The following is a 61,101-nucleotide window of genomic DNA, read 5'->3' as shown; positions in this document are numbered from 1 at the left end:
TAACAGTTTTGCGTATTTTTTTCATCTGTTTAGTCTATGTTTTATTTGATTTTAACTGTTTTTATAATTCATCCATCACTTATACTTGTATGTGTGCAAAAAAACTTTTGTTTACGTTGCCTCTGAGATTTACCACAACAAGCTAAACAAAAAGTGGACAAAAACCGTAAAACATGAAAAAGTTTTATCTGTTTATCTGTTCTATTTCAGTTTTATCTAGTTTGTCAAAGCTAGAAATCAAAAGACAAAGAGTAGTTCTCTCAAATGCGGAAAAATAACTGTTGTTTTGTTGTTAATTTTCATTGTATCATGGAAATTGTTTATTGGTAGAAAAACAATTATGTATGAAATATTCATGCACTATTTAATTGGTTATGTATATTTATCTTTTTCATTAATTGATGCTGCCACCAAATGTTTGTTGTTGTAAAATGTATATTTTACTACAGTATGCGGCAGGAAAAAATGCGAAAGTGTTTTTCAACTTCAAACCTCATTTTCGTCCATTTGACATTAACCAATCTATGTTTCAACGTTCCATGATCTATAATAGGCTAGTTTTCTGAAAAGTTAATTAAAAAATTTCCCATTTTGGTCACTAACCTTTACAGAGCGGCGCCTGAAGATGAAGACAACCAGAATTTTCAAACCGCAGAAAATCGCACAGGTCGCTAAATTTCGCATCTGATAAAACAAAATTATTGATTTTCTCTACAATATCATCAAATATATGTACTTATTTCATCTGGTATGTGAAACTACATGGCTCTGGATCAGTGTGGTCTGGTTGTTCATCGAATTTGAGCTAATTTTGTTACTGTTATAGTCATTTTGTTTAATGACTATTGGGCGCGCAGTTTATTGATATCCGCTTATTAGGCCTACATTATCACATGTTAAACATCAAATATGTTCATTTTTATTTTTCAGTGCTAGAATATAGACATTGACTGATACACTGTCATGAAAAAATACACATATATAGTTATGGACATCCCTAGGCTCTACCCACGATGTTCAGGTATCCGCCTATCGTGGACTAGATGCTGACAAAGCAGTATCACCCTTGGAGACACTGAGCATAACCCCCATACCAGAATACCCTTTGGACTCCGAGCATATTGATGACACGATAAATCGATACCGGCGCACAGTAACACCGACCATCCAACGCAACCCAGAACAACCAGGCCAGTTGCCATCCGGTGAACTTTTGCTGACATCGAGAAAGCATCGAACTCAATCGGAGGACACAGGTGTGCCCTCGGTCTGGTCTGGCTCGATCAGTCAGTTGGAAGTGAACGTTTGAATCGATAGGTCTAATAGTCAGTTGAAAGCCCTTCTGGCCCAGTATAAGTGTTAGGAAGTGTGAAATGTAAAATCATAAACAAGAACATAATAAAAGTGATGGGATTAGGGTAAATTTGAAACAAGTAGTTTTTTAAAAACCCTAATGTGAAGTCCCGTCCATTTTTGGCGCAGTCGTACGGAACACTCTACGTGCAGTGCTAGTTTTTGGAAGACAATCTAGTGACAAAACCCGATCCGTGGTAATTGGACAGTAGTGCGAAAACCGAAAATTAGTGTCGAATTGACGACATCGGACGTGCCGGTAACCAAGGACTAAAAGTGTAACTGACTTGTGCAGGATTCAGCATTAAGTAGACGCTTAGCCCAACCCGTGGCGAAGCAAGAAACTAGTGACTATCTCCAGCGATCATCAGGAACCAGGCTCTTGGAAACCATCCCTCAACCCGTAGGTGATTTGCGCCGCCCGACACGAAAACTGCATCGGTGGGTTTCAACCCTTTAAGAGTGTCGAACCGTGAGTAAACAACTTTTCTTTTCCCAACCTCTCTATCATTTTGTATGCGTAGATTTAATCCCGTTCCTAAAGTTAAGCCTCTCAGGTACCACGAAAGAAACATGGAACAAGTTAATTTACAGGCAATATTTGACCAAATACAAAACTTGGAGCACAGACTTGGTGCTCTTCAAGTCGAAAACAATAATTTACAGCAGCAACAGCAACAGTTGCAACAACAGCGGCAAGCCCCCGTCGTGGAGGACCGTCGCACGGACTTCTTCCGAATTCCAGACCCCATAAGAATGATCCCATCATTCGACGGGAATAAAAGACAGCTCAGTCATTGGCTTGATACAGCAAGACGAGCTTTGAATTTATGCCGACCACACGTCGCACCGGACTTATTTGCCGTGTACGAACAAGCGGTGATCAACAAAATCGAGGGCAAAGCCCGCGATATGATATGTGTAAACGGAAACCCCACTACCTTCGACGAAGTAGCGGAAATCCTACAAAGTGTCTACGGTGATCGCAATAATATTGCTACATACCAGACACAATTATGGTCACTTAAAATGACCGAATCATTACATATTTACTATAAGAAAACAAAGGAAATAATGGTTAATATGAAGTCTTTGGCAAAGCAGAATCCAACTTATGCAAATCATTTCCTTGAACAAGAATGTTTAGCAGCATTTATTAACGGCCTTAGTAAACCCTACTTTGGGTATGCTCAAACAGCACAACCCAGTGATTTGGAGAATGCATACGCATTCCTGTGTCGGTTCCAAAACGCTGAGAAGACGAAGTCCCACACACAAGCTGCATTCGACCAACAGCCCCATGGTAGCAAAAATTTCAAATCTTCCAATAAACCATTTAGCAAGCAATCAGACACCCCATCTACACGACACAAACCGCTATCCGACAGACAGAAAATGACACCCATGGAAGTAGACCCGTCGTTACGTTCCAGAGTTTACAATCATGACGCTGAACAGAAAAACGACGACGATACACATGACACACATAGCGAAGACGATAGTGAAGACGAAGTCAGTGAACAAAGTGTAAATTTTCAGAATAGGCCTCGATCCGAGATCGTTGACTTAAATGCAATCAACGGACTTCCCTACGTAATAATGAACATTTGTGGTAAGGACGCAAAAATACTTGTGGATAGTGGATCAAACAAAAATTTCATTTCGCCCAGCCTGATTCCAAAATCAAAACAGCTAAAATGCAAAACCCTCAAAATTTCTAATAGCTCAGGACGGCATGCGGCCGATCAAAAATTCATCACGACAATTTTTGGCCTCAAGCAAAAAGTTACCTTCTACCTTTTAAATTTCCACAATTTTTTTGACGGAATCCTTGGATACGAAACCCTCTCCGACATCGAAGCACTGATCGACGTGAACAACCACAAAATAATCCTTCCCCACAAAACAATCCCGATGCAAATTAGGAAATTAGGCCCTTCGCAGATTACGCTGACAGAGAACTCTACGCGAATGATCAAACTACCCGTTTTACAGAATAATGGCAACGTTTACCTCCCTAACGACATACAAATTGCCAACGCTGTAATCCCTTCTGGGTTGTACCAAGCAGAAAATGGTTTTGTAAACGCTCCAATAAGAAACTTTGGCAAATCTGTCACCTTCCATTGGACAAAGCCAGCAAAAACTATTCAAGTAGCAGAAGTTAACAATATGAATTCACATCATTCTTATCAAGCGTCTCACATACCCTCTTCTGAATTGGAAACAATGATTAGAATAAAACATCTCAACAACGAAGAAAAATCTGCATTACTGAAAATCCTTTCTAAAAATTCCAAAATTTTTCATAATGATTCAGAAAAGTTGTCTTGCACTTCTGCAATTCAACATCGAATAAAAACTACAGATGATATTCCAGTTCATACCAAAACGTACCGATACCCTCATGTCCATAAAGCTGAAGTGGAGAAGCAAATCAACGAAATGTTGGAGGACGGTATTATTCAAAATTCTATTTCCCCCTGGACATCTCCAATCTGGATTGTTCCAAAAAAACTGGATGCAAGCGGAAAAAAGAAATGGCGTGTCGTCATAGACTACCGCAAATTAAATGAAAAGACTGTCGATGATAAATTCCCCATCCCGCGAATTGAAGAAATCCTTGACAGGCTCGGCCGTAGTACCTATTTTACTACACTGGATCTTAAATCTGGATTCCACCAGATTGAGGTACATCCAAAAGACAGGCCGAAAACTGCTTTCAGTACAGAGAAAGGGCACTTCGAATTCATCCGCATGCCCTTTGGATTAAAAAACGCGCCAGCAACTTTTCAGCGCGTAATGAACCACATTCTCGGAAATCTCATTGGAAATTGTTGCCTAGTTTACCTAGACGACATTATTATTTTTGGTAGCTCGTTACAGCACCACATCGATAACCTTAACAAAGTGCTTCAACGGCTTGCTCAAGCCAACCTTAAAATTCAATTTGACAAATGTGAATTTCTTCAGAAACAATGTGAATTTTTGGGGCACATAGTAACCCAAGATGGCATTAAACGCAATCCAAATAAAATCGAAAAAATCCTTAATTGGCCAATCCCAAAAACAACTACTCAAATCAAAGGCTTCCTAGGACTTCTTGGATACTACAGAAAATTTATTCGAGATTTTGCAAAATTAACGAAACCTTTAACCAGGTGCTTGAAAAAAGATACAAAAATTGTCCACAACGAAGAATTTATTAGTTGTTTTAATGATTGCAAACAGTTACTAACGAGCGACCCTATTCTAAAATACCCCGACTTCAATGGAAAATTCATTCTTGAAACTGACGCAAGCGACTTTGCTTTAGGAGCCGTTTTGTCTCAGAAATTCGAAGATGGCAAAGAGCATCCTGTTGCATATGCCTCTAGAACGCTGAATCAAGCAGAATGCAACTATTCTGCCACGGAAAAAGAATTGTTGGCCATTGTATGGGCAACGAAACATTTTAGACCATATATTTACGGAACCTCTTTCGAAATTCGAACCGACCACAAACCACTTGTGTGGCTCCGGCAGAAAAATGATCTGAACAGGAGACTTTTACACTGGAAACTAGCTCTCGAAGAGCTCGAATTTGAAATCAAGTATAAGAAAGGTACTCTAAACGCTAATGCAGATGCACTGTCTCGTGTTAACCCTGAGGATAAAACAGAAGTAAACGCCAACTCTACCTCCAGCGATGACATGACACAACACTCCGCGGACACTGACGATAACGACTTCATCCCGTCAACGGAAAGACCCCTTAACAGATTTGGAAATCAGATTGTACTTTTAGAGACAGATGAAGATAGTCGTGAATCCTTGACCCCATTTAAAAACTTCCACAGAATAACTATAAAGAAGGTACATTTTGGTCCAGCAGCCCTGATCAATATTCTTAAGGAATACGCTTCGACGAAATGCGCTACCGGTCTTTATTGTAGCGAAAGTATCCTTAATAGGCTGCAAACTATTTATAAAACTTACTTTTCATGTGCAAAATCATTAAAAATTTTCTGGACACAAAGATTGTTAGAAGACGTAACAGATGAGCTTGAACAGGACCTGATCATCGAACGGCAACACAACGCGAACCACAGAGGTATCATTGAGACAAAGGCACACATCTCAAGAAGGTACTTTTTCCCAGGAATGAAGAGCAAAATTTCAAAGTTCATCAACATCTGCAAACTTTGTCAAAAGGCTAAGTATGAAAGGCGACCATATAAACAAAAATTCCAATTAACAGCAACACCATCCAGGCCGTTGCAAATTGTTCATATGGATATATTCATAATCAGAAATAGAAATTATCTAACACTTTGTGATAAGTTCTCCAGACTAACAATGGCTATCCCAATTAAAACACGGAATACTATACACATTCTAAGAGCACTAACCCACTTCTTCGCTAACGTTGGAAAACCTTCCTTTCTCGTCATGGATCAGGAAGCATCATTTACCTCAACAACAGTTAAAGAATTCCTTGAGGAAAACGATGTAGAGTACCATTATACGAGTGTTGGACAATCCTCTTCGAATGGTACTGTGGAAATCGTCCATAGGACTATTGGAGAATTGCACAACATCTTAAGTATGAAGGATTCAACTAAAGATTTGTCCGAAACGGCAAAAATTAATCTTGCAGTTTCCATATATAATGACTCAATACACTCTCAAACAAAGTTAACTCCAAAAGAGTTATTTTTTGGCTTCAGAAACGAGGACCCTGTCCCCGAAGATCTCGATGAAAGAATAAGACTGAAGGAGGAATTTTACAGGATTTTGTCTCAAAAACAATTAGAGAAAAAACGTTCAGACTTAGAAAAACTGAACATAAACAGAGAAGATCCTGAAAACTTCCTTCCAAATGAAACGGTCTTCGAAAGAAAAAGGAATAACTTGAAGCACCAAGAGAGGTATAGAGAAATACAAGTCAAAGATAATTTAGAGTCAAATATAATCGACGAGAATGGGAGAAAAGTCCACAAAACAAAATTAAAACGTAAACGTAAAACTTAATTTCGACGTAGAACTAATTGCACCTTTTTGTCTTCTTTCCCTTCTTCTCCTGTCATTTCAGCTCGAAGATGACACACAAACACCCGATACTTTTTTGTCTTACAATTATGATGTTTTTCAATCCTATTTACTCTGCTTACTTGGAAATCCTTGAACTTAATGAAAATCCCGGTATAGTTGCGTTCAAGACTAATTCAGTCTTTATAAAAGAAGGATCTCACACACTATTCCATAGATTTAATTTATTTTCCTTTACCGTCGTTCTCAAGCAGTATGAATCCATTATTTTGAACATTGAAGAAAACCCAAAGATAGCAGAACTAGTTAAAATTCTTAAACAAAAGCAGAGTCAGGCTTATTTTATCCTTGAAAATTTAACCGCTAGAAGTAGAAAAACAAAACGATCTCTTAATTTTCTTGGGTCTACCTTAAAAATGATTACAGGGAATCTCGATAATGAAGATTTGTTAAAAATAGAAAACCAACTTGAAATTCTTAAAAATTCAAATAACCTTTTAGTAACAGAGAATAATGAACAAATTCAAATTAATAAATTGTTTGAGGAAAGGATTAACAATATTACTAAACAAGCTTATAGACAGTCTAGGGAAATAGATAGCATCATTAAACAGACAAGACTGAGCTTAGACAGACCTGTCGAATGGGAACATCTCCTGCACCTACACAACATCATCTTCAACATCGACACGATCAACCAGCAGCTGTCTACAATTTTCGAGGCCATTCAGTTGTCCAAGTTGGGTTTAATTTCAAAGGCTTTCTTACAACCATCAGAGCTAGAATTTGCAACGAATCTGTTGGAGTCACAAGGCGTTGTGATTAACAGCTATGACCAAGTTTATGAGTTTTTGGAACCCATAGCATTCCACAATAACTCAGACATAATCCTACTCATAAAAATTCCTAAATTCAGGCAAGGAGAATTTGTGCAACTCCAAATAGAAGCCATTCCACGACAGTTTAAAATCATACCGATAAATGCAACAAAAGCCATTGTTGGTAACAATGAGTCTTTCCTAATTTCCCATCCATGCATGAACATCGAGCATAGCATCATCTGCGACGTCCAGAACTTGTATAACACTTCAAATGACGGATGCTTACATGAGTTACTAAGAGGAAATACGGGTAACTGTACCTTCATTAGATCCCCAATGAAACCTGACACAAAGGAAATCGAGAATCTCGGACTGTTAGTTAAAAACTCTGTTGATCCGACTTCGATGCAAAACAGTTGTGGATATGGTCCGAGGAATTTAACAGGAACGTTTCTCATATCATTTAGAGATTGTTCCATCACCCTCAACGGAAAAACCTTTACCAGCAAAACATTCAGAGGAGAATCCAGACCTGTCATCTTACCCCTACATTCAGTTAGCGTAGATGAGTCACAGACAGAACCAGAATCCATTGACTATATGGAACAACTGCACATTAGGAATCGTCATAAGCTGGAGCACTTAGAAACAGCAAGCAAAAGGACTAAAGTGCTCAACATAGTAGGAATAGTTCTCATCACATGCTTCGTAGCAGTAATTTTCGCTTTTCTTACGAGAGAAGTTCGTAAACTCAAAATGAAGCTGACAATACGGATCCCTGCAAACAATGCGTTGGAAAGCTCTCAAACAATATTGAACCGAGACGGTTCAAACTAAGGCGGGGGAAGTTATGGACATCCCTAGGCTCTACCCACGATGTTCAGGTATCCGCCTATCGTGGACTAGATGCTGACAAAGCAGTATCACCCTTGGAGACACTGAGCATAACCCCCATACCAGAATACCCTTTGGACTCCGAGCATATTGATGACACGATAAATCGATACCGGCGCACAGTAACACCGACCATCCAACGCAACCCAGAACAACCAGGCCAGTTGCCATCCGGTGAACTTTTGCTGACATCGAGAAAGCATCGAACTCAATCGGAGGACACAGGTGTGCCCTCGGTCTGGTCTGGCTCGATCAGTCAGTTGGAAGTGAACGTTTGAATCGATAGGTCTAATAGTCAGTTGAAAGCCCTTCTGGCCCAGTATAAGTGTTAGGAAGTGTGAAATGTAAAATCATAAACAAGAACATAATAAAAGTGATGGGATTAGGGTAAATTTGAAACAAGTAGTTTTTTAAAAACCCTAATGTGAAGTCCCGTCCATTTTTATATATCCTATATTTAGCGTGTAATAGTGCCTTGAACTTTTCGCATTTTTTCCTGCCGCACCCTGTATGTGAAGTTTGTTTGTCTGCCGCACAAACATGTAATTATCGCGATAAACTGTTGCAAGAGCTGAATACGAAATCAAGCTCAATACAATCTGTTAGTTGCAGTCACACATATCAATTGACCCATATTTCCAGTACGGTACTAGTCAACAGATTTCTATTCAAATCAGGTGTTTCATCAGAATGTAGTATAATACCGTTTGTTTACACATGCATCATTCGAATGTAAAACCACCCGATATAAAGCCGCTTGCTGCAGATTGCCTGTTTATCAATGTCCGAGACGAAATTCCTTTGCGCTATAAATGCTACAGATTTGGCTGAACCGAGTTGATGAATAACATTGTTCAAGATCCCCAAGAAGCCGTTTTCCGTTTGCTCGAGCTCATTGTGCTATAGGGTTTATCAGAGAGTATATATTTTAACCAAACCAGTAGTAAAGATAACAATGGAATGCGAATGGCTAACATTCCAGACTAGGTCGTCCTCGGTGTGATGGCTATAGTGAACAATCTGTTGATAGCGTTATTTTGTCTTTTCATTAGTATGGGAGATATCTAAAACGAGATATCAATTTCTTTGTTCCAAGTTTTGGTTTTGTAGCGTCGTAGACTTTGAATCGCCCGAAAGTATTACAAGGTGAAAATAATCTAGGATGGAATTTTCTACAAAGGTATTGCTCATTTTGGATCCGTTTTTATGCAAAAGCATAAATCATATTTAAAAAGAATATGAACAGAATAAATCCTTTCAAGATAAAACTAATATTGATTTGTATCAATCAAAGTTCTTGAAGAGTTCATATTTAAACGATGAACTGATTGAGTCGATAGCATTGAAGCTGGATGAGTAAAACAAAAAATAATAATTAATCACAATGTGATGCGGAATTTCTTTCAATACCATTTAGCCATGACTTTCTTTTTTGTTGTTTCTACTAACGGACGCACTAAAGATCTGTGATACAATTCATCGATTGTACTCCACCGGTAGCTCGTCTGATTCGAACACGGTAAATGGATTGACCTATGCCGTGAATTCATACTAGCCTATATGGTTACCCATAAGTACGAGCTGCCGCTCTGCACTTGAAATAGAATTAGTCGAATGCGTCGGTAATACCGTTCAGCAGGGCTGTAAATGCATCATCCAACTCGTCAGAGCGACCCAGAGTTTGCAATACGTAGTCCTTGATTATAGCACAAACGATCTAAAACAAATGCAAGATTTATGTGATTGGTGGTAATAAATTATTGTTTTGATTGTTGTTTTTTTTCTTCTATGAAAACATATTTTAACAAGCACAAGCATAGAATGCATCTATTGGTACTTGAAACACTAGTTGAAATTAAAAAAAAAACTCACTATTAACTTCACGTTTGCAAAAGAAAAATTGAAAATGAAAATTTCTGAAATTGAAAATGAAAACAGACTTCATCAGTGTCGAGTGCTCGACATCAAGTGCTCGATCTATTGGTGATTATTGATCACATTGGTAAGATTTCCGTGTTCATATATTATAAGATTATTATAAGATCAGAACATGTGTCTCAAGATATTAGATGACCATTGATCCAACAAAAAACTATAAACTCATTCAAGGGGCGGGGTTTTATAGGAAGAGAAAAATTTGTAAAAAAAAATCACAATCATGCAGTTTTTTCAAAGGTCGTACACAAGCTCAAAATCACAAGGAGACTGAAAAAAGTAGTGCCAGCTTACTAAACAAAAACAAGAAAATTTAACAAACAAATGTCACTTACCGCCACATCCGGTTTGGAAACCCCGTGTCTCTTGTGATTAATCACCATTTTTGAAATGCTGCTTTTGTACATAATTGGGTTGTCCAACCCATAATCAATAATTGCTCCTGCAGAAAATATATGTTATCAAAACATAGATCGACTATTTAGCTACCTGACATCGAAATTTGTGTTGATACTTACCGAAGAAGTTCATGACGTTCAAAGCATGGGCATGTAGAGATCTGTTGTCCTTCAACTCTTTCGCTTCATAATCCATCGAAAAGTCAAAATATCCCAAGTATTCGGGATTCTTTTCAAAGAATCTGAAAGTTGAAAAATCTTAGATTTTAATGCATTTTAAGAATTTATATTAAAACATAAAGCAAATAAATGAGTTGAGGATCCAAATTTTGACAGTTTTAAAATTTAGATCAAATGCATTGGTTTACCAACTCTTATTGATAGTGCTCTTAAGACATGAGTACAGGTCGAAATGATCTCATTACAAATACTTACTTCACAAATATGTTGGTACCATGAGTAACAATATTTGGTTTAACCAGTTTCCAAGCATCAACTAGAACGTGCCTTTGATCCGGCGTTATCCCAGTACTGAGCTCAGTATCAGCCATTTCACCTAGAAATCAAAAATAAAAACAGATTGAAGTTGGCAGTCAAACTAACATCTGAGGCAAGAAAAGTGGAGTGTGCTTTTGCTTGAAAGCATTTTGTTATAAATTGTGTACAAAGCGTATGCGATTCTTGAAAATATTAATCGATATTAATCAGATCGAACGAGAATCTATTTCTGTTATTGGCAAATGACGAGTTCGAATTGATGACTTTGGTGAGTTCGTTCAAATTTGAATTATATTACGATAATGTGTGTGCATTTTTTGGGGATATTTAGTGTAGAATACACCTAAACCTTGTTTTACGTCCACTATTGGCCTAGCGAAAAAAATATAAATATATTTTTATATTTTTGTACACTTATCCTAATCACGAAGATGTTTTAAAAAATATTAAACTGTTGAATTTCCTTATTGTCTTAGCGGTAGAAATTTTTGTCGCTTAGCCAAACATGGACGTAAAAAAAGGACGAGGTGTATATTATATATTTGGGTAAGAGATTGTTTTACTTCATTCTCGTTTCAAAGAGCGAGTAATGACGCTTAAGCCTAGGCATTCAAGCCAGGACACGGACTAAATACCTGTGTTCCATCCCAGGAACCGAAGGACCGAGGGGTGACATTAACCTTCTAAGCATCGTCACCCCCATCGATTTTCACATATTTTACTCTCTACTTTATTATTCTACTCAATGGCTTTATTGTAAAACCAATAACGCTGAACAGTAGGCCTGGCCGTTTCAATGCTTCCAATGCATTTCCGATGTACTGCAAGCATTAATAATGACAAGAAAAATGGTAGAATAAGTCGATCCTATCATTTTCCTTTCAATGAATGGCTGTGTATGAGTAGATTAGACTAGACTAGACGTAGTAAATTTTGCTATTTTTATTTATTATTGCTGCCACCAAATTTTTGTTGTTGTAAAATGTAGGTATATTTTACTATGTGAAATTCATTTGTCTACCGCACAACCATGTAATTAACGCGATAAACTGTTACAAAAGCTGAATATAAATTGTTATAAATTGTGTACAAAGCGTATGCGATTCTTGTAAAAATTATCGAATTAAAATATAATGTTGATAAATATTTCAATGTACCACTTGCCACATATCCCAATAAATGATTGCAAATAAGCATTAGAGTGGTCCAACTTTATATGAAAAAACTTAAACTCAAAAAAGTTCAGATGCTACTTTCTTTTCAACCAGATGCTTCAGTAAAAACATTGGTTCTTTTGAGTTCTTTTGAGGCAACAAAACTCACGGACGGATGAATCAATCTACTTGATTTTGTCATGGTTCAATTCATATTCATGGTGGCTGTGTTTATATGTAGAAAAAGTTATGAAAATCATCTAAAAAAGTATAAAAATAGTGAAGATACTACTTTTTTATGAGCTGGGAAGAAATTGAACCCGATCAAAATAAAACCAATCTAGAGTGCGGTGCTGTAATGACCTGAGCAGTTGTCAAATAACCAAATCTTGGCAAGACAAAGTTTTCCGGGACAGCTAGTTATCAATAAATTTCATGAAAATCACCTAACACTTTGTATGGATAAAGCAATTAAAAAATCAAGTTTTTAATGAATTACTAGGAATGTTTTGGAATTTTTATAGATTTTTCTTGTTCTTAATTAAAAAAAAAGGAAATCTCATTGCAAAATGGTCTCAAAGCCGTATCTAACTGGACAAAAGTTTAATGGGTAGTACGCAGATCGCAAGAAATTTCTTGGCCTATCTTGATGCGTGAAAAATTCAAGCAAGGAACCACTCAAGAAATGAGCAAAAATGTTTTTTTTTTTCTTGACCCCAGTACGGAGCTGAGACGAAACGTCAAATCAAAGGGAGCTTGCTGTGATAAATTTCTTAATGCCTGGTTTAGACGGTGCAAGTGACTTGATTCCAGTCAGTTGAAAATGCCCAATTAAATGCGAATTGTACGTGTAAACACCACCATTCATCTCACTTGAGCAACTGACTTGACTTGAACGAAAGTTGAACATGTTGAACTTTTTCATTCAAGTCAAACGAATTCATCTCACTTGCCCCGTCTAAACCCACGATTCATGTGAGTTGAATTCATGTCATCTGTCAAGCGAATTCAATTGAGTTTGCTTACGCACCACACGAATTGAGCAATGTAAACACTTGCCTCAATCGGGATGCATTCATGAGCATTCAAGTGGACACTCAAGTCATTTGCTCAGTCTAAACACATCATTCCATTGAATAATTGAGCAAGTTTGAGAAGTTGGCAAGTGAAATGCTCGTTTCAATTGAACTGTCTAAACCAGGCATAAGGCAATCCATGAGACAGATGCGATCAGCTGATTCTTTTTGTTTACCATATATTTTTCACATGATGATCGGGGTGACAGTTGAACACAAAGGAATTTGTTAAGCACCGACGACACTTGACGAATCTTTGTTAAGTTGTACTCACACTGTGTTTACACTTTTGGCTGTCACCCCCATCGCGAAAAGTCGTCATTGATTGCCTTATTCCTGTCAAGGAAAACGAATGCACTGAACGAAAATTACTTGAGCGTTTCCGTTTAAGGTGCATACCTAGCATAAGTTGCAGTTTTACTGCGGGGAAGTTTTTTTTATCATATCATATTTATAGGGCACTGCCAGTGTCAGATCCAACAGGTTCAGGAAGAAATCGATTTTATTAAATCATGATATGACTTTTTGAAATTATCATTTAAAATTTCTTTGAAAGAATGGGTATTGTAGCAATTTTCTATTTTTGTTTTTATATAGACTTATTACTCTGTACATTCGGGGAAGGGATCATTATCCTTTTTTTCTCGTTTCAGAGAGCGGGTAATGGCGCTTAAGCCTAGGCTTTTAAGCCAGGACACATGGAGAAATGCCTGTGTCCCATCCCAGGAGAAGAGACGCCAACTTAAAACGGAGTGTGCAGCACCACTCCCAACGATTTTATGTCCAAACACCATTCCCCTAGAACGAAACGGTTGGTACGATTGTCCCCGTTTCTTCCTTCATTCAATTCAAAAAAGTTTGTCAATCATGTTATTCATAAGTAGATAACCCGATTGCCTTAAGTTTTTGAATTATCTTCCAACCCAGTAGTCTGCACAGTGGGCCAGGCCGTTTTAATATTTGTGTCACATCATTTCTGATATGCTGCAAATATTAATGCTGACAAGAGAATATCAGAAGAAATTTTGATATGTCCAGGATGCTTTTCAATACTGGCTGTGCAAGCACTACAATAGAATAGAATATATGTTTATAGGGCACTGCCAGCCGCGGTAGCTAAGATAAATTTTTCTTTTGCGTTTCGTGGCCTTGTTGTTTACGATTCGGACAAATTTCATCAGCTTTCGGACTTTTTGCCAGCATTTTGCCAGCTTTCATGGGTGGTTTGGTTTAATTCAAAATATGGTTTTCGCGAGTGTGGGAATGTGTGCTGATTATAACTTGATGACGGCATGGTGCGTGGCACCCCTCCAGGAGGTCCTTCTGGGATTTCAGAGGAATTCCATCTGGGGTTCCTCCAAGAAATCCTTCGCGGTTTCTCCACAAATTTGTTTCAGGACTCCTCCAGGACTTTTATGTGGGATTCCCAGGGAGTTCTTGATGATTCTCTGGGGTTCTTCCAGGAGTTTCTTCTGAGACTCCTAAAGATAATCCGTCTGTGATTCCTTCAAGAGTTCTTGCCGGGATTCCTCCAGGAAGTACTCCCGAGATTCCTTCAGAGATTTTTTTTTCTGGGATTTCTTAACGAATACCTTCTGAGATTACTTCAGGAAATCCTAGATTTCTTGATCCTCCAGGAATTCCATCCTAGATTCTCCTAAAAGTTTCTTTTGGAATGTCTTCAGAAGTGTTTTGTTTTTGACTTCCAGAAGGTTTTCCTGGGAATTCCAGCAATTTTTCCCGGGATTTCTTTCGGGATTCCTCCAGGACTTCTCTCGGGAACTGCTTCAGGAATTCGTTCTGAGATTCCTTCAGAAACTAATTCCAAAATTTTGTCAGGGATTATTTCTGCGAATGCTATGCGAGATTCCTCCAGAAGTTCCTCCTGGGATTTCTTCAGGAATTCCTTATGAGATCCTTCCAGAAATGCTACAAAAACTTCTTTCAGTATTCCTCTAAAAACTTCTTCGGGAGTTTTCCTGGAGCTCCTTCGGAATTCTTTCAGGAACTTCCTCTGGGATCCTTCAAGAATTCCTTCCGGGATTCGGAAGGAATTTCCAAGAAATCCAGGAACTCCTGAAATAATCTCAGAAGGTGTTCCTCAAGCAAACCAGGAAAGTATCTCTGGAAGAATCCCGTTAGTACTTCCTGGAGGAGTCCTGGTAAGAGCTCTGGAAGGAATCCCAGACGGAACCTCAATAGGAATCTCAGAAGAAACTCCTGGAAGAACCCCAGAGGGAACTTCTGAAGGAATCCTAAATAGAACTTCTGAAGGAATCCTAAATAAATCCCCGGAAGAATCTCATCAAACTCCTGGAGGAGTCCTGGAACAAATTTGGGGAAAACCGCGGTTCTAAGTGATCTGTTTGTGGTATGAGGGTGATTGCATTGCCAAAGATAATTATTGCTATTCTATTTTAGAAATGGTGTTGTTGTTGATCATACTTTGACTTGGTACGGTTACATCTCCTCTAAATTATTCGAAATGTGTCAACACCACATATCATATTAAGCAAATCACATATTGGTGAACATCATAAAAACATTTCAATGTCGATTATTCACATCTTTACCGAACCATCTGCATTTTAGATAAAAAAAATAGTTTAAATGTAATAGTTTTCATGCAACGAGTTACAAAATGAAGATTTTTACAGTACGAGTGGTAAAAACTGCGATAAGTTTGACCCTTTTCAAGTTATAGCCAGTTAAGGCAATAATAATCAAAAACATGGAAAGCTCAATAACTACGCAACGATTGAGATTTGACCATATGCGTAGAACAACTTTTTTCGCCATTTATGGTCCTCTATTACCCTTTAAAAACTTTGCACTCAGGAACCTAACACCCTGTATAAACAATATCAAGATTTTCATATAACGTGCAAGGACTATTTGTAGCATCTACCATTGGGTTCGATTTGAGATTAATTTTAAATTTTCTTGAATGCTCATGTATGACTTGCTATAGGAACAGCGAGTTTCATCATCGATTTTCTCTGTTCATGATTGTTCATACACATTAAGAGTAAAGTTGAGCTTGAATTATATTTGGCATGAGATCATAATGATGGGTCGTGGATTCATGACTCAAACAAAGATACAATACATCAATTAAGAGATGATGTTGTATGCTTGATTTTCGATTTCATGCATTTCCAGAGTGTATAGCAGATTGCATCCCAAATTGGACTATCACTTTATTTTTACTACGACTAAAAAGTGTGATAAAAGTGCACACATGCTTCGGAACGTCTTGACGTTTTCGGTGCACTTGTTTACTGATTTACAAGCAATGAGTGCACCCCGAAGACACCAACTCGATCCGTCGTGATGCTGCGCTGCAATCACACTTTAAAAGGGTGTGTACTAGCGTGGTTCAAAAAATCATTTTTGCTCCACACCGCTTATACGATTCGTAACCAGATTCTACACTGAGACGATTTTCCGTATACTTTTTATGTGTGCAACTACATATTTTTTTGCAATTTGTCGTTACTTATAATTAATAAAGGAGACAAACATACTTTTTATGGCATTCATCAGTAATAAAATTTATGTTTGAAATCTCATGATTTCGATTTGTCGTGACAAATAAAATGTATGTGTGAGGCTTATAGCGTTTATATTATGTTATTCATAATAATTATGTCTCAATTTTTAATAATAATTATAAATTAAATCAAATCATTCAAAATAAACCCTTGTTTGTTTTGCTTTTGAAAATAACTATCTTTTATTTATCGGGAAAACATTTTACTATAGATATTTAATTAGAATACGTCCGCAGCGACTCCGACGTCCTTTCGACAGCGCACCTTGTATTTCATGTACGGAGTTGGATGTCGTCGGTGGTGGGATCCCGCTTATCGTTTCTTGATCAATGATATCCACATTGTGTGGGCCAAGTCCATCAAATGCCAATGATGTGGGCAGTAGCCTGGTACACGGTTTATATGGGAAAATACAAAAAATGGAAAAACTCTAACTCCTGTATACTTTTTGAGTTCCACTTTGGTTCCATATCAACTGTGCAAAATTTCAGATCGATCGGAAAAACTATATTTTAGCGCCCGCCATTCTTAGTTTTTCATACGATTTACTATGGGGAAATTTTACTTCTGCAAAGAAAAATCGCTAGGAGTCACCCCTAGATCCCTAAAAATAAGTCGATGAATGATTTCTGTAGAAAACTTCACGAGGAATCAGACCTCCGAAGACCGCAAACCGATGCGACGTTCGTGGAAAAAGTTATTAAGGCTCCCCCGATCGATAAAATGACGAGATTTTATTATTTATTGTTATTCCTTACATGTTAAACAGCGTTGGCATGCCATTCGGTTTTCAGTCAATAACTTTTTCCACGTGCCTTAGATCGCTTTGCGTTCTTCGGAGGGTTGGTTCCTTATAAAATTTCCAATAGAAATCATTCATCGATTTATTTTTAGGGGTTAAGTGGCAACCTGTGGCGATTTTTCTTTGAAAAAGTGATTTTTTCCATAGTAAATCGTATGAAAACTTAAAATGGCTGGCGCTAAAATATAGTTTCTCCGATCGAGCTAAAATTTTGCACAGTTGATATGGGACCAAAATGGAACTCAAAAAGTATACAGGAGTAAAATGTTTCTTGGTGTCCCACGCTAGTGGGCAGGTAAAAAAAATGCTGTCCGATCCGAGAGTATGATCGCTCTGCTATTGCTTCGGCGGCTTGTGATCCAGAAGGAAAAAATCGCTTTGGTCGTGGAAGACAATCATGGGTATGCACTATGCATGTTTCGCCGGAATGGCTAGGTCCCATATGAGGTTCCATGTTTGTCCCGGTCAACTTTGAGTGGCGCTAAATAAAAAAGAAAACAAACCGCAATCTAACGATATAATACTTTTCTATAAAGAAACAAGCTTACCTCGATAATACAGCAGCTGAATCCGCGAAAGAAAGCTGGTTTTTCAATGATGAAAGTTCCTGTGATGGCCGCAAAGACCGTCTAGATGACCGTTGAAAAACTGAATCAGCCAAAGTTAAAAAGTATGTGTGAACATACATAATTTTTAACTATAGGAAAGGAACCATGAATTTTATGTTTGACCAAACATAACAATTATTAATAGGGTGCATACGTATCATGCGTTACCTTATCAAAGCTAAACAGGTTGTTATGATTATTATATTCATTCAAATAAAGACAATCATAACAATGTCTTATAATTTGTATTAAAACGAGCATTATAAACTTAAAGTTTGCAATTTTATCAGTGTATAATTTTTAACTAAACAGAGAAGCTTATAATTTTAATGTTTGCACAAACATAAAGATCAAAACTACCGTATACACTTCTTATTGATCGCCTGATGAAATATAAAAGGCTTGACATAACGTTTATATTCGCACACATAAAAGTAATTCTCGAGGAGTCTTATGAACTGTAAAGGTGCTGACTTTATAAAGATGAAGTTTGGAATTTTTTCAGTGTATGCCATTTCCAAAAATTTGAACTCATTTGGTTGAAAATTGAGACAGCACAAGCCCTTCAAAGTTTAAATGGGAACTACTATGGGAAAACGACGTTTGTCATTCATCCGAATCTAACATTTCCATAAGTGCCCTAGAGGGTTAGTTGACCCTTGGGACTCCTAGGCTATCCTATAAGCTACAACTTCGCCGAAGTCCGCATTCAGATCGGACGCCTCATTAATTAGTTATTGATTTGTATCCAACATCAGGCAACATTGCTGCATATGGCGTCAAAGATAGCACACAGAAATCATGGCTACTATGTTTAACCATCATGAGTGAAGATTTTAATTCAGGATAAAAATCGGAGGCCAATTAATGAGGCATGCGATTTGAATGCAGACTTCGGAAAAATTTTAGCTGAGTAGCCTAGGAGTAATAGGGGTCAACTAATCCTCCTTTGCACTTGCGGTAAAGCAACGGTCGATTGGATGAAAAATATCGTTTTCTAATAATAATTCCCATACAAACTTTGAAGGGCTTCCTCCTCCTCTTCTTGGCGTAACGTCCTCACTGGGACAAAGCCTGCTTCTCAGCAAAGTGTTCTATGAGCACTTCCACAGTTATTAACTGAGAGCTTCCTCTGCCAATGACCATTTTGCATGTGTATATCGTGTGGCAGGCACGAAGATACTCTATGCCCAAGGAAGTCAAGGAAATTTCCTTTACGAAAAGATCCTGGACCGACCGGGAATCGAACCCGTCACCCTCAACATGGTCATGCTGAATACCCGTGCGTTTACCACCTCGGCTATATGGGCTTGTGCAGTCTATTTTTTTCACCAAATGAGTTAAAGTTTTTGGAGAAAGCATTTGGTTACAAACCGAATGAGCGGTGTGGAGCAAAAACTATTTTTTGAATCACCCTAGTGTGTACGGTATGGCAGCCTATTTATTGCACCCATAATAAAAAAAAAAACTAGAATCACTCCATAGAAAATCGAATAGTGCTTCACAAAGAATGAACATATGTACCAACCATGAGAATGGCCAATATATTACCCATAAATAATTAAAATCGCTTATTTTCGAATAGGATGAATTTGAAAAATAAAAATGCACCGCAGAAATAAGTTAAGTGCTCCATGACTATTATCAAACTGCACCATATAAAATATGAAAATTCTCAATATATTAGCTTATTGTCTTAATTTAAATTGGGTTGTTCAGTACTGCTTCACATTGCTCAACTTGAGTGATGCAGAAGTTTAAAGTTATGGAGAATTTTCATTTTTTTTATGGAGCAATTTATATTTTACATGGTGCAGTTTAATAATATTTATGGTCCAATTATCTATTTTCTATGATGCATTTTTTTATAGTGCAATTAAATTTTCCTATGGAACAATATTCAATTTACTATGGGTATAATTTTATTTTTTATGGTGCATTTAGTATTATTTATTGGTACAAAATGTCATTTTAAATAAGAAATTTTTATGTTTTACCGGTACATTTCCTATAAAGTATGGAACGTTTTCAATTATTTATGGGTAACTTTGCACATTCTCATGGAACATATGTTCATTCTTTAAAAATCACTTTTTGATTTTCTATGGAGCTTTTGCAGTTTATTATGATCGCAATAACATTTTGCCGTACGCTATTGTGTCAGTTCAATTTGGGGTAAATTCAGCAATATTATCTGAGTACAGATCATACTGATCTGCGACTATCCATACTTTACCACATACAACACTAATTAACACTTTTTATTTAATATATTCACTTTGCTGAAATTAAAAACAAACGACATCTCCATTCGGAAACCGGTACATAGATCAATCCAGAATAACACAAAGCACCCAGTACCAGAAATTCTGGTTTCAAACCATGAAGAGCAATTCTTACTTTCAGTAGCCGATAAATGCCAATCGATTGTAAAATTTCAACTGATGTTCGTGCCAGGCGAGGTTAATCCTTTTATACTTTCATGGAAGGACGAATTAAAACAAGAAGTAAACGAACGAGTGGTTTTATTAGTGTTTATTAAACGTAATTTTCTATCCACCTTAAAGGCATAAATTAAATAAAAAGAACCCTAAACATATAGCATTTTCCAGATTTATACGGATGAGTATGGTTACTTCTTTAAGCCAACATTATTTATAGAGATAATGATTTATCAAAGCTAGTTTCACTTATCTTAGAAGGTAGTCTTCTATGTAACATTAAAACTCTCTTACACTACATGACACTTCTAATGATGTAACAGAACTATATCCGGTTCATTGACACGCAAATAAACGATTATACTGCTGTTGGTGTTCATCTACCTTCTCAAACCTTCATTTCCAGCCACTTTGCCGGGTTCTTAATTGTAATGTTGTCGACGGTTTTGATATCGATTCCCCTCAAAGATAAGCGCATCAGAATGTTGTTCAGTATATGCGAATAGCCATGTCCACCGAAGTGAGTCTGAAAATACATAAGTCGAAGAGAGGGTGGGTTACCTCATTAGTTATTGTTTGATGATTGCGGAGCTTATTAAACCTTATGGTCGACGTTAGATGGTACGCAATAGCAGAATTAGTTAATATTGATTCAACTATCTTTTTAGTTTCGAGCTAGTGAAAGTGTGGGTGTTTATTGGACAAAGACTGTTATTTTCCGTTACGGGATCACCTTCGCGAATGTCTACATGCTGACCGCCGGCAGGGATGTTGTTTACAGTAAACTTATCAATTTGATTCCGTGTTATCTAGCGGAAATAATTTACCTTTCCACCAAAGATAAACGAAGCTACGATAAATTTAGAGTGCAAATGCCGTTAGCTACTGGGAGGCAAAGATAGAAACTATAAAACTAATTATTCTAAAATATCTTGCTTTCAATTCAAGAAGTCTGATATATTATGTTCACCCTTTTTTCAGTTTTCAGCTCCCTCGACTACTAATCATATCGGTCTTCTGAATGTGAACAGGAATATGAGAATAGACACATATAACTGTGTAATGCTATAAGGTAGTGTTCCGTGATTGATTGACCAGAGGAATTCTAATTGCACAAGTATCTAATAGACGGAATATGAAAGTGGCTTGCCATTCTCAATTTGCATCTTTGAAAATTCAAACTTAGCGAAGGAAGGGAAAGTGAAAAGGCGTTCTGCAGTTGCGAAAAGCACTGATCCGACTGCTAAATATATTCGACCATGGGTCTTGGACGTAAGGTGCTCCAAACAATACTCGACAGAAAATAAGTAAAACGGCATCTGGCAATATCAAAGTGTAATGCATATTTTCAAGCTGATAAACAAGACGACTGAAAACGTTGAGTTGGTTATGCCATATGGATGCTGAAAAATAAATGGATTCAGCAGGCACTCCGGACATCTTTCACATACCAAATATTTCCATATTGCATGGTTTAAGAGCTTAAACTGCTTCATTTGAGCTTGGAGTGGGCTATCTTCTTTGATATTTTAAGAGAAAATTTCACCGTCTTCGACCTTTCTGCCTCTACAGACTGAACATTACTAACATTCTAAAACGGACAACACATAGAACACCCAGTGGTCCAGTGGAGAATTTTCCGTTTGACAAAAAAAAATTCCCCGACTGGAGCCCCGCTCCGATGTTTACAGACACCTAAACGACTAACGCCGCAAATCGCTCGGCCAAGAAGCCCACGGTCGACATTTTTGGATTTGGAAATATTGCATAGTTCCAGAGCTTAAAACTCATCAAAACGCCATCATGGGTATTTTGATTACCATTTTTGAACTCCGGATACTTTCAACATATCAAGTCATGGTTTGGGAGCCTAAAATTCATCAAAACAACCGCCATCTTGAATTTTGTAACGCCATGGATATTAGGCCACCATCTTGATTATTTTGATAGTCATTTTTTGTGGGCTTCGTGGTCGTGCGGTTGGAAGGCGTCAGCCATCTAGCCGTTTCGTAAGCCTTGGAGTGTGGGTTCGATTCCCGCTCCAGTCGGTGAAAACTTTTTGTCAAACGGAAAATTCTCCACTGGACCACTGGGTGTTTCATCTGCTGTCCGTTGCCTCGTGTTAGTGATCTTTCAGTCTGCGCAACTTCTGGTTGAAGACGGTGTAAAGATTTTTTAAATTCCGGATATCTTCTCAAAAAAGCCACCATTTTAAATTTTGGGCAGCTACAGTCGGAACCCGCTCGTTGAGCGACAACCTCCACCCAACCAACGGATTCGATTCGCTAGTTGGGTGAAGTGACAGCAGCACAAGGGGCGCGCGCTTTGTTTTTTTTTAAATCATGTTTATGTTGGAAGTAAAAAGTAAAATTTTTCAATTTGTTTTACATTTAGAGCAAAACTGATACGTTTTGCTAGATACATATATGGCCAATGCGATAAATTATTATTTCCATCCATTTTTAGTCGGTGAAGTGAAAATATAGATGTTTATGAAACCACCCGGACCAAAATGCAAACACAAAACGCTTTCAATGATCAACAAAATAAAGATTGCCGATGTTTTGCATTTGTTTCGAAGTAATTGTTCATATTGTTTTTTTTTTAAAGAAATATGAAATAGAAATTCTTTTCGATTATCAGTAAAGTTTAAGAAACCAAAAACTCATTAGCTCGCCCCTCGGAATTACAGATTGATTGTCATTTTCAGTTTGACATTGAATTATGACATCTAGGTACTTTTTAGTTGGCTGGCAGCTCAACTAACGGAGCCCCAACTAAAAAGCCACCCAACTATTAAGCCCCAACCAGCGGGTCATGACTGTATATTGGACTGTAGGCCTCCCTGTTGGATATTAATATCGCCATTTTTGGACTCCGGACGTCTTTTCCATACCAAATATGGTCATATTGGATGGTTTTAAAGCCTAAAACTGATCAAAACATCCGAAATTTTGAACTTTGGATCGCTGTTTTGGGTTTAAGCCGCCATCTTGGATTTTCTGGTTTTCATTGAAGAGCTCCGCACAAAATTCGTCAATCATGCTAAAGGTTTCAAAAAAATTGGCACAATTTGGTTTTGGTTCAATTTTATCCGCCGGTGCTGGTCCATGACTCCGGAACGCCTGAACGAGTCCGAACCACTTTAACAGCAAACAATGCGGTAAAATTCCGGTTCGATTCATGTTAAAATCCGGTAAATCTACCAATGGGAAGTTACTTAGAAGTGAGTGACCTTTTTTGTACACTAACATATATACACACACACACATACATACAGACATTACCACAATTCGTAGAACTGAGTTAATTGGTATATGTGACTTGTCCCTTGAGCCCACTATCTAAAATTCGTTTTTAAGTGAACATATAGCCTTTCAATAAACTTTGGTGTACGAGCTTTGAAAAAGCATGAAGAAATTATTTGTTTATTTTTTTAGAAATCACAACATGGAGATTCATTAAAAAGTTGAAATCGCTGAGTCAACTATGTTTGCAATTCTGCTCTATAGAATCGATGTTACAGTTGCCGTTGTGGTATCACAACGGCCTACTTTTCTTAACTAAATCGAACAGTTGCATCATGATTCATATTGCAATTGCAATCATAATACAATTGTTTCATTGACAACCTGAGTTGATTGATCGGTTTCCACAGTCAGACTTGAAAAAGTGACGGTTAAGGCACGGCTTGCTTGATCCAAAACTCATGCCTAACATGATCGAACACAATATTGGATTATTTCATTCGCATGTTATGGAACATTTAAAAAAACATAAAATCATGGCTTATGTATTTACGCTGTTTAGTGAATGTCTTTGTAATAATAGTAGGAGGATTTACTAAACAGCGTAATTCGCTGACTTTAATATTAGGGGGATCACTAAACAGCGAAAACCGATTAAATGTCGCGATCACCAAAGCAATCTTTGATTATTTCACTCGCAAAATCATGAAACATTTCGAATAAGTAGAAAATCATGGCTTACGCAGCAATTTAATCTGTTTAGGGATAATAGGGGTATCCTAATCGCCAAGTCAATCTTCGATTATTTCATTCAAAAATTCATGAAACATTTCAATAATCACCTTACGCGGTTTTTAAATCTGCTTAGTGAATCCCCTAAGTGATTTTCTTTGACGAATTGCGATTTTGTATTGCTGATTGTCTTTTTGCAGAGCATATTCCATAAAAAAAAACCTCCCCAAGTAACCATGCTGTTGAAGCTGTACGTATTGCATATACATATATAAAGCGCATATATTGGCATGCATTGCCGTACATTAACCATTGAAGTTGAATTAAAGTGGCAAGTGGCGCCACTATTGTTGACTTACGATTATACTGGTATAATCATAATTCAACAACTTCCCACTTTAATTTAACTTTAATAGTTTATATAGAGTAATGCATGTCAATATATGTACGTTACGTTATATATGCAATACGTACAGCTTCAACAGCGTGGTTACTTGGGTCATGCTTTAAATAATTCGCGATAAATCATTGTATAGTTCACAGTTATTTCTAAGGATTAAAAAAATGTACTGTATTGGCGATAAAAAATAGAGGTTATGACGTGAAAATTTGGAAGTTTGAAAGGGAAACACCAGTTTCCCATCAGTTTAATCATCATTTTTTTTTGGTAAATTTATCGATAAAATGAATTTTTCTACCCCGATCCCACATTAAATTTTATCTAGAACAATTCAATCACTAAAATGCGAAATGGGATTTCACTAAACTTAACCTCACTTTAGGAGGCCAATAGAATCGAGGTACTGTCGGCAGAGGTGTTATGCATTTTCCCTTTTTTTGTTTACACTTCTGATAAAGTTTAAATAAATGTGAACGTAAAACAAACCTACAAAACAGAGGAAAAACAATAAAGATATAATAAACAATAAAGATAAGACCACATTATCAAGAAGACTTGCCGCACTGATGAAAATCGGAAGTCACTGCTAGCAGCGCTACCCCGGATGAAGGTGGCACTATATATGATAGTGTTTGTAAATTTTCATACTCGCTCCAATACACTTCAACACTTTTACACAAAGGTACCACCTTAGCTAACTAGGCGGCGGTGCCGTCGGTGTCGCTTGCTTTTAGTATGGGAAAATAGCAGAGTTGCATGTCTTCTTGATAAAGTAGTCTTCGATATCATACATGTTACAGATAGCGAAAAAGCAATGATATTTACCTTCCCTCTAGAATGTAGGGAAATAGGGCACTTCTTTTATTGTACAGGTAAGCGAACTTGATCTCCAATTGAACGGGTGAAACATCTCCAATTGAACGACGCATTTAAAGCGATACGATGACCATCCAATTTTAAACGCTCATAATTTAAACAATTGCACGTGGTTGCAGAGGTCCAATCAGATTTATTTTTCAAAACACCGGAATTAAGATTTTCAAATCCAACATGGAATCTGTGTCTTGTACGCCAGCGTATGCACCACGTGCGTATCAACCGATGTCTGCGGTTTATAATTCGGTCCATTGTGACCTTACAACTGGATCTCGAACACTGGATTCCATTGACGATGCCAGCAGAAAACGATATGAACAGAAATTCGGGAACGTAATAGAGGTGGGTCACTACCGTGTGGTTACAACAAAGTACAAGTGTGGTACTATAAAGGGTGGAGACGAGTTTTGCAAATCAAGCACATCAAGGACATCGCAGCAAATGCAGACCCAGGGGTCATGACAACGAAACCTCAACACGGGAATAAAAAAAGTCAATGACCTGGTCTCATGTCAAGGCTAAAACGAACAACCGCCCAGAATGGAGATCTATCACATTATCCCTATTAGAGTGGGTCAACGTTGTATGGAGAAACTTTAAATTTGATCGTATAAACCCGGAACAAAGCTTTTTCAATCTATATTAGTGTCCAAACAACTGTGCAAAATTTGGAAGCGATTGGTTGCGTCCCCGTATTCCGCATTGCGATTGAAATTTGTATGGAAATTAGTATGGGAATACGTACTTTTTTGCATTTTACTCATAAGTTGAATTTTTTGTCCAATGTTATGTAACTAATGACGTTAAAGTGGGGCCCATATAGCCGAGGCGGTAAACGCACGGGTATTCAGCATGACCATGCTGAGGGTGACGGGTTCGATTCCCGGTCGGTCCAGGATCTTTTCGTAAAGGAAATTTCCTTGACTTCCTTGGGCATAGAGTATCTTCGTGCCTGCCACACGATATACACATGCAAAATGGTCATTGGCAGAGGAAGCTCTCAGTTAATAACTGTGGAAGTGCTCATAGAACACTAAGCTGAGAAGCAGGCTTTGTCCCAGTGAGGACGGTACGCCAAGAAGAGGAGAGGAGAGGAGAGGACGTTAAAGTGTAGCCTAGGATATGGCGAAAAAGTTTGCCGAAGACCACAAAGTGATCCGACGCTTGTGAAAAAAGTTATTCGCCTGATAATCTAGGCCATAAATTGAAATTTTATTATTGATGTTATTCCTCTACATGTTAAATGTTAAGCATCACCGGGCAATCTGCATGTTATAACTTTTTTCACAAGTGTCGGAACAAAGTTGTTCGGCATATCCTAGGCTATACTTCAACGTCATTGGTTAGATTGCTTTAGACGAAAAATTTCAATTTATGGGAAAATGCAAAAAAACACGTTTTCCCATACTAAATTTCATACAAATTTCAATCGCAATGCGGAATACGGGGAAGCAAACAATTGCTCCCAAAATTTGCACAGTGACTTTGGACGCTAAAATGAATCGAAAAAGCTTTGTTCCGAAAAAATGACTTTGTTGACCCAGTCTAATCCCTATCTACCCCAGCGGTGCTCAGGATTCATGAATGAGTGAGCAATAATTGTTTATTAAAAACCACGCGCTTCCATTTTCTGCTCCGAACATTTGTTGGAGTCCCAGGTATTTTTAGAACGACCCAAAGCGCCGTAGTTTTTATTTAGACCGTAGAGTGAACTTTGTCCAATAGCTAGCTATTTACATACATTTTCCTAGATTGGGCAGTATTATCAATTTTGAATAAAAGTTTAATAAATCGATTGTAAAAAATCCCGAACAGTGAAATAAAGAAGATTACACATCGACAAAAACATGGCAAACACATGACAAAAAAACACGGAGAACTTTAATTTAAATGCAATTTTGCATGCATTTTCCGTAATAAAATTTATCAGAAAAAAAAACTCATTGAATTTAGTTGGAATTGAATCATATAAAACTGTTAATAAGTGCTCGCAATGGTAATCTTTTAAACGATTACAAAAACAGAAGCGAGCATTGGGTAAAATTATATTAAAAATCCACAATAAGCTACCATGCGTCTCCATTTACTGCTTTGTAAAAATTTTAAAATATAAATAAACCTGTTGTGCATATATCTTGCTTAGGTACTCACCAATCGATGCTTCGTGTGAATATCATGTGACATCAGGACACGCTCTTCGTATCCTTCTCTGATCATCATCTCGACGCTTTGAATACGTTGCTCATCGGACGGCATGTACCCGGTATTGTTCAGCTGATAGTAAGAACATTCCGTGCCAAACAGGTCAAACTGACAGTATGTTCCCAACTTGGCGAATTCCAGCAGATCGCCGTGATCCAGAATAGTACGATCTGTCGATGTCAAAAGAAGAAATCGTGTAATCATTGCTCTAGCACATCAAACAGTTTTGCATTTACCTAAATGCGACATAACACATTTGTCTGCTCTGCCACCTGCTTCCAAGTACAAACGCATTATCTCAGCCGGTGCATCCTTATCCCGACCAGGGTGGAAAGTTACAGGACAGTTTAGCACACTCTGAGTCTCCGCTGTTGCTTGTATGGCTTTCTTCTCAAATGATGTGATTGGCCATGAGCTACCAACCTCGCCAATCATTCCACACTTGACCATGACTAATTCATGAGCATTGGTATCAACTTGCGTTCCAAACAAAATTTCCTTTGTGTAGAGGTCTCCCATCTCTTCTATGGTCATGTGGGTCACCGAATCTGGTTGTACCGCCTGGACGTAATGTCCAGTTCCGGCAACGATGTGCACGTTACATGCCTCGGAAACATTATACAACAGCTTCAAATTGCGGTTGATGCCATGTGAGGTATTCTCAACAATCGCACCTGAAAGGGATCCCCTGAAGCATGTGACCTTCCTGTATTACACTAATTCATTCAACACCTTACCTCCACCACAAGCTTTGTACTGCATCACGTCTTTCAGCACAGCATCATGTGTCTCATCATCTTCGAAATTGACATTATATGCCGAACTATAGGGATACTGACGAACATATCCTACGTTTTGCAATGTGATCTTCTTATTCACGTACAACTCCAGGCCGGGAGGGGGCGCAACATAAAAATGATGAAAATCCAACGACAAATGCTCATGCGTCAATGTGAATCCAAGAGTTTCAGGATCCACAGGACCACGTACTGGAAATGTTATATTGTTAGAATAGCTCAAGTGTATTTAGCCATGTAGTGTATTTTCCTACAAACCTGTCATGACCTTCGCCATCTCAGCTAACTATCGAGTGAAGCAAATCAAGTCTAATCAATGGATAATTCCACTTCACGTCCAACCCACCGCGTATGATTAAACTACAAGCGCACCGATCAACGGTCTCTTACAGAATATTTGTGTAGTTTGGGTTCTCTTCTTTATACACGAAAATTTTATCAACAAATTTAAGCTTGACTCTGTTTTTAACACCCGAGCAGATTTCAAGGGATTCTGTAAACAAGAAAATCTCCACTACAATCATGAGCTTATCATATCACTGGCAAATGATAACCGAAGAGAAGAGCAATGTTCTAAATATAAATACATACCCAGTGTTGCCACATTTTTTTCGGTTTTCATCTGTGATTTTGGTCAAAAAAATCTTTTTCATCTGTAGGAAATTTCAGAAAATCTTGGTAAAAATCTGTGATAGGTAAATGTCTCCAAAATCGAATATTTTTGAACAATTTGTTAAAAAAAACGGAAAAAAATGTTCTTAGAATAACGTCGACCAAAACACTACCAGGTTGCATCTGAAGATCTTCAGAAACCACAAGAACGTCTAAAACAATGCGCCTGAGGCTTGGCCTAGGCCATCCAACTAGAAGATTTAATTTCTATTATTTAAATTTGAGTACCTGAAAATTATAATTAAACTTTTTTTCACGAAAGCCATTGTCATTGCTTTAAAAATCTTAAAAATCTTTTTTATTGCAAAAATCTTTGATCTGTGATCACAGATATCTGTAGGCGAAAATGGGAAAAAATCTGTGTAATTCTAGGTAAATCTGTGTATGTGGCATCACTGTACATACCTACCTGCGGTGTTGTTGCCGTTCGTTCCGATGATGATAACGATGCGAGGAGGGCTCCGAACCAATTTAAACGGGTTCTTTGTTATTGTCGACTCAGGCGGAATCAATCGAAAGCGTGACCGACTTTCGTTGCATTTTTTTTATCAATTGGATTCAATTTGGATTGTACTGACCTCGCCGAGTCCCGGTAGTCCTACCCCTATCTACTGTAGACAGTACGTAGGCATTCGGTATAGCATGAATTCAAAGCGTCACATTAACCATATGATCGAGTTCAAAGATGCTATACTTGATCAAACTGTTTTACACTGCAGCTTATTTATTCTGATTTTTTAACTTAGGTCAAAGTGTTTGTATCGAAAGATGCGCGTAATATCTCTATCTACTAGACCGGACCGGCAGCTGACGATAAAGCGTCTCCATCGAAACAGATTAACACGAACGAATTTGAACACATCATGTGATTCACATGTTTTGCCCCTAGCATCGCATTTACAGAAGCATAGTGTAAGTATGGCGCGTATTCGTTTGTTATTCTGAATTGGATTGTTACTAATATTTACGTATGCACGTACATAACTGGAGCCCACATCAAGTATGTTCAAGCATGCATTAGTTTGTTGCGATGTCGGAGCTTTTTTGACGTTCGAATCTGCTTACCAATATTTCCAAAAATCAAGGACATACGTCAGACTCAAACGTAAATGCTACATAAAAATATAATAATGAAAGCTTTTGCCTTTTTTCATCAAAGTTAAGTTTTTGAATTACAATTAGAAATAATTTGATTACACATTTCTTACTGGCTTACTCAGTCTAGGGCAATTTAAAACAACTACTTTTGTATTGCTCGACGTGAATGAAATGGCAGACGAGCTTGCTAAAAGTGGTTCCATTTTACAATTTGCTGGCCCAGAACCATATATCAAACTGTACAATAAAAATGGACCTGAAATGCAGGGCTGAGCAGAGGGTGATATCCAATTGGATGGATGTCAAAAATTGCAATCAGTTAAAACGATTTATAACACCAAATGATTCAAATGAGTGTAATCAGTTTCGTACCTTTTAATTCCGCCCTAATTGCTTATTGCAGTGGATAACTGACACTAAGGAAGATTACAAGTGGTAGTCAAAATACGCGTATCTGTCAAAGGATAAGCAATTAGGGCGGAATCAAAAGGTACGAAACTGATTACACTCATTCGAAGAGGATATTTTGCTTAGAGGGTTCGATTGTCGGTACAAGACCAAATGCTTATAAAACCAAAAAGCTCTTAGAGCTCAACGAGTACAGTATCGGACAATAAAAATGCACCAAAGCCGTTTTCCCATACAAACTTGTCAAGTTTAGCCTGTCATATCTTAGTTATTTCCCAACCGATTGAATTCATTTTTCTGTGACGAACTACAAAACAATTCAAATTTTAAAAATTATTGAAAAAGGTCGGTGATAACTATTGATACAAAAGTTACAGATAGGTTGAATTTTGACAATAAAAATGCACCAACACAAAAAATGTTGTAGCAAAAAATGGTAACGTCATATCATTATGGTGTCTTCAGCAAATATGTTTCTTGTGTGATGATGAATAAGTTTGCTGAAGAGACCAACATGATTTGTCTTCAACATTTTTAGCAATACATTTTTTTTTTCTTGGTGCATTTTTATTGTCAAAATTCAACCTATCCATGAATTGCTGGAATTACTTCATGAATTGCTCTGGGATTTTCCTCAGGAATTCCTTCAAGAATTCCTTCAAGAATCTTCAAGCTGGATTTCTCCGAGAATTTTTCTAGGAGTTCCTCCAGGAATATCTCCTGGAATGTCTCCGGGAATTCCTTCGGGAATTTCTTCAGGAAACCTACCAGGAATTGCTTCGCAAATTTCCTCAGGAAATTGTCCGGGAAATCCTACAGAAATTCTTCCAGGAATTCCTCTAGGAATTGCCCCAGAATTTCCTCCGGGTATTTCCTCAGGAAAACTAATAGGTTTTTTTTTTTTAATCTACTGGGAATTTCTCCAGGAAGTCTTCCTTCAGGAAGTCTTCCGTGACTTTTTTTTTCAGAAAACCATCTGAGAATTTCTCTAGGAATTCCTCTGGTAATTTGTCCAGGAATTCCTCCTCGGATTTCTCCAGGAATTCCTCCGGAAATTTTTCCGGGAATACTCCGTGGAATTTTTCCAGAAAAATTCCTGGAAAAGTTCCCGAAGAAATTCCTACAGAAATTCTTGGAGGAATTCCTATAGAACATCCCGGAGGAATTCCTGAAGAAATTCCTGGAGGAGTTCATGGAGGAATTCCCGGAGGCACTCATGGACGAATTCCTGGGGAAATTCGTAGTGAAATTTCCGGAGAAAATAATGGAAAAAAATCCGGAGGAATTCCTGGGAAAATTCCCAGAAGAATTCCTGAAGAAATTACCGAAGGAATTCCTGGAAGAGTTCCTGATGGGAGTCCTAGAGGATTTTTCGGAGGAACTTCTGGAGGATGTCCTAGAGGAATTCTCGGAAGATTTCCAGAAGAAATTCCTGGAGGAAGTTCTTGAGGAATTCACAGTGGAATTCTTGGATGAATTCCCGGAGAAATTCCTGGAAAAAATCCCGGAAGAGTTTCTGTAGAAATTCCCGGAAGAAAAAAAAAACGGGGCAAAAGAAGCAATATTGTAGGGTAACAAAATTTGCCTGCAGGGAGTCAAAGACGGTGTTAAAGAATTGCCTCTTGTGCTACCGTACTCGACCGTCTACTATCCTGCCAAATGGCTCTTAGCTTGTTGAACAATTATGCTGAAAATTGTATACTTCTTGTTCATTAGGGTGTTCATACAAGTATTTTCTTAATACTAGACGGAACCTATCGAATAATATCAGAACCAAAAACACCAGATACGTCTTACTTCCTCTTAACTTTCGGATTAATTTGCTGGACGTTTTCCGACTATTGAGATAAAATTAATTGAAGATTTTGATTGCTGGTGTCACCTAGCGTCACCATTGCCGGATAGATCTGAACCTGCCGAATAATTTTGCAGGAAACGCCATGCTTTTAGCTCATTAGAGTAACGAGATACACGTGTTTAAATATTATACACAAGGTGCCACCTAGCGAATAAATCACGAATCAAAGACTCTACTATCAGACAGTTTTTAGCTTGCTGAAGAACTTTGTTGAAGACGGCATCATTCTATCATGTCAGGCTTCTAAGATATGGGGATTTGAACATTTTTGACACTGGCGCCGCTTAGCGGCCGAATCGCGAACCAGAGTCGCCGTTGCCAGTTAGTTCTTAACCTGCTGAACAAATTCGCCGAAAACACTATACTTCTACCTCATCGGGATCTTGAGATACACGTTGTGCAAAGTATGTGGCCAATTTTGGTACCCCAAGACAATCCGGAATAACTCCGAAAGCATGTGGACCAGGTACCCATGTCTCCGACATCCTAAACTAGAAGAGTCTTTCAGGAAGTTGTGAAAATTTCATCAAAATCCATCGAAAAACAAAAATGTTATGACCATTTTTGTGCTTTTCCGAAGGTGGAAAATGTACGTTGGCTGAATGAAGGTTTGGTGAATAATTTTCGAAAAAAAAAATGATGTTGTAACAATAAAATGTATCGTATTCTTATGATATTTTTATCATGGTTAAGGCACCAAAACAATATGCAGGAACAAACTCACCAAATCATACAAATTCCAGTACTTTCGAGACGAAGTTGTTGACTTACATTTGCGTCTCCCGGATATTTAGCAGCAATATGTATCACCAAAAAATGCACGGAAGTCATTCGAAAATAAAGACGAAATCCAGCACCTCAAAAGGAATAAGACAAGCTCTCACAACAATCGCGAATTATCCTCCTCAACACTACGTGGTCCGCTAAATCGTCAGACAAGAGAAATATGTTGAACCCGATTTCCATTTGCGAACACCTTCCTAGGTGAAATAGGCGGAAGGCGTAGCACCACCAGCGCTGGCACATAGTCGACGTAAGCTACACATTTGCCTTTTTGACAAGGAGGGAGGGGGTCTAAAATTGTCAAATTTTGTGTTACTTAATATTTGAATGAACCCTAAGGTCGCTTAATGCCTAACCCAAGTAACAGAACTAGCTGAACAGCAGTTTCTTAAGCTAAAGTGTCGGCAGAATCAATGACGACCTCCTCAGTCCCAAACCCAATTATCCTACACTACCCAAGTAACCACAATGCTGAAGCCGTACGCACTGCACGTACGAAGTACATACAGACCTACCCGCACCGCCTAAACAAACCACCTAGGCCGAACACAAGCGAAAAACCACGACTATGCCAGTAGGTATAATCGCAATTCAGCAATCGTAGATCCATTCCCCGCTCCTACTCAGCCCTAACGATCCATAGCAATGCTTGTCAATATATGCACCCCACACACGCAACCCCCACAACCCAACAGTATGGTCACTTGAGTATCCCTGGGATTTTGATTACATGATGGTCAGGGATCACAGCCATCAAAACGTTCCACACTTTGCCAGAGCTTGCGACCTGTAACCATGATGATTTCCGCAATGGGAAACCATGATGGCTAGCGGTGTTATGTAAATATTGTTTAGTTGTTGTTACTATTTTGAATAGTATGAGACTATCTATCATTGAAAACGATGAAAGTTGAAAAATGGCATCTCTCCCCCTCCCCCCCCCCCTTACCCTGAAGCGAACAAAAACGCGATATGCTTCAATGCATCCATGGATACATTTTCTTCTTCTGTTTGGCTCTACGTTCCCACTGGAACTTGGCCCACTTGGCCTGCCTCTTTTCAGTGTTCTTTGAGCACTTCCACAGTTATTAATTGGAGGACTTTCTTTGACAGCCATTGCATGAATTAGTATATTTATTGTGAGGCAAGCACAACGATACACTATGCCCAAGGAGTCGAAAAAAATTTCCGACCGGAACGGGAATCGAACCCGCCGTCTCCGGATTGGCGATCCATAGCCTTAACCATTAGGCTAACTAGAGACCCCATGGATACATGTGTAGGGGAACAAAGTCCAAAACGCCAAGGTGCGGTAAAACCGTTTGAATTACCAATAAAAAAAATGGTTTTTAGAGGTTGCAATTAAGGTTTTCTGGCTATTTTATGGCTGATAATGTGTTTCCAAGCTGTAGTATTCGCACGTTCGCGGGTGAAATCCATTCACGATCACGACATTAAACTTACTAAATATAAGATGACATAAAGTAACATGCTTAATATGCCTAGTATTCTCATGCACTCACAGCTTCTCTATATTAGAAATCATAAATGTAAATACATAATCTACGCTCACTACACAAGGAGATTCAGAAACACGTGGAGGCGGATGGTTGTTGATGCCTACGCTATCCATGTTTGGACTCATTCAAATATATCGACAATCCCAAAAAATCGATGAAAATGCATTCATTTCTTTAATAATTCTGCTGAAGTATTAACCAAATTTTATTTAGTTGCTGTTAGCACTTTGAATTCCTAACAGTTGCAGCTATTTATCATTAATAACGATAAAAATTTGAAAAACGGCATGTAGGGTACGTGTGCCATCAGTAATCTCACGCTCCCATATTCAACCTATTCGAAAACAAGCGATTACGGCACCGATTGATTCCGTTCTTTTTGTTTGCATGGGTGCTCACTTCTAACAAAAAATACAAAAATAAGAAACAAAACAAATAGCGCTTCAATCCTCTGTTTTTCGTAGGATGAAAATGGGAGCCACATGCTTAACCCTAAAAGGGATACCTTCATTGCCTCAGTTTCGTCACCTCGCTGAGTGTGTTCCATCAAAGACGAGCTCTGAAAGGCGCCTGGGGTCCAATGGACCCCAGGTATCCCTTTTAGGTTTAATATGGGAACCAATACACTAGATGTGAAAGCGTTTTCCGCATGGAAACGCTTGGTTGTTGATGCCTGGCCTGCCTAGCTAATGTTTATATATCTAGATGATGCAAGTCTCCAACATAAGGTGAACCGGGGCAAATTGAAACGCTAAGTTTTGAAATAGATTTTAATACCGTGACCGGTCCTAATTCGGCGCAGTCCCTAATTCGGCGCACTTTCGCGAATATACCACAAAATCACGGACGCTAGTTCAATATTAGCTTCAAATATATTTTTTGAATATTGTTTCAATAGCAATGAAAAAGTTTGTGAAGAAAAATTTTTGAAATCAACGACCATTATTTTGTAAAAAAATAAAATGATGTTGCAAGTACTGGGAATTGCCTGAAATCTGTGTCCGTTAACGAAGCTGCTAGAAAGTTGCCTCATGAGCTGAAGCATTTTGCGACATAAATAATGAATAGAATGTCTGCTTTTCCATGCGCATCCTGTACTGCTGTCTTCGAGGAATCAGAATCGGCAAAAAAACAATTGAGTTTTCTTCTTTCTTTCTTAATCTTCTTGTTATAATATTCTACCTTGTATTCAAAACCCTTGTTTTCCTTTACCAGTCCATTATGCTCATATGTCATTGATACCATGATACACAATAATAAACTGGCATTCATTTGTTATCGTTGCTGTGATCAACACGCGTTCTCACTCTGTGCGACTATCCGAAAATACAACAGTTGGCGACGAAAGAAGAAGAAGAACCTACGGAGATTCGGCCGATTGCAGCCGTTTGGCTGGTGCTACGCAGCGGGGCCGATCGCCGGAAGAGAATTTGGACATACGAAGTTGAGGTTACGTGTTTGCTGAGGTGTTGGTTGCTGCTAATTGCTTTCTGCTACGACGCGGGCTGTACATTGCCGTTTTGCTGCTGCGTTGTTGAGTGTTTTGATACTGCCAGGTTGGACCCTGTTCTATTGCTGCTAATGCTGATTGCGCTTGATGTGAGTGATGGCTAATCCGACGAATGTTGCTGCTGCTGCTGTCGGAAATGCCGGCGGAGCGGGGATTCCACCGACGTTTAATTTCGAACCCTTCGATAGAACGAAAACAAAGTGGGGCCGTTGGGTGAAACGGCTGGAAGGTGCAATGCGACTGTTTGGTGTGAACAACAACGTCATGCAAAGTGTACTACTGCACTACATGGGCTCGGAGACATACAACATCCTTGCGGATAATGTGTCTCCCGACGAGCCGGAGAACCAGACATATCAACAAATCGTGGACGTGCTTAGGAACTATTACGATCCGGAACCTCTCGAGATGGTAGAACTGTGGAAGTTCAGATCCCGTACACAAATGGAAGGGGAATCGATTGCGGAGTTTATCACGGCGCTGCAACGTGAAGCGAAATACTGCAAATTCGGCGACTATCTGCAGAATGCGCTGCGAAATCAGCTGGTGTTCGGGCTTCGCAACCAGCGTATCCGGTCGCGTCTAATCGAGGAAAAGGCGTTGACGTTCGACAAGGCGAAGGACATTTCATTTGCGATGGAGGCGTCCGGTGAAGGTGCTGAAGTTCTCAACCGGAAGTTGCATGAGCTGAATCTGATAGACAATTCCGCTCACCACCAACGATCGTCGACGAGCAAGGTAACTAACAATACTAACAAAACGTGTTACCGATGTGGTAGTGAGACGCACCTTGCAAACGTCTGCCGACACAAAGATACTGTTTGTGGATTTTGCCGAAAGAAGGGACATTTGCAACGTGTTTGTCTCAGTACGCCACCGGACAGTAAATTCAAGAAAGATGATAATAAGAAATTGAAAACTCATCTGGTCGAGGAGGGGGGTGAAAATGATAGCGATTCTGGGGACGAAACGATCGATGAGATCTGTGTCATTGATGTTTGTAATTGCAATGTAAGTCATGAGAATAAACCGTTGTCGAAAATCTACATACAGCTTAAGGTAAATCAATCACTGATGAGGTTTGAGGTGGATAGTGGGTCACCTGTGTCGCTGGTAAGTGCTACTGACAGGGCGAAATATCTCACAAACCTTCCGCTTAATGATACAAATACAAAATTGCGTAGTTATTGTGGTGGTCAAATAAAAGTTCATGGTACCGTCGATGCTGATGTGGTATACAAAGGCAAAATGGAAACCTTACGCCTGTTTGTGGTGGATTCGAACCGGCATCCCCTTCTGGGAAGAGAATGGATGCGTGCATTGCAACTCAATTGGAATGAAATTATGGCAGGCTCGGTTACTTCTGTCGATAAAATCACTATTCGTCCACCATTGTCAGATTCCGTAAAGTCTCTCATTGATCAATTTCCTTCCGTGTTCGATAATTCCGTCGGCAAGATGACTAAAATACAGGCTAGTCTTACTCTCAAACCGAACGCCAGACCAGTGTTTCTAAAATCTCGTACTTTACCTTTCGCTATCCGTGATACTGTTGAACGAGAAATCAATGAAATGGTTGATAATGGGATTCTGGTGAAGGTCAATAATAGCGAATGGGGTACTCCTGTCGTACCGGTGATGAAGTCCGCTAATAAGGTCCGGTTGTGCGGAGATTACAAGTTAACGGTGAACAAGCATTTGTTGGTTGATGAGCACCCATTACCAACGGTTGATGAGCTTTTTGCGAATATGGCAGGTGGGCAGAAGTTTTCAAAACTAGATTTGGCACAGGCGTACTTGCAGATGAGTGTGCGACCAGAAGATCAAGGAATGCTCACATTGAACACTCATTTGGGATTATTCCAACCGACAAGACTGATGTATGGTGTTGCCTCTGCGCCCGCCATATTCCAGAGAGAGATTTCGCAGATTCTTCGTGATATTCCTGGGGTATCTGTCTTCTTAGATGATGTCAAGGTTACAGGGCCGGATTACGAGACACACTTGAAGCGACTACAAGAAGTTTTGAGGAGATTTGCAGAGCATGGTATGAGAGTGAATGTAGCTAAATGCGAATTTTTCGCGGACTCTATTGAGTACTGTGGTTATGTCATTGATTCCGAAGGTATCCACAAGATGGAAGACAAAATTTCCGCTGTACAGAAAATGCCTAGACCAGAGAACCGTGAGCAGGTCAGGGCGTTCCTTGGGCTTGTTAATTACTATGGAAGATTCATGCCTGATCTCAGCACGAGAATCTATCCAATCAACAATCTCTTGAAAGACCATACTCCTTTTGAATGGAACAACGATTGTGAAAGGGCGTTTGAATGGGTGAAATCTGAAATACAGTCCGATCGCGTATTAGTCCATTATGATTCGAGTTTACCGCTGGTTCTTGCCGTGGATGCCTCACCGTATGGTGTTGGAGCGGTGTTGAGTCACATATACCCGGACGGAAGCGAACGCCCGATCCAATACGCATCACAAACTCTGAACACAACTCAGCAAAATTACAGCCAAGTCGACAAAGAAGCGTATGCTATTGTCTATGGTGTCAAGAGGTTTCATCAATATCTATTTGGCAGGAAATTTGTTCTTGTCACAGACAACAAACCTGTGGCGCAAATTTTCTCGCCGGAAAAAGGTCTGCCCACGCTTTCTGCTCTGCGTATGCAACACTACGCTGTCTTTTTAGAGTCTTTCCAATTTGATGTCCGATATCGACCCTCAAAAGACCACGCCAATGCAGACGGAATGTCCCGTTTACCTGTTCCAGATAGAGCCAACAAGAAACGCATCGAAGAAGTTGACGTCATCGAGTTGGATCAGATCCGTACGCTGCCCGTATCCGTGGAGGAACTCGAAGAGAATACAAAGCAAGATGCTTCCGTTCGCAACTTAATCCAAGGTTTGAAGACAGGGCGATCAGTAGAAGGCCGTGATCGATTCGGAGTTGACCAAAGCGAGTTCAGTCTGCAAAGCGGATGTCTGATGAAAGGCATAAGAGTGTATATCCCGGAACCTTTGCGTTGAAGAGTTCTTGAAGAACTGCATGCAGGACATTTCGGGATCTCTCGGATGAAATCTCTAGCGAGATCATACTGCTGGTGGGAATCTATTGACCGCGATATAACCGAACTTTCACGTGATTGCGTCAGCTGTGCAAGAACCAGGAATGATCCTCCAAAGGTACAAACACACTGTTGGGAGAGGCCAGTGGAACCATTCCAGCGTATACATGCCGACTTCGCGGGGCCGTTTATGGGGCTCTACTTTCTTATAATTGTGGATGCTTATAGTAAATGGCCTGAGGTTAAGGTTATCCCTGACATGTCAACCGATACTACAATTGAGCGAATGCGCGAGTTTTTCGCCACGTTTGGTTTGCCAACGGTGTTGGTCACGGACCGGGGTACGCAGTTCACATCTGCACAATTTCAAGATTTTTTGAAGAAAAATGGAATCATCCACAAAATGGGAGCGCCTTATCATCCAGCCACAAACGGCCAAGCCGAACGATATGTTCAAACGTTCAAGGACAAAATAAAAGCTCTACAGTGTCCACGATCAGAAGTTCAGAAGGAACTGCACAACATAGTCATGGCCTACAGAAGAACCATCCACCCCGCTACTGGGAAGAGTCCTTCGATGATGGTTTTCGGGAGGCAGATGAGATCTCGTATAGACCTACTAGTGCCCAAAAGCGACCGTGACGACAAGCATTTCGGTTCCAGGGGAGAAGAGGTGACAGTTCGTTCGTTTGAGATAAATGACAGAGTAGCTGCCAGAGACTTTCTTTCGCATTCGGATAGATGGAGGTTTGGTGTTGTTTCGGAAAAGGTTGGGAAGTTGCATTATATAATCGAACTTGATGATGGTAGGTTGTGGAAACGTCATATTGACCAAATCAGACCAGGTCCAGTGAGTCAACAGTCTCAGACAGAATTTCCTGTTGTTAGGAGTGTTGTTCGGCCGTCCATTTCTTTGCCACCGCCACAAGAATGCACATCTGAGGTACTGGTTGATCCAACAGAATCTCGAGACCCTTCCGAACCTGTCAGTAGCGCTGATCCCGAACTCGCTCGCAATCATTATCCAAGTCAAAGTCAAAGAGCGACACAAGCACACTGTCTTCAACCAACGAATGCCTCGGGGACTGGAGATACGGACCTCAGAAGGTCTAACAGAGTTAGGAAAGCACCGAATAGACTCGATCTCTGAATTTGTGTTTACTAACAATACTAACTCTCAATGTATCAAGCAATCATCGTTAGGGAGGAAGAAATGTTATAATATTCTACCTTGTATTCAAAACCCTTGTTTTCCTTTACCAGTCCATTATGCTCATATGTCATTGATACCATGATACACAATAATAAACTGGCATTCATTTGTTATCGTTGCTGTGATCAACACGCGTTCTCACTCTGTGCGACTATCCGAAAATACAACACTTCTTGTTCTTCTTAGGTGCGCAGAATTATGAACCGGTACTAAATAGTGGTCATAATTCTGGGCAGACATTTCAACACTAAGTTTTGAACATATAATCAATAAACAAACATCAATAAACAAACAATAAACAAACACATTCGTCAAATGCGATATATGATGTGAGTTACATGGAATTTCCTTAAACAATGGAAACCCTGGAGTTAGACAAGAAAGAAGTCTCAGTTTGCTAACAAAAATTGTGCCACCTTGTCATGGCGAAAAAGTTTATAATGCCTTTAGAAATGAAAGTAAATAAAAAGTATTCGATAATGCTAACGCTACAAAATCCTTTTGTGTATTATGATTGAAATTCCCTTTGCTCAGTAATCAAAGTAGGTAGTATCAATGTTGGGGACATGCAAAGTTCCAATATGGTCGTAATGTTGTATAAAAGTTGAAAATGAAGAATTCAATTGAGTTTAATCTATGAATCATGTTCTCATTACAATATGTTATCTTTTTAGAGTTTTTCTCATGTGCGCAGAATTAGGAACACTAGTGCGCAGAAAAAGGAACATTCCAAAAAAGGGTGCGCAGAATTAGGAACAAAGACACACTTTAGAATTTTCATAAATTTACATATAAATTGAGTGATTTGTATAAGAATTATATTTTTCTCTTATTTACAAAGCTAATAACTATGTGCGGTCAAAAATTCAACCAAATCGGTTCGATTTGGAATTTGTTACAGCTGATTGAAATTGAAAAAGTCTTAGGTGCGCAGAATATGGGCCCTCCACGGTACAATTTAAAATTTTTCTTTCGCCAAAAGACTGTTTGAAAAAAAAAACTATGTGTTATTGCCACCAAGGTGCGATGACGTCATGTTTTCAATTCTCGCATCATGTACCAATGTTTAGGGAACTCAAATGCATTGTTAATGGGGGAACCCGATTGATGTTGGCTGGAGTCATTTTAAAACAAAATTTCAGCATTTTATGGCAAAAACTGTTCGTTGTAACGTCAACCGATTACTTGTTGTATACAAGATTTTATAGTCGCGGGCAAGTTTTGCAAATTATCAGATTGTGCAATATGGTGTAAAGCCTAAAATGTGCGTTCCATTAACACCAGAGTAATGGTAAATTAATGAATTACCGTCCTGTCTGTCCTTTCATTAAGCAGCCCAACCCGAATATAGAAGTAAATTTCAGCTTTACGAGGATATGATGAGATCAAAAAAGATGTACTTACATTCATTGTAATATCCATCCTTTGTCGTGTTTGGCGTTTGGGCAAGGAATGTGATGGGTATGGTAGCCGTGTAGAGATGCATCCCATGAACATCTAAGTCTGAGTGGAGTTGGTGAAGAACACCAACGGGAGCCAAGCGTTCTGGTGAGTTTTTTTTTTGTTCGAAGAAAATCCTGTAAAGACATCGAAAGATAGTGTTGGGGAATCGACCAGACCAGTGCAAACGCCTTTTAAGCAGCTTATAAACAGCGCAGCTTTAAAGCTGAAATTTAATGCAAGAATGAATTAGATAAATATTTTACATTAGGAGAATCTGTCTTACGTTAATGTCTGCCTTCACACTTCTAATCTTTCTTAACGCAGAGTCGATGTAATCCAACCTAGTCCACTGCTACAAGACAAATTAATTCATGCTTCTAAATTAACTTCAATATTGCTCAACCTACTCACAGTTTTAAGTCTGAATAGCAGCTAGTAGTTCTGGTTAATACCCACAATCGTAGCAATCGGCTACCAGTATTTTGCCGTCTCCTAAATAGATATTATTAGACACTATAGGTAACCAATATAACAAATTTCACCTTCTGGTAGAGCAGTGTTCCACAACGCACTAGCTATACTGACACTACTCTAATTAACTAACAGTTTAACTGTTTAAATAAACTTCGTAATCGTAATCCACAGTTCAATCTTACTATCCTTTACCACGGTTTTCCTCCACATGACATAAGGCCATGCTGGACCTCCTCGTATATGACAGACGTCAAATTGTGTTACCTCGGTACTCACACTAGTAAGAACCGTTCGCACGGTGGGTTCGACAACAATCCCCCTCCCGTGTAGCTCCGAGGAACCTAGAATTCTACCCTGACGCCTGACCAACATCCAATAATGCTAACTTCACTGCGGCACGTGTTTGCACTCCGTTCGATGTCAGCACTACAGCCCTGCGTACCTGACCGTCCTTGCCTACAACAACATCTAGAATCCTACCTCTTGTCCAACCGTTACGCTTATTTTCATCAATTACTATAACTAAATCTCCTACGTCAAGTGGCTTTACTGGTTGATACCACTTAGTCCGTCTAGTCAGATCAGGAAGATATTCACGGATCCATCTCTTCCAAAACTCGTCTACCATATTTTTTGCCATATTCCAGCTGTCTCTAAGCGGTACTCGTGCATCCTTTAATTGTATCGCAGGTTGATTAACACCACGGATTCCATATAAAAGGAAATGGTTGGGTGTTAAGGCTTCATCGTTGGAGGAGTCTAGTGGCACGTAGGTTAAAGGTCGGGAGTTGACTACTGCTTCAGCCTCTTGTATCACGGTTTCCAGTACCTCATCGCTAGGGGAATGGGCTTGGTCGGTAATGGCGAACATGGCTGTTTTCACTGACCGTACTAATCGCTCCCACGCGCCACCCATGTGGGGTGCGTAAGGAGGGTTGAACAACCAGTTTGTTCTGGCATTGGTGAATGTCGTTGCGCACGACTCGTTGATTTCCCGAAGCTCCTCTTTAAGGACATTGTTGGCTCCAACAAAATAAGTGCCATTATCTGACCAAATAGTTTCAGGTGCACCTCGGCGAGCCACAAACCTACGAATGGCCATCACACAAGACTGGGTGGTGAGACTGTGTGCGATTTCCAGGTGAACTGCCCTTACAGAAAGACAGGTAAATAAAACAACCCATCGTTTGACGTTGCTGCGCCCAATTTTGACTGTGACTGGACCAAAATAGTCGATGCCTGTATTTGTAAAGGGTCGGATGAACGACATCAATCTTTCCACAGGAAGTGGAGCCATCTTGGGAGGTTGTGGGGTGGCCTTACGAATACGACAAATCTGGCAATCCTTGGAAACACGCTTCACCAGGCTCCGTAGAGTTGAAATTGAAAACCGTTGTCGTATCTCGTTCAGTATTGTTTCGCTGTTTCCGTGGAGAAATCTACAGTGGAAACTGTCCACGAGCAGATACGTTAGACGATGATTCTTAGGCAAGATAATTGGATGCCTTGCATTGAAAAATGTGTTGGGTGCTGCCGTTATCCTACTATCCATTCTCATAATTCCTGCATCATCGAGATATGGGGAGTGCTGCAGTAGAGAACTTGACCTGTTCAGCTGTCTTGGTTGATCCGGATTCTCCATATTATGGTGCAACGTAGCGTACTCCTCTGGATAGCTTTCCGTTTGAACCTGCCGCCATAGTAGATTTTCCGCCTTACAGTATTCTTCGCTGGACAACCACGCTGGCACCTGCTGCTTTTTGAACTTCTTGGCAGCTCTCAATACAAATGCAGTAGTACGAAGAAGTTTTTGCCACTTAGAGAAGCGAGTCACGTCAATTAGTGGTTGGTTAATCAGGTGGTGTTGAACGTATACTTTGCGTAACTCCTCGGTCACGGGTTCTATAGAAGCCGATTGTGTAGGCCAGTACTCTTCCTCTTTTTTCAAGAACGGCGGACCACTGAACCATCGATTCTCCGGGTCAAAACTTGGGCCTGATCCCCATTTTGTAGCTTCGTCTGCTACGTTGTATTTTGATTGCAGATGCCGCCACTCGTTGACAGCGGTGAGGCTCAGAATTTCGCCAACTCTAAAGGCTACAAACGGATGATAGCGACGACTATCTGAACGCAACCAGGCTAATACAGTTGATGAGTCCAACCAAAAGAATCGTTGCTTCACGGATAGATTCAAGTACTTGCAAATAGTGTCTGCCAAACGACTGCCAATCAGCGCCGCCTGCAGCTCGAGACGAGGGACGGAGAGCGGCTTCAAGGGTGCTACTTTAGACTTTGCTGCTACCAATGCACATCGGGGAACTCCTTTATCGATGATCCTCAAATATGCAACGCTAGCATAGGCTTCTGGGCTAGCATCTACAAAAACGTGAATCTGCATACCATCCATGGCGCTACGGCTTGCTCCACTGAAGAAACATCTGGGAATCCGGACACTTCCCATTTCCGTCAGGCAATTACTCCACTTGATCCATTTTTCGTGCAAATTTTCAGCTATTACCTCATCCCAATCGGTTCCTGATCGCCAAATATCTTGCATTAGGATTTTTCCTTGTACCACAAAGTTTGCTATTAATCCGAGTGGATCAAAAAGTGACATAACGGTACAGAGAACTTGGCGTTTCGTAGGAACCGACTGCTCCGCAATCAGTTTGGCAATATCCGGCCTTAGTGTCGTGTCGTAGGTGAACATGTCGATTTTGGGTTTCCATACCATACCAAGAACTCGTTCGCTCTCCTCAGGCTTGTCCAGGTTCATGGATTTGGTTGCTGTACTGCCTTTCTCACCAACAAGCTGCATCCCTTCGGGAGAATTGCTGATAAGATTACGCATATCGAATCCTCCTTGAGCGTGGACGTATCTCACATCTTTCCACAGTTGAACTGCTTCCATAACGGTGTCCACGCTGTCCAAATAGTCATCAACGTAATGACCCTTGATGATGGCCTCTGTTGCCGCCGGATACTGTTCGACGAACTCCTCAGCGTTCTTGTTCTTGATGAATTGTGCTGAGCTAGGTGAGCATGTGGCTCCAAACGTTGCTACATCCATGACGTAACATTGTGGTGAACTATCAGGCGAACTTCTCCAGAGAAATCGTTGTGCTTGTTTGTCCAGATTACGTATGATTATCTGGTGAAACATTTCTCTAATGTCTCCACAGATGGCAATGTCCCTTTGGCGGAATCTGAAGAGAACTGATATGAGGGATGTCAATAGGTCCGGGCCCTTGAGGAGCATGTCATTTAACGATACTCCACTGGATCGAGCTGCGGCGTCCCAAATTAGACGGACCTTTTCCGGCTTTTTAGGATTCTGTACCACCCCAAGAGGTAGGTACCAAATGCGTTTCGGATCCGATGATCGTATTTCTTCGTCGGTTAGGCGATGTGCGTATCCTTTCCTTTCGTACTCTTCTATTTGACAACAAATTTTCTCCTTGAGGGCTGGGTCTCTGTTGAGTCGTTTTTCTAGTTGCACCAATCGCTTTTCCGCCATCCTGTAGCTGTCTGGAAAACAGACTTCCTCGTGTCTCCATAAAAGCCCTGTCTCAAAGGCTTTACCAACTCTTCGCGTTGTAGTCTCCATGATCTGCCTTGCTCGCTTATCGTCATCAGCCTCCGGTTTCACCGTGATGGTTGCTTCCTCGATTCCAAAGAATCCCTTCATTTGCTCATGTAGTTCTCGATTCCCAAGAGAAGAGTGCAAGTTCAGATGTTCTACCGATTTATCCGACCAGAACTGTTTACCGTATATACACCAGCCTAATCGTGTCTTTGCTGCAACTGGGTCATCAGCATTTCCTTCTCGAATTTTTAATGTCGCCAACAGCCGGGCGTGCTCCATACCTATGATGATTCCTGGAGTCGCTTTCGAGTAGCTCGCAACTGGTAAACCGCGCAGATGAGGATATGCATCCTTGAGCGCGTCGTACTGTAATGTTTGATGTGGTAGATCCAGCTTTTGAACGGTCCTAACGTTGTTTAACTGGAAGCGAGTTTCCATCCCGCGTCCGGAGATCATAATCGAGACACGTTTTGAGCCTCTTTCTTCTCGGCTCACATTTCCTGTCCAGCTGAGCCAGAGTGTATCCGTAGGGCCATTTATTCCCAGTTCAGCCGCTATTCCTTCCTCTATCAACGTTGACGATGAACCATCGTCGAGGAAGGCGTAGGTTCGCACCGACTTTCCATTCGTATCTTCTATAAAGACAGGCAGATACCGGAATAGTATCGTCGGCAACACATGGTGCATATTTTGGTGTACTATCGAAGCATTTCTGGAGCCGTTATCAACTGATCTTGCCTGGGCTCCCAGGACCTCGACATCGTAGGCATGTAGAAGTGCGTGGTGTCTAAGGCGGCATCCGTTGATGCCACATACTTTCCCGGAGCGACACGGCCATTTTCGATGTGGGATTAGACAGTTTCTGCACAGTCCGTTTTGACGCATTACTGCCCATCGATCATCGTTGTGCAAAGTCTTGAACCGTGAGCAACCCTGAATTTCATGATCCGCTCTCGAACAATATGAGCATCTTTTTCCCGATTCTTCCGATGTTCGTTGTGTCTCCTCTTCTCCTTCCGGGGTTTCTTCGGTGTGTACGAATATTTTCGATTTATTGCGGGGACCCATTGATCTTGTCGATTTGGATGATGATGCTGAAAGATCTGGCAGTGTTACATCCGTTGCTGTGTTCACCAGATCCGACATAAAGGTGCCGAAAGTCGCCAGATTTACAATCGGGCTCGCTCGTTTGTACGCCGACCATTGCATCTTATAGACTGCTGGTAACCTTTCAACTAGCTCGTGCAGTAACATAGGGTTACAGAGATGTTCGTCTAATCTGGCCAGCTGCATATGGTCCACCAAATCCTGAACAGCTAATCCAAATTCGATGACGGATTTGAGATTTTCCGCTTTGGGTGCCGGAACATCTCTTAGCTTGTTGAGAAGAGAGTGAATTATTATCTCTGGTCTACCGAATAATCTCTGCAGCGTGCTGATAACGTGTGGAACTGAACCAGGCAACAGCAGACGGCTTTTGACCGCCGCCAAGGCAGCACCCTCCAGACAACGTTGAAGTCTCGCCAAGTTTTCTACGTCGGAATAACCACATGCTGTTGTAGTGTTCTGGAACGCACTGAAAAACATTGGCCAATCTTCCGGATCTCCGGAAAATTTCGGTAGGTCTCTTGGCATAACCTGACGTGCCGCAATTTGCACCGGAGTTGGACCAACCTGTTGGATGTTATCGGATGATTGATCTCGATTATAATACTGTGACTCTGCAGGATTTGCGTTTCGTTGAGCAGTCTGGTAGTTCGCAACGTTTTCAACATTGGCTCTCACAGGGTTATGGCCATGGCCAAGGTCACGGCTCGTTGTGCACACAGCAAAAAATAAATGCAACCCGCCCGATGTAACTCACTCCGATGTACTAAATAATCAATGTAATCACGATTCCTATGTACGATTACATCGTTTTGATGTAAAATCTTTTGTTCTTATGTGTACATCGTCCTGTGTAATATTCATGCAACCGACGTATTGATCGGGTTGCAGCAGTTCAGATGTAATATTACACAACAGTTTTTTCTGTGCACAGTGGCCTTTGCGATCCTGGCATAGTATACATGGGTTGAGCAGCAGCGTTACTTTGTGTCGCAGTTGTTACTGACAATGGATACACAAAATTGGTTCCCTGGCGTCCATATGCCATGGATGTCATTTGAACGGCGTCCCTGTTTACTACCGGACCATACTCGGAAATATCCATTGGGATGCGCGAGATGGATGTTCGCTGTCCAAGAGCCTCCGACGGACTAATATGCTCTTGTGAGAACTGTGGAGTGGATGAATTTGGTGGTGCTTGCCTGATCACAGCTTTCTGATTTCTGCAATCTCGAATCGAATTGACGGGCTTGATCACTTCGGATGGCGCATCTATACCAACTGCATTTGATGGTGCATTCTCATGCGCAGACTTGGAAACAGCCGACCTTTGGACACCATTGAAGGTCTGATTGGTTGGGTTTACTCCGGACGACTGATGTGTGTCCCTTTCCCTACTGAGCCAATCTCGTACCTTCTGACTACTAGTCCTACTGTTAGGATCGCTTTTTCGACTAGTGTCGCTCCGTATACTACACGAACCATCATTGCTCCCTTCCGTTCCTGCCATCAGAAGCTCGAATTTCTCCTTCAAATACCTTTGCTCTTCTTCCATACGTTTCTTACGGACTTGGTCTTCTTCTTCGGCAGCCTTCTTCCTTGCAGCATCTTCCTCTTCTTGATGCTTCAGCCGAAGCTTTCGTTCCTCTTCCAGTAGTCGAAGTTGCAAACGTTGACGTTGGGAGTTTCCGCTTCGGTTCGATGAACTCGTTGAATTGGACTTACGTGAGTGTCGCTGGCGTTGATCTGGGCCATGCAATTTTCACATTTCCAGCTTCGCTCTGGGTCCGCAATAGAGTCGGTCACCCCGGCGCAATCAAAGTGGGCCCAAGTGTCGCACAAATCGCAGCCCACCATGTTGTTTACGGAATCGGAACGATTGCACTTACCGCAATTATGATTCCCTTTCGGATCGTTGTTGGAATCCATTCTTAGGCTCAGCGGGTCTATTAACCTTTAAAGTTTGTTGGGGAATCGACCAGACCAGTGCAAACGCCTTTTAAGCAGCTTATAAACAGCGCAGCTTTAAAGCTGAAATTTAATGCAAGAATGAATTAGATAAATATTTTACATTAGGAGAATCTGTCTTACGTTAATGTCTGCCTTCACACTTCTAATCTTTCTTAACGCAGAGTCGATGTAATCCAACCTAGTCCACTGCTACAAGACAAATTAATTCATGCTTCTAAATTAACTTCAATATTGCTCAACCTACTCACAGTTTTAAGTCTGAATAGCAGCTAGTAGTTCTGGTTAATACCCACAATCGTAGCAATCGGCTACCAGTATTTTGCCGTCTCCTAAATAGATATTATTAGACACTATAGGTAACCAATATAACAAATTTCACCTTCTGGTAGAGCAGTGTTCCACAACGCACTAGCTATACTGACACTACTCTAATTAACTAACAGTTTAACTGTTTAAATAAACTTCGTAATCGTAATCCACAGTTCAATCTTACTATCCTTTACCACGGTTTTCCTCCACATGACATAAGGCCATGCTGGACCTCCTCGTATATGACAGACGTCAAATTGTGTTACCTCGGTACTCACACTAGTAAGAACCGTTCGCACGGTGGGTTCGACAACAGATAGAATTAGCTTGCACTTTTCGGATCACGTTTAAAATTCAGCTAACTCACCTATCTCATTCTGCAATATTTCTTTCTGTACTGCAATTTCAGTGATAATGAATTCTGATGAACATGACTCTCATCTATTAGAACAACAAACTTGATGGAGAATAACAATCACAGCTCACACAGAAGATGATGGTCTTCGACAATTTGCACAATATTTTTTTTTGTATAAATGGACACCAAAAAGATGAATGCTCAATGACTGAGTAGAAATATTTCTGGACGCATGTGTGCACTAGAGCAAGTTGAAACCTCATAATATCTGATCAGAATACGTTTTCTGTGCACTTGCAGTACACATTGACCCCAAGCCCATAGATTCGGTTAGTTCTCATCAATTATATACATCGCCCACTCACTTATTATCCATTACAGTCTTTATTTATCTTATTCAAACAATCTCCAGATCTCTATTCATATTGTTCAGTTTGATCATTATGCGCCTTTGTACATACAGCCTAATGATATCAACGCCCATCTTGGGGTGACGTCGAGAGATAGAATTCACCAGATTTTCCACCACATTTTCATTTCGGTAGAAAGTAATGTCGGATACGTAAGTCTCCAGCTTTCTAGCCTGTTCCATCCATAGCTTGGAGGGTTCCACAATTCCTGTAGGCATCTCCGGCATAACGACGTAGCTGTTATCCTTCCTCTCGATCACAAAGGTTTGATCGCCCAAGTATTCATACTTTTCCCGCAAAGTAGTGGCAACATAATTGATCAAATTAGAGCATGCCAGTTTTTCTGAAATGTTGGCAACGCTTGGATCAACGGTAGCGTCGGATGCTTCGTATACCATTTCAACCGCTGGTAATCGAGTTTCTTCAACAATTTTACTGGACAGAGACGATTGATCTCTCGTGAGGATTGTTTTGCTAAGTTCAAAGAGAATTTTACTCGTTGGCTGGATACTGGAAGGATTGTTCTCTTGAAAAGCATCGAACGTTCGGTTGAGATTGAACAACGTCAAGTTTCTGGTAGGAATCGACTTACAATCGTGTATTTGTCGAAGATCATTGAATAACTTCTTCAACGAATTCATCGATATAAGTATAGCTTGTTGCAAGCACGTTGCCTGTTCGCTCGAACATTTTAACGTTTCGATTGTGTCATACATGCCGTCTAGAACAATATTTTGCTCGTCAATGTTATTGCCGTACTCCTGATGGGTGATGGAAAGATCTTCCGCTTCGTCGCTTGTTTTCCGCTCCGTCGTGAGCAAATCATACCAGTCTCGAATCAGCTCAAATAGAGTAGCAGCCACACCTATTGATTCTTCCCCTTCCTCCGACAGTAGCTTCAGTGCCTGTACAAAATTGTCCGAAATCACATCCCCAACGGAGTCCATTTCCGAGACGTTTGAATCCTGAAAAATACATTTTATTACACTGTAGATACTTAGAAGAACCAGCTGTTAGTCCCTGGTAAGTGTAGTCGCCAGACCCGGATTAAGGATTGTGGGGGCCCGGGGCCGGAGCCAATGTGGAGACCCCTCGGAGGTACACATGCGATGAGCAATAAAGTTTTTCTTTGTTTTGAACAGTACTTGAGCAAAATGAAAAATAAAGTTAACGTTTAGCAAGCATACACGATTTTTGTTGGGGCCCCTAAAATGTGGGGGCCCGGTACGGTCTAATATGTGGTTTATGAACAGCCCCAATGATCTCACACCCGGAAAAAGATAACGCTAGTATAGACTGTTTCAGAAATTATAAATACACTTTGTTTATTAAATTAAATGAACTGATCTAATGATTTTTACCAACTTCTTTCAGAGTATAGCATATTGTACTCCATATTTTCATATTTCCTTTCAATAGTCTTGATATTTTAAAGAACAGTCGAGTTCTCTAACAAATAACTTAATTTTTCAAATTTGCATTTGCACAAAGGTGTTTTTTAATGAATTCAACATTATGTATCACTAAATACCAAAAATTAGGGGTAGGCGGGGCATTATGGACACCCGGGGCAGAATGGACACCCTCAATATTTTGCAATATGCGAACTTTTTTGAACTTTTAATGAATGGAGAATATAGTCCATTTGTCTAAAACGTAGTTTCAGGAAATAAACATTCGAAATTAAAATTATGCTTGATTTTACACAAAAAAGTTGCGTCCTCCGTTTTTTGAGCATGGAAATTATAATTTTCACACCATCTAAAATAAGATTTAGTGATTAATTTATTGCAGGTCGATTAAAACCTGATATTTCTAAAACACATACAAGTAGTTTTGCTGTATCTACATGCTTAACATGTTTATATTTTCTTCTTTATTATATCAAAAAATCAAGTTTGGAAATATCTTCTGCTGCCGGGGCAAAATGGACACTCACCTTTTTGAAAGAAGTGGCAAGGGAAAAATATAACCTAAATCACAAACCAACCAAATTCTTCGATTTCAGTATATTTCCGGTTAAATGTTCACTATAGTAGACACAGGGTGAAACGAATTGGTCAAAAAACGACAGAAGTGGAAAATAGTTGTTCTAGGCACAGCTGTACATGCTGACAAAAACGAAGCTTTATCCAAAACAGCCTGAATTTAAATTAACTGAACAAAAATGAACTACTTCGGCGTATTATTCATCCATAATAGTTGTTTTGTAATTAAATTACTTCATAGGTGTAGACAATGTACGAAATTCGTAAAAGTCTCATGGTGTCCATATTGCCCCATGGGGGTGTCCATTCTGCCCCGTATGCTTGAAGACGGTCATGAAAAACTAACATTTTTCAAAACATTTTTTGAAGTGGATAAATCATTTTTCTTCGTGAGCATTCTTATGCAATAGATGCTAAATAGACTTTAAAAGGATACATGTATCAAAAAACTAAACTTTTTTTACATCTTGCCAGGTAAAGTTGGCAAAAACCTTAGGGTGTCCATATTGCCCCGCCTACCCCTATCTAAATTTTTATCACATTCGCTTTCTCAACAAGTTGTCTAAGGAACGCCTTGATCAAAATTTAGGAAAAATCGATAAAGGCATTTCCACAACATTTTTTAGGAGCTCAAGTTTCTTATTTTTTAAGGTTTTCTACGGAACATAAGAACTACCACACAGTTTCTTAGCTTTCCTGAACGCATTTAATCTAAACAAACTTATTTTTTCAGCTCATTCGATTCTTCAAAACTTTAAAACGAATGCAGTAAGCAGTAATTAAGACATTCGTTTGCTTAACGTTTGTTGCTACTGGTGTTGTTGAGAAATATGAAACAAAAAAATTGTATTGAGAAGGCCCATAATGGTGATTCTTGATCAAATATTCCAGTAAAAATTACTCTTACCAATCGAGAAATATCTTTTATTATCGATACAGCAATTTTTATTGTGTTTGAGAATTTAATATTTTATCTGTGAGATTTTTTTTCTTTTCTACTATGCTGCATTTTTGACCACTTTGTGCAACTTTAAATTTTAATTATCTAGTTTACAGAGCCCTATTTATTAACTTTAACCAGAAACATCAACAAAATTGGTATTATTTGCTTCGTTAGCATGTTTACTATAAGAGCTAGTAGAAACTTTTTTTGGATTTTGTGCTCAAATTGAAATGGCAGTTAATCGTTAGTGTATTCAAAATTTCTGAAACAGTCTATAGTCTTTTATTTGACGGAAAAAAATAAAGCATTTGAATTACAATAGCATTACTTACATTCAACAATGAGTCCAACGTGGTAGTACTCAGCAGTTGCGTGATTTCCGGATGATTGGATTCGTACAGCTTCTGGATGATATCCTTCGTGACCGAAACGTCTTCTTGTACGAGCAAACCATCTTCGACAAATATTTTCAGAATTACCGTCAACGTCGAAATGGGACAGCAAAACATGTAGATGGGATTTTTCGTTTTCGGGTGCCTAATGAAGTGCTCCTCGGTGGACACATCAAGTTCCGTCCAAAGATCAGCAGTTTCCTGGTCGCACATTGCCGTTATCCCGGCTACGTTGAAACCTATTTCGTGGAGCTCGTTGATCAGAGCCATCAGTATGTCCGTCGAGTAGATCAAATCGATATCGATGTAGATGATTTGATGCCAATCTGAGAAAATACTTTGCACGCAAATGCAGTACAAATATGCATCTTTACCGAAAATCTGATCCCGAACAGGATCGTAGTAGTATTTGGGATGAACCTTTGTGCGACCAATCAAGAGAATGCATTCTCTCTCTTGGGAATCCATTCTGCTACCAAGTACCTGCAGAATGCCAAGTGTTGGAATGAGGAAACCCGTTTGTTGGTGAACTTTTTGAACCCAACGCAGCATTTCATTCAAACTCGGTGAAGGGTGTCGAAGTTTTTTGCAAACGTAATCGTGCACATCTGATCCGAACATGCGAATCGTGAAAGCCTGCTGCATTTCCTCATTGGTCCAACTGATCACCTCCTTATTGTTGAACACCCGTCGAATTTGATTTTCTGTGTAATGACCTTTGAGTAGTTCTTTCACGCGGATGTTTAGATTGCGGTTTTCAATGTCTTTCAGTTCTTGCAGTGCGATTGTTATATTTACCATTTCCGTTTTGGCCAGGTTGATTTTCTCATTCTTCTTGACCACAACTTGCTCCAGTTCTTCAACTTTCAACTTGAGAGCTTTATTTTCAGTTTCCAGTTCCTTCAAACGCCGTGTTTCCTGTCTTCTGGATAGCGAACTCATCTCTACTTCTACCACATCATCCGACGTACCAGAAGTTAGTTTATTCCTTGACGACTTCGTATTCTTCTGCCGGAAAGGATTCGTAATCGGTTGTGGATAGTCGCTATTCAGAAGTCTATCGATTTCCTCCTTCCGTTTCTTGTGCTGGTCTTGCTCCGAGTCTTCTGATTTTCTACGTTTAAGTTTTTTCGGTGTTTTAATCGTGGGTACAGCTAGAATTAATATTTCAAAATCATTATGACAGGTTTACGTTGAATAATAAATTACAATTACAATTACAATTACAATTACAATTACTCATTCATCCATCATCACAAACGCATTTACTGACCTTCTCTCTTCAGAATCATTCGTTTGACTCCGTCCAAGAGTTCCGACTTCAAATCCCTTTCCAGATAGTGCTTCTCGAAGTGTTCGCTGCAGACGAACTTGTTGTTTATGTTGTCCTTCTTCGTCAGGGAGCAAAACTCGAGCCATTTTTTGTTCCTGCTTACGCTTATCGGTATTTTGTGGTAGGTTACCTTCTGAAGTGGGTCTACTATTTGGCGGTCCGTTTCGGACGCCCTATTGCCGCAAACGACACAGACTTTCGTCATTTTTCGGGCGAGGAAACACAATTTTTGAACAAAATTAAAATTTTGAACGCCGAAATACGAACGAAGAACGAAAACGCCAAAGTTTGCATCTTTTTCGGCATGGCCTGCAGGAAAGAGACGAAGATGCAAACCGATGCACAGTAAAAAAAATAAAAACCTCTCGGTCGTTTGCAAAAACCCATATATATTTATCATAGCCCAGAGTGTTCAAAAGGAATCGCTCAATGAATGAACCCCAACTATTCTCCGTGCAGTTGCAACCCGGAATTTTCGAGTAGCGAAGTTGGATTTTTCTCCAAATCCGTGCGTCGGACCTAACTTCGGAAGTGATGCGCTGTATAGCGGACCATGTTTATTATACAGCGCACCAATTCCGAAGCTAGGTCCGACGTACGGATTTGGAGAAAAATCCAACTTCGCTACTCGAAAACTCAGATTTTCAACTAAATTGGGAATATTACGTAACGCAAAATTGAATTTTAGACCCCCTCCCTCCCCCATGTAACAGTTTTTGTATGGAAAATTTTGAAATTTTGTATGAATTGTAACGCAGCGCTGGACCCCCTCCTTCCCCCCTTAGCGTTACGTAATATATGAACGAACCAATGAAAGTTCTTAACCGATTTCCTTGGTAGAAACTTTCTACAGTGACTGTTATTTGAACTGTCATTTCTTCGCAACTGCGTACTATGATCGCTTGTATGATCGTAGAAAAATGGTTTCTTGGACGATTCAGGCAATGAATTTCCCATGCATCAAGACAACCCAGTGCCGAATATATCGACGAAAAATCAAACCGTCAAGCTTCGATCATTTTGACATTTGCCTTTGCGGCGTGTGAGAGAAGGAGACCGAATGTTAAAATTCATCACCCTCTCACTCATTTGAAATTCGAACTTGCCAGCTTTGACAGCTTGATTGTTCTTGTTTGACATCGGCTTCAGTGCAGAAACGCGAGCGGCCATTATTTATTGTTCGTGCAGTTGAAAATAGGAATTATTGACACGCGAAAATCGATGTTTCTCCTAAACCGTGTGTCGGACGTACGTCGGGCCCAGTGCGCTGGATAGCGGGCCAGGTCCGCTGTCCAGCGCACTACGTCAGACGTTAGCTTTCGCTTACGGATTTTGAGAAAATTCGATTGTCGGGTGTGGAGAAACTTCGGGTTTCAACCGCGACGACAATATTAAGTTAGGCAAAGTGCTTTCTCTGTTGAATTAATTCTAAAATTGTTCTTGTTCTGTAAGTTTTATTGAATTTTCTTGTAGAAACTAAATAGTTCTGTTCCTAACAATGTTTTTTAATAATATTTACAGACCCAGTCAGCCTGTGAAGAGCTAGTTTTGGATTTGTCATCGTCGTTAATCCGACCGAATTCCCGGTTCCCAGTCAGCAGTAGTGTGGACTTCCAGTCACTCTAGGTAGCAGCTGTTCCTGAATAATTCGTAATATCTGGCATTCCGAAGGCGAGTTGAGAAAATGCAAACCAGGAAGAATCGAAAGAACGACGAGCGACGAGAAGATGATGAAGCTGAGGTTTGTTGGCAGTCGGAGTCGAATTGTTTTCAACAGAAGCATAATGTCGCTTTTACCCATCTAGGCGGGACCTGACGTGCGTGTGATGCGACCATGCCTACACTGACAAAATTGCAAACTTAAAGCTTATAAGACTGTCACTTTTGTAATTTATAAGACATTAGAAGGATTATTTTTAAATGTGCGATTATAAACATGATAATAACCTTTTTAATTTTGATTAGGTTACTTATAAAATGCATACCCCTGCATATCACCTTCATGTTTGGGCAAACTTAAAAAGTATAAGTGCCTTGCTATGGTGAAAAATTATAAGCTTTCAAACATAATTCTTAAGTTTGACTAGTTTGAATTCCCAACGGCCATCACAGTTACCGGTCAAAAGTTCAGGAGCTGAAAACTCGAGTGAAAACTAGTGCGTACAGGTGAATTCAAATTGATTTAACTTTTTTGATGAGCAGCCGAAATAATGCAACACCCTCAGCAGGTACAGGATCCGCGCCAAAATTGGAAATATTCGGCATACCTACTAATGACTTCAACCGGCCCTCAAGGATGGATGAACAACCGTTTCCCTCAAGGATGGAGGAGTTAGGAAACGACCGAAGTTAATCATATCCCAGATCCGAAGGCAGCGATAATCGGAACCGATAGGTAGGATCGAAATATCGGGCTTCCTCAAAATTGAAGAATTTCGTCACAATGTTTGGTTGTGGCTACGCGGTTTTCCGACCTGTTTTCCGGGAACGTTCCACCACCACTGCATGAGTCATCGTTGGCCAACACGCCGTAGCTGTCTTCGCTGGAGCTACACAGCTGCAAGAGCCACACAACGAGCATAACCACCGACAGGAACATCCTAGGCCATGTCGGGACGGTGCGAAAAACATGAGCGGAAGGTTCGATCGCCAGCGGAAGAACTTAAACGAAATCCTCCTCCTGCTTAAGCGCCATCCTCGACGCTAACATCCACGCTTCGAACGGACGATTGATTCCAGTCAGAAGCTATTTCGGATTCAGGAGTGCAACGGAAGCGGAAACGGCAGCAATCACCTCGGCAACTACACCATTAATCAAATATATTTGTATAGAATCAGAATATGCTCGAGATTATGTAAATAAAAAGAAACCTAAATCAAAACAATTATAAATAAACATTAATGATATTAATCATAATATATATTTGATTTCCACCTATAAACGTTGTATTCGAATGTCAAATGAAAATCATAAAGCTCACACATAAATTTTATGAATCGCGGCAAATATGGTTCATTTGTTTTGAAATATAGCTTTCATAAGTGGTAAACCGTATAATGTTTATGTTTCACGATCATATTATTTATTTATGAGCACAAATTGCAAAAATCTATGTAGTTTGACTTATAAATAGTATACGGAAAATCCTCTCAGTGTAGGAGAGTCCACCCTAGAAATGGGAGGCCACCGGCTTACTGGTGGACCGACGCAATTGCGGACCTGCGCCGCGCCTGCCTACGGGCTAGGCGGCGGATGCAGCGAGCACGATCAGAGGAAGAGCGAAACGAACGGCGGGTGGTGTTCGCCGCTGCAAAAGCCGCGCTCAAGACCGAGATAAGAGCAAGCAAGAAGGCCTGCTTTGAGGGTCTCTGTCAGAGTGCCAATACGACCCCGTGGGGTGATGCCTACAGGATCGCACAATGCGTTTTCGCACAATGCGTGACCGCATGCTTGCCACATGCGGGGAGGACACAACTCCGGACAACTTGGTCCAGAGAATGTGTAGGGATGAGATTAGCTGGAATGCCGTTTCAACGGCTATCACCCATATCGTCTGGGAGCTACAGAGGAGGTGGCGCGTGGACTCGGAGAATGGCTAGTCCAGATGCAGTACAAGAGGTGGTCCAGGGGTTCGAAGTCGGCTTCGTAGGTCATACCGGTGCCCTGCGGTCGAGATCGACCCTTACAGCGATTAAGTGGCCGCGGAGAGGAAGTCCCGGTAGCGGTGCTGTCGTGGCGTCGGTCTACTGGGTTGGATCTGAGCCCGCGGTTGGAAAGGGGTCCCCGGCAAGGGTCGGGGTAGGTGAGATCCTGCTGTCTGCAACCTACTGGTGCATCTGATAGGGCCTGAAGGGTAGTGATACCCTTCCTTTGCGGGCAGGTCAGATCGGGTTGCACGTGGGCATCAGTTCTTGATGTCCGCTCAGCAGTAGGGCGCGGGCGGGGTTGACCCTGCCCGCCTTCCGTGGACAAAGGGAGTGGCGAGGACCACTCGGGAAACTGGCTAAGCGCCAGCATGCTATCGTGATGGACTCTCCAGAGCGAGTCATCGATGTTCGTTGCTGCTAGGCTACGGCAGCTAACCTGGGTGCGATATGCACTAGCCCCTCTCTGAAGCAATACCTTCTTGGTGGTTCCGGAGAGACATAGGGTTTGGCGACCATAGGAATGTGTTTTAGTGGGTCGAGGAGAGAGTAGTCCTGGCTTCTACCGGCATTGTAGAAGACGGCCTCATCCCCACACTACCCTAACCTTCCTGTTAGGGTGTCTGATGAGCAGATTTATCCCCCTATGGTTTAGAAGGAAAAAAAAAAAGGCGGAACCTGAGCCGAACGGTTATTCTTCAGCAGATGATCAAACGGCGAGAGGGCTGAAAGTCTCTCTAATAAAGACAAATCAATCAATCAAACGGCGAGAGAATCGAGGTCTGCTGCATCTCGGTATCGAAGTCTGCGACCAAGACGTCAAGGTTTGTTGGGGATTGTTGAAAGCTTTTATGAATGTCGCTTATTGGTCTTATTTTGCCCCAGATCTACGTTTGCGCCGATCAATATTCATAGTATCACTCAACACTGATCGATTCGGCCGGAGCAGAAAGCAGTGGAGTGGGGCCGTGTCATTATTCGTCATCATCATCGTCCACCATCATCACGTCGGAGGAACCAGTTCCATCAATCGGGATTGGAACGAGAGGAGTCTGTTGTTACCACCACTACCAGCACCATCCGGCTGAAACGACATTGGTGAACTGGCTGGTATGGTGTTAGTGCACGAGGGGATGCCACCGTCAAGACCATTTTGGGCAGTGGTAAGCTGATAACTAGCGGTAGGGTTAGAATTGACCAAATCAGAAGTGATCCGGGACATTTCTACATCTTTCCGCTGCACTGTTCTTCACGTGCGTCCGGCATGCAGAGTGGTTCATCCAGCAGATCTGCAACGGATGCGACAAACCGCAGCAGTAGGCTTGTAATCTGGAGAGCTAATCGCCGAACAAGCAGCGCGGTTGCTGACCGAGCGTAAGATCGGAATTTTATAAAAATATCTGAAATTTTTTCACAAATATCAGGATATTCAGATGCGTAATATCTGAATTCCGGATTAATTCCATCTTAACAATTCTTCGAGAAGAACCATTCTGAGAATCCTTCAGGATGTTGGAGATTCCTTCGGGAATTCATGCAGGAATTCGATCTGGGCATTGCTCCAGGAATTCCATCAGGGAATTCTTCCAGAAACTCCATTTGTAAATTCCTACAAAAATACGATCTGGGGCTTCCTACGGGAATTCCTTCTGGAGATTCCTCCGAAAATTCGACTCTGAGATTCTTCCAGTAATTTGTTCTAGTTATTGCTCCAGGAATTTCATCTGGGGATTCCTCCAGATTTAAAATTCGCTTAGATTTCGCTTCTGATTTCTTAAACTCTCTTGTTCTCTTAGACAATAACCCAGGTGGCTGGGTATTTCTAAGAATCTTAACGGATTCACTTAAATATTTCTCGTGAAGCTTCTGATTTCTTAAAATGATAGAAAATATTTTCTATAATTCCAAGACTGCAACACAAATGGCTGGGTATTTCTGAGAATCTTAACGGAATTTCAGAAATCATTTAAATATTTCTCGTAAAGCTTCTGATTTCTAAAAATGATAGAGAATATTTTCTATAATTCCAAGAATGCAACACAAATGGCTGGGTATTTCTGAGAATCTTAACGGAATTTCAGAAATCATTTAAATATTTCTCGTGAAGCTTCTGATTTCTAAAACTGATAGAAAATATTTTCTATAATTCCAAGACTGCAACACAAATAGCTGGGTATTTCTGAGAA

General features: G+C 40.1%; 5 protein-coding genes across 6 annotated transcripts; 1 reads left to right on the top strand and 4 right to left on the bottom strand.

The window, feature by feature from the left end:
- Positions 1 to 443: 443 nt before the first annotated feature.
- On the top strand, positions 444 to 8,537 carry LOC134289937 (uncharacterized). Its single transcript, XM_062856775.1, has 2 exons — positions 444 to 1,825; positions 6,428 to 8,537. The coding sequence occupies exon 2, from the start codon at positions 6,435 to 6,437 to the stop codon at positions 8,040 to 8,042; it is 1,608 nt and encodes a 535-aa protein (XP_062712759.1). The 5' UTR covers positions 444 to 1,825; positions 6,428 to 6,434; the 3' UTR covers positions 8,043 to 8,537.
- Positions 8,538 to 9,562: 1,025 nt separating this feature from the next.
- LOC109425785 (uncharacterized) lies at positions 9,563 to 20,554 on the bottom strand. Its single transcript, XM_029864592.2, has 5 exons — positions 20,525 to 20,554; positions 10,868 to 10,988; positions 10,553 to 10,674; positions 10,370 to 10,476; positions 9,563 to 9,816 (listed from the first exon to the last, which is right to left on the bottom strand). The coding sequence occupies exons 2-5, from the start codon at positions 10,981 to 10,983 to the stop codon at positions 9,706 to 9,708; spliced, it is 456 nt and encodes a 151-aa protein (XP_029720452.1). The 5' UTR covers positions 10,984 to 10,988; positions 20,525 to 20,554; the 3' UTR covers positions 9,563 to 9,705.
- A 90-nt stretch (positions 20,555 to 20,644) lies between these two features.
- LOC109425784 (phosphotriesterase-related protein) lies at positions 20,645 to 30,085 on the bottom strand. Of its 2 annotated transcripts, none has more exons than XM_029864590.2 (6): positions 29,898 to 30,085; positions 29,079 to 29,313; positions 28,761 to 29,012; positions 28,260 to 28,697; positions 27,973 to 28,193; positions 20,645 to 21,091 (listed from the first exon to the last, which is right to left on the bottom strand). In XM_029864590.2, exons 2-6 carry the CDS (start codon positions 29,095 to 29,097, stop codon positions 20,954 to 20,956), a joined length of 1,068 nt encoding a protein of 355 aa, XP_029720450.1. In that variant the 5' UTR covers positions 29,098 to 29,313; positions 29,898 to 30,085; the 3' UTR covers positions 20,645 to 20,953. The 2 variants fall into 2 exon arrangements, with proteins under 2 accessions (XP_029720450.1, XP_029720451.1); XM_029864591.2 differs by having other exon boundaries at positions 29,902 to 30,085.
- Positions 30,086 to 43,934: 13,849 nt separating this feature from the next.
- Positions 43,935 to 49,495, bottom strand: LOC134291087 (uncharacterized). Its single transcript, XM_062858371.1, has 4 exons — positions 49,456 to 49,495; positions 48,648 to 49,312; positions 44,030 to 48,208; positions 43,935 to 43,961 (listed from the first exon to the last, which is right to left on the bottom strand). Exons 1-4 carry the CDS (start codon positions 49,493 to 49,495, stop codon positions 43,935 to 43,937), a joined length of 4,911 nt encoding a protein of 1,636 aa, XP_062714355.1.
- A 1,070-nt stretch (positions 49,496 to 50,565) lies between these two features.
- On the bottom strand, positions 50,566 to 55,596 carry LOC109425786 (uncharacterized). Its single transcript, XM_019701117.3, has 3 exons — positions 55,211 to 55,596; positions 53,878 to 55,091; positions 50,566 to 51,579 (listed from the first exon to the last, which is right to left on the bottom strand). Exons 1-3 carry the CDS (start codon positions 55,473 to 55,475, stop codon positions 50,602 to 50,604), a joined length of 2,457 nt encoding a protein of 818 aa, XP_019556662.2. The 5' UTR covers positions 55,476 to 55,596; the 3' UTR covers positions 50,566 to 50,601.
- Between the last annotated feature and the right edge of the window lie 5,505 nt (positions 55,597 to 61,101).

This window comes from Aedes albopictus, chromosome 3 (assembly GCF_035046485.1).
Source record: "Aedes albopictus strain Foshan chromosome 3, AalbF5, whole genome shotgun sequence".
Lineage (NCBI taxonomy): Eukaryota > Metazoa > Arthropoda > Insecta > Diptera > Culicidae > Aedes > Aedes albopictus.
Note: the sequence above shows the minus strand (reverse complement) of the source record. Positions and strands in the feature narration are given on the sequence as shown.

Coding starts and splice junctions, on each gene's coding strand:
- LOC134289937 (XM_062856775.1), top strand. CDS start 6,435: ATGACACACAAACACCCGATACTTTTTTGTCTTACAATTATGATGTTT.
- LOC109425785 (XM_029864592.2), bottom strand. CDS start 10,983: ATGGCTGATACTGAGCTCAGTACTGGGATAACGCCGGATCAAAGGCAC. Junction 10,477..10,552: donor GAACGTCATGAACTTCTTCG/GTAAGTATCAAC, acceptor TATTTTCTGCAG/GAGCAATTATTGATTATGGG. Junction 9,817..10,369: donor TTTCCAAACCGGATGTGGCG/GTAAGTGACATT, acceptor CATTTGTTTTAG/ATCGTTTGTGCTATAATCAA.
- LOC109425784 (XM_029864590.2), bottom strand. Junction 28,698..28,760: donor GTACAAAGCTTGTGGTGGAG/GTAAGGTGTTGA, acceptor GATCCCTTTCAG/GTGCGATTGTTGAGAATACC. Junction 28,194..28,259: donor ATGTGTTATGTCGCATTTAG/GTAAATGCAAAA, acceptor TGACATCGACAG/ATCGTACTATTCTGGATCAC.
- LOC134291087 (XM_062858371.1), bottom strand. CDS start 49,495: ATGGATTCCAACAACGATCCGAAAGGGAATCATAATTGCG. Junction 48,209..48,647: donor ATATTTCCGAGTATGGTCCG/GTAGTAAACAGG, acceptor GCGAACTACCAG/ACTGCTCAACGAAACGCAAA. Junction 43,962..44,029: donor TTTTATTTACCTGTCTTTCT/GTAAGGGCAGTT, acceptor GGCCATTCGTAG/GTTTGTGGCTCGCCGAGGTG.
- LOC109425786 (XM_019701117.3), bottom strand. CDS start 55,475: ATGACGAAAGTCTGTGTCGTTTGCGGCAATAGGGCGTCCGAAACGGAC. Junction 55,092..55,210: donor AATGATTCTGAAGAGAGAAG/GTCAGTAAATGC, acceptor TATTAATTCTAG/CTGTACCCACGATTAAAACA. Junction 51,580..53,877: donor CGTTGGACTCATTGTTGAAT/GTAAGTAATGCT, acceptor TGTATTTTTCAG/GATTCAAACGTCTCGGAAAT.